Source organism: Bos indicus, chromosome 29 (genome assembly GCF_029378745.1).
Source record: "Bos indicus isolate NIAB-ARS_2022 breed Sahiwal x Tharparkar chromosome 29, NIAB-ARS_B.indTharparkar_mat_pri_1.0, whole genome shotgun sequence".
NCBI lineage: Eukaryota > Metazoa > Chordata > Mammalia > Artiodactyla > Bovidae > Bos > Bos indicus.
Genome location: NC_091788.1, coordinates 29697223 through 29767600, shown reverse-complemented (window position 1 = coordinate 29767600; position 70378 = coordinate 29697223). Strand labels below are relative to the sequence as shown.

Here is a 70378-nt window from a genome sequence, read left to right as displayed (position 1 = left end):
GAGCTGGAGGGGACCTTGGGGGATGGGACTAGAAACCAGGTCTCTTGACCCCTCCAGACGTGTCACTGTCTCTCACCTGGACTCCCTCAGGCAGACAAGTCAGCAGGTGGGCGTGCCCGGCCCAACCTGGGAACACTCAAAAGACTCCTCACTTCCTCACTTCCCCACCCTTGGTGGTCACAGCCTCCTGGGCAGGCCATGCTTGTCCATCCCCTTGTGTCTTGGCTCCAGGTGTGCTTCCTGACCTTTTTGAGACAGGAAAGATCTACGTCACAGTTCAATATTGTAAAGAAATCAGTTCTCCACCAACTAATGTATGGATTGAGTAAATAAATTATTACTGCCAAGTGGGTACAGATAAAAATTAAGAGGGTTTTTGAAAGTTGAGGACATGGATCTAAAATTACTCTTGAAGAATAAAACTGGTAATGATATATTTTTTTAAAAAGATGAGAATTAAGATAGCAAAAGGAGGAACAAGTCCTAGAGCAGGGTCAACATTCTAGAACCAGCAGACAAAATCCATACAACTATTGAATTATTTCACTACGAAAATGAGATAGTTCTGTATGTAAAAGCCATAGTACAAATAAAAAGGGCAAACTAGAAAAGCATATGTTCAGTAAAAAGTTAACCTCTTTATTTGGAAAAACCAAGTCACCCAGGTATTTCACAGACTTAATAAGGACAACATTAAGATCTCATAAGCTAAATGGGCAAAGGACATCAGAGATGTTTTTCAAACAGTGAACCGCATGCCAAAAAAAATTTTTTTTAAAAAAGGAATTTTGTATTAAAAGAAATGTAAACCAGAAAAAGTTACCAAGCAATTTTGAAATGAAAATGGGTAGGTAAGGTGAAGTGAGTGAGACTAATATAAACATCTCTAATTCTAAGAAATAATTCAAAATAATGGGCAAGAAGATTTGCTGCAGCTTTTTTTTTTTTTGGCCTTGTGCATGGCTTGCAGGATCTTAGTTTCCCAGTTCAGTTCAGTTCAGTCGCTCAGTTGTGTCCAACTCTTTGTCACCCCATGAACCGCAGCACACCAGGCCTCCCTGTCCATCACCAACTCCCGGAGTCCACCCAAACCCATGTCCATCGAGGCGATGATACCATCCAATCATCTCATCCTCTGTCATCCCCATCTCCTCCTGCCCTCAATCTTTCCCAGCATCAAGGTCTTTTCCAATGAGTCAGCTCTTCATATCAAGTGGCCAAAGATTGGAGTTTCAGCTTCAACAACAGTCCTTCCAATGAATACCCAGGACTGATCTCCTTTAGGATGGACTGGTTGGATCTCTTTGCAGTCCAAGGGACTCTCAAGAGTCTTCTCCAACACCACAGTTCAAAAGCATCAATTCTTCGGCACTCAGCTTTCTTTATACTCCAACACTCACATCCATACATGACCACTGGAAAAACCATAGCCTTGACTAGACAGACCTTTGTTGGCAAAGTACTGTCTCTGCTTTTGAATATGCTATCTAGGTTAGTCATAACTTTCCTTCTAAGGAGTAAGTGTCTTTTAATTTCATTGCTGCAATCACCATCTGCAGTGATTTTGGAGCCCAGAAAAATAAAGTCTGACACTGTTTCCATTGTTTCCCCATCTGTCTGCCATGAAGTAATGCAGATGCCATGATCTTTGTTTTCTGAATGTTGAGCTTTAAGCCAACTTTTTCATTCTCCTCTTTCACTTTCATCAAGAGGCTCTTTAGTTCTTCTTCACTTTCTGCCATAAGGGTGGTGTCATCTGCATATCTAAGGTTATTGATATTTCTCCTGGAAATCTTGATTCCAGCTTGTGCTTCTTCCAGCCCAGTGTTTCTTATGATGTACTCTGCATGTAAGTTAAATAAGCCGGGTGACAATATACAGCCTTGACGTACTCCTTTTCCTATTTGGAACCAGTCTGTTGTTCCATGTCCAGTTCCAACTGTTGCTTCCTGACCTGTATACAGGTTTCTCAAGAGGTAGGTCAGGTGGTCTGCTATGCCCATCTCTTTCAGAATTTTCCAGTTTATTGTGATCCACACAGTCAAAGGCTTTGGCATAGTCAATAAAGCAGAAATAGATGTTTTTCTGGAACTCTCTTGCTTTTTCCATGATCCAGAGGATGTTGGCAATTTGATCTCTGGTTCCTCTGCCTTTTCTAAAACCAGCTTGAACATCTGGAAGTTCACGGTTCACGTATTGCTGAAGCCTGGCTTGGAGAATTTTGAGCATTACTTTACTAGCTTGTGAGATGAGTGCAATTGTGCGGTAGTTTGAGCATTCCTTGGCATTGCCTTTCTTTGGGATTGGAACGAAAACTGACCTTTTCCAGTCCTGTGGCCACTGCTGAGTTTTCCAAATTTGCTGGCATATTGAGTGCAGCACTTTCATAGCATCATCTTTCAGGATTTGAAAGAGCTCAACTGGAATTTCATCACCTCCTTTAGCTTTGTTCATAGTGATGCTTTCTAAGACCCACTTGACTTCACATTCCAGGACGTCTGGCTCTAGGTCAGTGATCACACCATCGTGATTATCTGGGTTGTGAAGCTCTTTTTTGTACAGTTCTTCTGTGTATTCTTGCCACCTCTTCTTAATATCTTCTGCTTTTGTTAGGTCCCTACCATTTCTGTCCTTTAATGAGCCCATCTTTGCATGAAATATTCCCTTGGTATCTCTAATTTTCTTAAAGAGATCTCTAGTCTTTCCCATTCTATTGTTTTCCTCTATTTCTTTGCATTGATCGCTGAGGAAGGCTTTCTTATCTCTCCTTGCTATTCTTTGGAACTCTTCATTCAAATGGGTATATCTTTCCTTTTCTCCTTTGCTTTTCGCTTCCCTTATTTTCACAGCTATTTGTAAGGCCTCCTCAGACAGCCGTTTTACTTTTTTGCATTTCTTTTTCTTGGGGATGGTCTTAATTCCTGTCTCCTGTACAATGTCATGAACCTCCATCCATAGTTCATCAGGCACTCTGTCTATCAGATCTAGTCCCTTAAATCTATTTCTCACTTCCACTGTATAGTCATAAGGGATTTGATTTAGGTCATACCTGAATGGTCTAGTGGTTTTCTCCACTTTCTTCAATTTCAGTCTGAATTTGGCAATAAGGAGTTCATGATCCGAGCCACAGTCAGCTCCCAGTCTTGTTTTTGCTGACTGTATAGAGCTTCTCCATCTTTGGCTGCAAAGAATATAATCAATCTGATTTCAGTGTCGACCATCTGGTGATGTCCATGAGTAGAGTCTTCTCTTGTGTTGTTGGAAGAGGGTGTTTGCTATGACCAGTTTGTTCTCTTGACAAAACTCTGTTAGCCTCTGCCCTGCTTCATTCTAAGGCCTGTACTCTAAGGCCAAATTTGTCTGTTACTCCAGGTGTTTCTTGACTTCCTACTTTTGCATTCCAGTCCCCTATAATGAAAAGGACATCTTTTTTGGGTGTTAGTTCTAAAAGGTCTTGTAGGTCTTCATAGAAGTGTTCAATTTCAGCTTCTTCAGCATTACTGGTTGGGGCGTAGAGTTGGATTACTGTGATATTGAATGGTTTGCCTTGGAAACAAACAGAGATCATTCTGTAATTTTTGAGATTGCATCCAAGTACTGCATTTTGGACTCTTTTGTTGACCATGATGGCTACTCCATTTCTTCTAAGGGATTCCTGCCCACAGTAGTAGATATAATGGTCATCTGAGTTAAATTCACCCATTCCAGTCCACTTTAGTTCACTGATTCCTAGAAAGTTGACGTTCACTCTTGCCATCTCCTGTTTGACCACTTCCAATTTGCCTTGATTCATGGACCTAACATTCCAGGTTCCTATGCAATATTGCTCTTTACAGCATTGAATATTGCTTCCATCACCAGTCCCATTCAAAACTGGGTGTTGTTTTTGCTTTGGCTCCATCCCTTCATTCTTTCTGTAGTTATTTCTCCACTGATCTCCAGTAGGATATTGGGCACCTACTGACCTGGGGAGTTAGTTTCCCAACCAGGGATCAAACCTGAGCTCTCGTCAGTGAAAGTTGGAATCCTAACCACTGGACCACCAGGGGATTTCTGGCATTATTTATAATGTTGAAAAACTGGACAACCACATAAATGTTTAACCAGGATAGTAGTATGCATTGTGTTATATTTACCTGATAGGATAATCTAATCAATCAGTGTTATTATAATAATTCAAAGACTATGTAGTAACATGAAAAAAAACACTTTAATGTTTCAAATCAGTTCAGTTCAGTCGTTAAGTCGCATCCGACTCTTTGTGACCCCATGAACCGCAGTACGCCAGGCCTCCCTGTCCATCACCAACTCCCGGAGTCCACCCAAACCTATGTCCATTGAGTCAGTGATGCCATCCAACCATCTCATCCTCTGTCGTCCCCTTCTCCTCCTGCCTTCCATCTTTCCCAGCGTCAGGGTCTTTCCCAATGAGTCAGCTCTTCGCATCAGGTGGCGAAAGTATTGGAGTTTCATCTTCAATATCAGTCATTCCAATGAATGTTTCAAATAAAAGGACACAATACCATCTATGCACTACAATCAACCGGAGTCATAGTAAGATGAAAAGGACCATTTCCAGACAGTAGGTGTTGTAATAATTTTGATAATTATCCCCATCACTTTTGTTTGCTGTTTTATTGCTTTTATTGTGTTAGTCACTCAGTTGTGTTCAACTCTTGCGACCCCATGGACTGCAGACTGCCAGGCTTCTCTGTCCATGGAATTCTCCAGGCAAGAATACTGGAGTGGGTTGCCATTTCCTTCTCTGTTTGCTTTTATAATGTAAATATTAAATAAAAATCATCCACATTCTGCATGTGAAGTGAAGTTGCTCAGTCATGTCCAACTCTTTGCGACCCCATGGACAGTAGCCTACCAGGCTCCTCTGTCCATGGGATTTTCCAGGCAATAGTACTGGAGTGGATTGCCATTTCCTTCTCCAGGGGATATTCCCAACCCAGGGATTGAACCCAGGTCTCCTGCATTGTAGACAGACGCTTTACCATCTGAGCCACCAGGGAAGTCCTCACATTCTGCATAAACTGATGAAAATAGGTATAATCGTTACACAGGGAAGATGGTTACACAGGGAAGTTGGCACATCTGATAATTAAGGCAGATAAGAGTTTTTCACTCCAGGGACTTCCCTGGTGGTCCAGAGACTAAGACTCCATGGTTCCAATGCCCAGGGGGCCCAGGTTCAACCCCTGGTGGGGGAACTAGATCCCATATGTAGCAACTGAAGATCTTGTGTGCCACAGCTAAGACCTGGTGCAGCCAAATAAGTAAATGCATTTTAAAAGGAAAAGTTAGCCACTCCGTTTTCTTTTCGCTTGTGGGAAACAATCTTCCTCTGTACGAAGCTCCCATAGCTCATACTCTCCTGTGTGTGTGTGTGTGTGTGTGTGTGTGTGTGTGTGTGTGTAGGTCTGCTGTGTGGGGTCATGGAAACTTAGCGTTTTTTTAAATGGGTGGAGTCTCAGAGATCATTTTATTTCTGAGTCCCAGCTAATTCAAGAACCAGAACTACAGTGTCCATTGCAAATAAGTGTAATGGATGCTTCTGAATGATTGAATATTCCCTCAAGTGGGGAGCTCACCACCTCGCAGAGCAGCCTGATTAGGCTTTGCCTTCTCAGCCACACCCAAGGCTGCTGTGCAGAAACACACCTCCAATCCTCACACAATGCGGGGCTCCCTTGTCAATCGCTTCCTTCCACTGAGATTTCAAGTCACAAATCACAAACTAAGGGACTGAGTGAGACTGCATCACCTTCCTAACAAAAGGAAAACCAACACAAAATAAGAGACGATCCCCATTCATGTCAAATGTATAGTAGAAATGGGAATGTAGAAACCCACGGCTATTCTACTGAAGAGAAAAAAAAAGTTATTAGAAAGAAATGAATCCCTAAAGTGCAACAGATAGTTGCCTATGCTTCTCCCTAAAAATTAAGACATTTTTTTTTCTTTCTTTGTTTTGGTCGTGCTGTGCAGCATGTGGGATCTTAGTTCCCCGACCAGGGATCAAACTTGTGCCCCCTGCAATGGAAGCTCAGCGGAGTCTTAACCACCAGACAGCCAGGGAGGTCCTGAAACAAAAGACTTTTAGATCTATAAAGACTCTCATTTAGAAAATCCTTTCAGTTGTTCTGAATACCAGACGGGGAAGGCCATCTTTTCCGTGCTCATCTTTTGCATTATCCTAGTGCTTCTAGTTGAGTCTAAGCTCAGCACCAGAAGCACAAGGCTGATGAGCGGAGAGGGAGGGCTGGCAGCCCCACATGGGCAGTGGAACTCTGCCCTGGGTTTGCAGACACACGAGTGCTTCTCTTAACCAGGAATCGTCCCACTTCACATGTATTTTGTGAGAAGAGTTCAGAAGTTTCATGTTTAAAGGCGGGGTGGAAGACCACATTAAAAAGAGATAATGGTGCCTCTGTGTGTGTCAGTCGCTCAGTTGTGTCTGACTTTGTGCGACTCCATGGACTGTAGCCCACCAGGCTCCTCTGACTGTGGAATTTTCCAGGCAAGAATACTGGAGTGGGTAGCCACTTCCTCCTCCAGGGGATCTTCCTGACCTAGAGATTGAACCCAGGTCTCCTGAACGGTAGGCAGATTCTTTACCATCTGAGCCACCAGGAAAGCCTACCGTCCTCCACCCCAAATTCATGTGTTGAAACTTTGCCTGCCTCTTGCCCCACCATGTGATGGTGTTTGCAGGTGAGGCTTTGGGGAGGTAATTAGGTAATGAAGGGGCCCCCATGGTGGGACAGTGGGATTAGAGATGCCAGGTAGAAGCCATGTCCCTTTCTTTCGGCCACGTGAGGACACCGTGAGAAGCCAGACCAGTCTGCACTTCACCAGAAGCCAACCCTGCCAGACCTTGATCTCAAATTTCCCGGCCTCCAGAAATTTAAGGAAATACATTTCTGTTGTTTAAGCCCCCCAGTCTATGTGGTGTTTCTTGTTTTTTTTTTTTTTAATAGCTCATTTAAAAAAAATTCTTTTAATTGGAGGATAATTACAACATTGTGATGGCTTTTGTCATACAGCAACATTAATCGACCATAGATATACATGCGTCCCCTCCCTCCTGAACCCCCCCATTTCCCTCCCCACCCCATCCCTCCAGGTTGTCAGAGAACGCTGGCTTTGGACACCCTACCTCCTACATCAAACTCCCGCTGGCTATCTGTTTTCCATATGGTAATGTATATGTTTGAATGCTAGTCTGTCAAATCATCTCACCCTTTCCTCCCACTGAGTTCCAAAGTCTGTTCTGTCTGTATCTCCTTTGCTGCCCCGCACGTAGGATCGCATCATCTTTCTAGATTCCCTATGTATGTGTTAATGTATGACGTTTGTCTTCCTTTTTCTGACTTGGTTCACTCTGTGTGGCATTCTGTCACAGCAGCCCGAGCTCACTGAGACACGAAGCAGGAAGGGAAATGGGGGAAGAGGGCGGTGTCTCTGACAGTGGTCCGGCTGCCCCATCCCTCCTTAGAGAGCCCGGGAGAACAAAAAGGAGAATGTTGGCCTGAGGAGGGAGCCGCACCATGGGGGAGGAGCAGTCAGCGGAGGGGAGGGAGGAGTGGGAGCCCCAAGTCTTCTCTCAGCCTGTGAGTAAAAGGCTGGGCTGAGTTTTGTAGGAGTCCTTCCCAAGGGTGAGAGCTGGTGCTCCCCACTGCATAGTGCAAGGCTGGGGTTTTTCTTCGTCTGTGGGTTAGCATGTCATGAGGGTCTTCAGTATACAAGCTGACTCCCTGAAGTGGTGGAGGGTGGAATAGGGGGAGGAGCTAAGAGGACCCAACTCTTCTGTTGTTTCTGGGGGCAACTACTGTGGCCTCTGGACCAGTCTGCAGGGCTGTCTGTTTGGTAGCAGCAAGGGCCCTGAGCTCGGAGGGTGAAGACGAGCAGGCCCATGGGGAGCCCCTTGCCCTGGACCCCACTGTAGCATCCGTGCCTGCAGTTGTGCTAAATCTGGGTCCTCTAGCTGACCTGTCCCCGTCCCCCCCTCACCCCACGCCTTGAGTCCAAGGGAAGGAGGCTGAGCCTCTCAGGGAACCAAAAGCAGAGACGAGGCTGGACACTGGCTCCTCTCCCAGGATCTTGTCTGGAAAGGTACCATACATCTCCCCAGCAACACTCCAGACTTTCCACCATTGACGACATGTGTGGAGGTGGCCAGAGCTCTCCTGGGGCCTGAGCTCTGATGGGAGCATCAACACTTTCTCAAGGGCAAAAGCCATCGCATCTCCTGGGAAGGGCTGTCAGACATCCTACCAGACCAGGACCCACGCATTCGCCTTTCCTGTCACTCATGGTCGCCTCTGATCCAGCACCTAACGTCCAGGACCTGTGCCCCCCGCGGCGAGGTGTTCACTCACGGCTCCCACTGGAAATCATAACCCTGCTGTACGTAATCGGGAATTTCAATATGCTCATGGTCTGAAGCTGGCCAAGATAAACCAAATGGGTCTGGTTTAGTATCTGGTGCCAAGTAATACACAGCTGATTAACCCAGCTCCCAGATGCGCTGGAATCATCTGGCCATTCCCAGCTTCTCCATGGACTCTTTTTCTCAGGCAGGCATCCACGGAGAGAGACGATCTGGCCCGGCCAGGCACGAGGACGCGGAGACTGCTGGCAGTTCTGAGCAGGGTGCTGCTCCCCCGAGACAAGCCTTGGGAATGTTGACTTGCCAAACCGGACAATCAGTGTGCAGACAGCTGAGATGTACACAGAACGGGGATGGCTTTGTTCCTCCTCGGTAGCGAGACAAAGGGAAGTGCGGAGAGGGGCAAAGGGGGAGGAGAAGGATGCACCCTATGTGCAGACGCCGTGGGAACAGCTGCCAAATGGAAGACGTTTGCCAGGGTAACTGGTAGAGATTCCATTAGAGATCGGGTCCGGAAGAGCAAGTGGTAGAGTCTTGTTTAGGAGACCCCAGTGCTCAGCTGACTGTGATGCAAAATCCAACTCAATTCTCAAATAGTGAGAGAGGTCTATCGATCCTGATACACTTCCTATGGTTTTTCATCTTGTGCTACAGGACTGGGGTTCAAAACTAAGATGGCAAACATCAGGGAAGGACGTTAGTGAATGAAGAAATGGCAAGAGAATATTTACGCAACAGAACAAGTATTCACAGAGTGCGTATTAGGCGCTGGGGGCTGGGTACCGCGTAGACAAGCTGATTTGTCCCAGAGAGGAAGGCAGACACGTAAATGGAGAACACGCATGGACCTTCAGAGGCAGAAGCTCCACGTTTTACAGATTCTGTCCCTGGGACTTGTCTTTGCCTTGCCATCTCCTCCCTAACACAGTGGTCTTAAGGACCTGTGGCTTTGCCTGTTCTCGGCTACAACAGGTAACTGTGTTTCTGGGCTCTACCCTAAGACAGTCTGGACTTCTGTGTACAGTATGGGGAAGAAATCTGTATTTTTCTCCCAAATTCTCCAGGTAATTCTCGTGATGAACTGGATCTGGACCTGTCAGGTAACAGCAAGGTGGTACCAAGTACCTGAGGCATCTTGCAGCCCATGTCCTCTCGGTAAAAGGAAATGCAGTGTCTGCTCCTCTGGGAAGCTGGCCCCATGGTGCTAGGGGTCCCTCCTCTGTGCCCCTTATTTAAGCAAACACCATTATTAAAACAAAGCTTGCTAATTCAGAGTCTCAGCCGTGAGGCTCTGAATTCGGAAATGACTGGTACATGTGACTCATCTCTCCTCCTCAGTGTGTAGCCTACAGGATGCACAATAAATACCTATTGGAGGATGAGGATGTCGGGTGAATTTCATCTGTGTCTGAGCCCTGCCCACGGGAATAAAACATTGGCAGGCAACATGCGCGTGGAATACCAGAAGAGATAGGCCGGGAACCACCCTCCAACCTGGGATGACAGGCACACTCCCCACGGGCGCTGGTGGCCGCCTGGTGGGACAGAACTGCAGCCTGACTCTGGCCGCGGATTGCAAAGCCTGCTCGGGCTTTCTGGGAGAGTATTGATTTCCCGCTGCCACCCTGCTTACTCAAGCCCACTGTTTCATTTTTCTAGAAGTAAATGTGAGAAATGAGAAGCATGTCATCGGGACTTGTAGGAAAATGTCTAGGATTCTCACATCCACCTTGAGATTCTGAAAAGCAAACCTGACTGCTCCCTGAAATGTCACCTCCTTAATAAGGCAAGTGGGTTCCGCCAACCCCCACTGCCTGTCTTAAAGAAATGCCTATAATAAAATCACATTTTCATAGACTATAAAATAGCTGAGGATGGATTAGATCTTCTCTCATTTGAAGACATTAAGAACTAAAATAGAAAAATATTTTGAAATTCTCTATGTCAGTTGAAACGTTAAAAAAGAAGCAAAATGTTCTCTCTTTCAAACTGTTTTACTTTGTAGAGACTTTACCCTGTACTCACAGGGAAGAAGAGTGTGTGTCTGTGCGTGGGGGGCATGTGTATGTAGGGGGTGGGGGTGGGGTTGCGACCCTGGGGCGGGTCCAGACCCTGGGGTGGGAGGCGCAGAGCTTGTCAACCACTCAAATTCCAAAACAGTGACGTTCTACTGCCATCTCGTGGCGCTCTGAGCTGTTCACAGGTGGCATGACCGACTCAGGTGCTTTATATGAACTAAATCCCACAACATCCCAGTAGCCCTGCAAAGATGTTTATCTGTGAAGAGACTGGAGTAAGAAATTATCTCACTTTTTTATTCAAAAGAATCAACTGCTTCACATCAATTTGGTTCAAAAAAATCTCAGGTCTTAAAACTAAGGCTACCATGACATTTATTTTGCCATACGTAACAGCTTCATGTTGAAAAAGGCTCAACATAAAAAATTACCTTTAAAACCTACATTCTCACATAAACCAAAATACATCTAAGTGATAAAGTTATTTCTTCAATATTCAATCTTTTCAATTTCATCCATGTCTTCAGGGTCGAGTTGCTTAATACTGCTGTCTAAAAGAGCAAAAGAGAATGGAACAGTCTTATCCCAGGGCCCAAATGAAATTTCATTCCATCCAACTACATTTCTGAAGACAATGACACCTCGTATGGAAATCCTCAAGATAGGAATATTCTCTAGATTAGGTGAGGATGGGCAGGTGTCCAAACAACCAATTCACACCAACCACAACAGCATCAAATGCACCAGACAAGAGAACATGCATGTCCATATACCTTGGGGCAAAAAAAGGCCAAAGTGCAGTAAGGGCCTGGGAAGGGGCCTGGCTGAGTTCATGGGGAGTGAAGTGGGTGTGGACATACATGGGAGGGGGACGTTGCTGCATGGCAACAGGGAGCATTGATCACCACAGCAACGGCAATCTTAATGGGTCTTTCTCCACACCCATCCCCGCTCTGCTATCCTAACACAGGAGTGCTTAACCAACTTCCCTGAAGGGTCCACAGTTAGCAAGCAAACCTGTTAAAATTAAATTTTAAATTCCACCTCTGTGCCTATGTGCACTCCCCCAGGGACAGTATTCTTTGTTTCCCACAGAGGATAAGTACCACTGTCCGAAAGGTAAAAGATAACGTTTGGAGTCCTGCAAGGGTTCCTCTTCCCCTGCTCCCCAGCCATCTTCCCAGCAGGTTATCAGAGCCTGTCTTGTTTAGATGAGGGGAAGGAGGGCTGGAGGAAAGCAGCCAGACTCAGGATTTAGGATTGCCCAAGTTGGTCGCTGGGACAACAGGGAAGAGGAAAATGTAGACAAAAAAGGAAGTTGGGGACACAATATAATCTTCCAGGATCTCATTACTCACGGTGGTTCTTTATGATGTAAAATCTGGTTTAGATCCCAGAATGAGCAATAAGATAGAAATCTGAGCTCACATGAATCCCACTTGGTTTTCGGGTCTCTCTCTACCCCCGTCTCAGGTTAGGAGCTCTGACACTGAAGAGTGGACGCCTCCTACTGTCTGGTTCCCACCCCCATCCTATCACATCATGAACCCCAAGCTCGAGGCCCACGACACACGGCCACTGTCAACGTGGGCAGGTCCACAGCGCTGACTGTGAAGGGTGCCACTCACTGAAGTGGTCCTGGATCTTCATCAGTAGAGGCAGCTTATCCACCTCGATCATGTTGAAGGCAAGGCCCTTTTTCCCGAAGCGGCCCGTGCGCCCGATGCGGTGCAGGTAGGTCTCGTAGTCTGGCTCCTCTGCTTGGTTCACAGGGAGGTCAAAGTTCACGACGATCGTGACCTGCTTCACATCAATCCCTGGAAGAGGAAGGACACCACAGGGCCCTGCAGCTTCCACCTCAGGACCCAGCTATCCAAGAATCACATTTGCTGAGGGAATTCTCACTTGACAGACACAGTCTAGAATCAAGCTTGCTTTGACACATATTTGTTTGTAAGTATGTGTGAACTGTGGAAAATTCTTCAAGAGATGGAAATACCAGACCACCTGATCTGCCTCTTGAGAAATTTGTATGCAGGTCAGGAAGCAACAGTTATAACTGAACATGGAACAACAGACTGGTTCCAAATAGGAAAAGGAGTTCGTCAAGGCTGTGTATTGTCACCCTGCTTATTTAACTTATATGCAGAGTACATCATGAGAAACACTGGACTGGAAGAAACACAAGCTGGAATCAAGATTGCCGGGAGAAATATCAATAACCTCAGATATGCAGATGACACCACCCTTATGGCAGAAAGTGAAGAGGAACTCAAAAGTCTCTTGATGAAAGTGAAAGAGGAGAGTGAAAAAGTGTGCTTAAAGCTCAACATTCAGAAAACGAAGATCATGGCATCCGGTCCCATCACTTCATGGAAAATAGAAGGGGAAACAGGGGAAACAGTGTCAGACTTTATTTTTCTGGGCTCCAAAATCACTGCAGATGGTGACTGCAGCCATGAAATTAAAAGATGCTTACTCCTTGGAAGGAAAGTTATGACCAACCTAGATAGCATATTCAAAAGCAGAGACATTACTTTGCCAACAAAGGTTTGTCTGGTCAAGGCTATGGTTTTTCCTGTGGTCATGTATGGATGTGAGAGTTGGACTGTGAAGAAGGCTGAGCGCTGAAGAACTGATGCTTTTGAACTGTGGTGTTGGAGAAGACTCTTGAGAGTCCCTTGGACTGCAAGGAGATCCAACCAGTCCATTCTGAAGGAGATCAGCCCTGGGATTTCTTTGGAAGGAATGATGCTAAAGCTGAAACTCCAGTACTTTGGCCACCTCATGCGAAGAGTTGACTCATTGGAAAAGACTCTTATGCTGGGAGGGACTGGGGGCAGGAGGAGAAGGGGACGACAGAGGATGAGATGGCTGGATGGCATCATTGACTCAATGGACGTGAGTCTGAGTGAACTCTGGGAGTTGGTGATGGACAGGGAGGCCTGGTGTGCTGCAATTCATGGGGTTGCAAAGAGTTGGACACGACTGAGCGACTGATCTGATCTGATCTGATGTATGTCTACTATGCTAGGTAAGAGTGTCAGTAGAAGTGAACTCTACAGGAGTCTAACTATGTACAAAGTGTGTGTGTGTGTGTGTGTGTGGCAGGGGGTGGAGGCTCTCACCAAGCCAAAGAGCCCCTCTCTCTGCTCCCGCTGTGCTGAGTCCCCTGCAGGTTCTCTTCCCCATCAGGGCCCAGCTCCGCCCCATTCCACAGCCACTGTTCTCATCAATTTTATCATGGCCTCAACTGTCATAATAATTTCTGGACTGGCTCCCCAGTCCCTCATGTCCTACTCCTCTAATCCTCACCATGGATGCCACAGCGATGTCCAGAGCACTTGTGTTTAGAACCTGGCTGCCCAAACCGTACAGGATAAAGTACAAACAACTCAAGACTTCCAAGGGTTCTCCCCTTCCATCCATACCTCTCACACTTAATGTTTCCAGGAAGACTTCTGGGCTCGCCTGGGGCCTCCACGCCCAACACTAACATGCTGTCTGGCTCGTGATCCTTGTCCTCCCTGTACTGTGCTTCGACTCGAGCTATCTGTGCCCTCTTTCCTCTGGGGTTCTGCAGATGCGCGGTATAGTATGGTAACCATTAGCCTCACGAGGCTATTTAAATTAATTCACATTAAAAATCCAGTTCCTCAGCTACACTAGCCACACTCCCAGTGCTCAAAAGCTACTATCTATGGCTTGGACAACAGAGAATAGGAGATTTCTCTCAGTGCAAGCATTTCTATTGGACAGCGCCAGTCTAGAGGCTCAGAGGTGGTGTGCTCCCGAAGGGAAGGCCCTTTTTCAGGCTGCTCCTCCTCCAGGCTTAGCCCTTACGGCAGGTCCTCAGTTCTGTCGGGTGAACCAGTAATAAACTAGGAAACAGGGTTTGAGTATGTGGCATAGGCAAGGATACAATGGGGAAGTGAGCAAAGTAGGAAGACCCTTTGCTTGAAAAAAAGATTTTTTCCCCAGCAGTCAATAGTTTTAAAATTAAAAACACCTCAAAGATGACCAACATCGTTAGTCATTAGGGAACACAAGTAAAAAACACAAGACACCACATACATCTACTGGAAAAGTTAAGATGAAAAAGTGTCAATACCAATTACTGACAGGGATGGAGAACAACTAGAACCCTCTGGTACTGCTGGTAGAAATGCAAAATGGCATGGCTACTCTGGAAAACAGTTCTGCAGTTGCCTCTAAAGCTAAATATACATTGACCCTATGACTGAAAAATCTTACTCCTAGGTATTTACCTAAGAGAAAAGAAAATGTATGTCTGCATGAGCCCTATACATGAATGTTTATTACAGCTTCAGTCAAAATAGCCCTGAGCTGTAAGCAATCCAAATGTCCATCAATGGGTGAATAGATGAACTAATTTGGTACACGCATTCAATGGAATACTACTCAGCAATAAAAAGGAATGACCTATTGATACATGTAACAACACTGATGAATTCCAAAGTATGATGTCAAGTGGAATAAATCAGACACTGAGGTTACCAACTGCATGATTTAACTTACATGGCATTCTGGAAGAGACAAAAATACAGAAGCAGAGATCTGGCTCAGTAGTGGTCAGGGGCCATTAGTTTCAGAGACTGATTGCAAATAAGCACAGAGAAATTTTGAAGGGAGATGGAATTGTTCTGCATTTTGATTACAGTGATGGGTACATGACTACATATGTTTGTCAAAACTCACTGAACCACATCCTTAAAAAGAGTGAATTTTATCACATGTAAATGATAAACTCAATAAACCTGACTTTAAATACACACATACATACCTCGAGCGCAGACATTGGTGGTTATAAGGACTTTCTCCTTTCCGTCCCGAAACCTCTGGATGATGGAAGCTCGCTGATCCACAGTCAGCTCTCCACTCAGCAGAGACACCTGGTGGCCATCTTGCATCATCTCCACAGTCAACCATTTAGCATTTCGACGAGTCTGCAGGAAATCAAAGCCCAACACCACACCCAAGTTGAAGCAGCCTCACTGTGTGTGCAGCGCTCATGTCTGCAGGGCATGGGAGCTGGGGGTACAGGGGTTGTAGAGGGGTTTTGCTCCCCCTTCCTTTCAGGCCTAGAGAGACCTGTGAATGTGGCAGGGAGTTCTCCTGCCCCCAGGCCTCTAAGGGGCACACCCTCTCAACCTGTCACAGCTCTGCTTCTCAGCCCTGAAACAGAATAAAATGCTCCGTCCACCTCTTGTGGTGGTCAGATGACAAAATGAGGTAACCTAACAATGATGATGGGCTTAATGGTAAAGGATCCACCTGTCAATGCAAGAGAGCAGGAGATGTGGGTTTGATCCCTTGGTCAGAAAGACCCCTGGAGAAAGAAATGGCAATCCATTCCACTATTCTTGCCTGAGAAATTTCATGGATAAAGGAGCCTGGCAGGCTACAGTCCATGGGTCTCCAAAGACTGAGATGCGACTTAGTGACTGAACAACAACAACAACGATGATTAAGTTGTTGTGTGTGCCAGGCACCTTGCAAAAACCTTTACTTACATCACGCTCATCTACTTCCGTAATGATCTGATGAAGCAGGTGTCTAAGCTCATTTGAAAAAACTAAAAAATTAACCTAAAGCATAAAACCATTAAGTGCTCTGCCCAGGGTTACATGGCTACTCTGTGGCAGGGCTACACTTTCCCGTACTCTACAGGTGTGTTTCCAAGGCCATCCACTGCTGGGCAGGGCTCTTCCAGGATGGGGGCAAGGAGGTATGTGGAACAGACTTTGCTCTCATGGAGCTGACAGTGTTCACGTGGTGGTGAAAAAATACAATCCAGAACAGGAACACGAACAATGTCAGAGAGAAAAGTAAATATGAAAAGAAAAATAAAGGGCTATCAACAGCGAGTAACTGAGTGGCTGCCTTGCTCATAGTAAGTTTGGAAATGAAGAGAACATTTTTAACCTGATAAAGGGTATCTGTGAAAACAGTCACAGTAACATCAACTTGAACGGGGACATGTTAGAAGCAGTCCCTCTAAAAGAAGCATGCCTGGGGAGTTCCCTGGGGCCCTAATCCTAATTCCAGTGGTTAGGATTCTGGGCTTTCACTGCCATGGCCCAGGTTCAATCCCTGGTCAGGGAACTGACCAAGTTGCATGGCATAACCAAAAAAGAAAAAAAAATTAAATCAACATAAAAGGAGGATGCCCTGTTTCACGTCATATTGAAGTCCTATTTCATCACTTCAGTGTCACCCATAAAATACAAGTAATCTCTATTCAAAGTTGCTCTGAAAATTGAACGACATCACGAATAAACAGTGTGGAACACAGTGCCCGGCTCCCTGGCTCTCACTCATCTGACTGTCCCCTGCCCCCATCTGCACGGAAGTCTGGGCACAAGGAAGGCGAGTCCCTGGCAGGTGGAGCTACCTGGCAGAAGATGATGGCCTGGCCTATGGTGATGCCGCCGTAAATGTTGCAGAGAGCCTGGTACTTGTCTTTCCTGTTCCCGCACAACACGTAGTACTGTCGGATGTTGTTCAGGGTCAGCTCCTCTTTTCGTAACTTGATAACATTGGGGTCAGGAATGATTCGCTCGGCAAACTGCCACACAGAGTCTTCAAAGGTCGCCGAAAACAAGAGCATCTGGCACTCGGAGGGTAAAGCTCTGGGAGAGAGAAGGGAAAAGGGCATCACCCAACTGCCAGGCCTGTCCCACTCCAGGGCGCAGCTCCCAGCACTGGCTGCCCACGGCCATCAGCTGCCCCCCACGCCCCTGCTCCCGCCCCAGGGTCACCGTGAAGGGCGCTGTGGACAAGAGAACTACACCTGCTGCAGAGGGCCACGTGTCAGCCCCTCCCTCCCTCCCAGGGTTTGGGGAATGCATAAACTGAACACGGGGCTCCAGAGTGAAGGTCAGCTAAGAGATCTGGAGGGCTTGGGGGTTTCCAAGCCAGTCACCTCCTTAGGAGAGACGGCTTATGGAGCCTAGGGTGTCAGTCCAGGGGTTGTTTATGGGAATCATCTCACATGAGCTCCATGCAGATGAGGGGCACAGAGGCTCATCACTCAAAGGCAGGTGTTCTATCTACTGAGTAGGAAAGGACAGTCACGTGAAGTCTATGTGGAATGCGAAGACCCGGATATAAATAAAAGGGTGCAGAAGGGGAAGATGCTGCTGCATGGAAAATGCAAGCTAAACCCACACTGAACACAGGACAATTGATACCCCAGTTCAAAAATAGGTAAGATGAACCCACAGAGTCAGCAGTTAGGACAGAGCTAAGTCTGAGGAGGAGAGAGGGCTGGTGACAGGAGACGGCCTGCAGGGCACTTTCTGGAGCACTCTGAGAAAGATCTCAGTCTTGACGGATCCACTGTTCCATGAGCATAGCCTCTCTGCGATAATTCACCCAGTGTACACTTAGGATTTCTCTGTACATATGTTAAACATCAATTAAAAAGTTAGTTTTCAAAAAAACAGAAGAGACCAGAGAGAAATCACTGCCTTTGAGAAGACAACAGAGCACTTAAGAGGAAAAGTCCTTAGTGCTAAAAGGGAACAGGAGAGTTCATACAATTCAGCGATTCCAAACATTATACCAAGCCTGGGACCTGAATCCCCAGGAGCTTTTCACACAACTGGACGGATTTCGGGTTGACTGTGGGAGACTGACTACATGTGTTACCTTCTCAGAGTCCCACATCACACTCATGTGATTATAAAAGGATGAAGCTATGAACTCACAAAACGTGAAGAATCCAAGAAGAGAAATGGGTGGAAGAGACATTTCAATATAGTTTTGCAAGATGGAAAAGCATGATAATGGAGAAGGTGCATGACGCTAAGATACGTGTGCTACAGAGGGAAATGCTGCTGGAAAGGCAGTGGATGTCTCAGAACCCTGGGAGGTCTAAGACCTGCGACACCAGAGAATTCAGAGGAAGGACTGGCAGGGGTTGGGGGCCTCTGAAGAGACTGGAGGACAATCTGCATTGGCCATCTGTTCTACTACAATCTTTCATCTGAAAAGACGGCCCCAGGACTGGTACCCCAAGGCTGGGGCCATTTCCTTCCAAAAAGTAAATTTATACAAATTATCCAAGGGAAAGAAACATGGGTTGTTCTGTAGAACACTGGATTTTAAAGACTTAGTATGCAAAAAAATGCAGACTATTAATAATTTTTATACTGATAAAATATTGGTTACTTGTTAAGACACTTATTTTGATATCAAATTAAATAAAATGATTTTTTTCATAACATTAATTTCACCTGTTTCTTTTTTTAATGTGGCTATTAGAAAATTTTAAATTACACATGTGGCCTGCATTGTATTTTTATTGGACAGTGCTGTGGCTTAATGTATTTTAAACAAAAGGAAGGAAAAACTAAAAACTGAAGTCTTAAAAACATCTTGACTTCTATGAAGTTTTTATACAACACAGAAAATATAAAACAAAAGGCTGCTAGACGTTGTTTCCAAACACAAACCAGCCTCTGTTCAACCCCAGCAGGAGCAGCAGACAGAGCAAATATAAACTCTGGCAGATTCCATTCAACCTATGAACTCCTTACCAAAGAACACAAACAGCTCTTACCAGCTGAATGTCTGCATCTTTGTACACAACACTACTAAAAAGGCATACGATCTGCTTCCCTGTGATACTGAACTGTTCACTACCAAAGTTTTGGGGCTCTTTGTAAGGTCAAACTTGCAGAAGCCTTACAAGATTTCTTTCTGTGGAGAAATGGAAGCAGACATGTGTTTACAAGATGCCAGGCATTGTAGCTGGCCAGCGAAAGGATTTAAAATATTAGTCTATTTTCAAAGCCTGAGAGAAAAACAATGTCCATCTCTAATTTAGAAATAAATTAAGGATGAGAAAGAGATTACAGTAAAACAGAATTAACACACTATATCTCCAAAACGGTCTGATGACCAATGAAGATGCCGTATACTGACTGCACCCGAGTTGTCTGGTGTTCTGTAAAGGCTGCAACAAAAACTCACAGCAAACATTTAAAATGGGAAACTAACAGGGACCTACTGTACAGCACATGGAACTCTGCTCAATGTTATGTGGCAGCCTGGATGGAAGAGAGGTTTGGAGAAGAATGAATACATATATATTATAAAGCAGAGACATTACTTTGCCAACCAAGGTCTGTCTAGTCAAAGCTATGGTTTTTCCAGGAGTCATGTATGGATGTGAGAGTTGGACCATAAAGAAAGCTGAGTGCTGAAGAATTGATGCTTTTGAACTGTGGTGTTGGAGAAGACTTTTGAGAGTCCCTTGGACTGCAAGGAGATCCAACCAGTTCATACTTTGGCCACCTGATGCGAAGAACTCACTCACTGGAAGACTCTGATGCTGGGAAAGACTGAAGGCAGGAGAAGGGGACGACAGAGGATGAGATGGTTGGATGGCATCCCCAATTCTATGGACATGAGTCTGAGTAAGCTCTGGGAGTTGGTGATAGACACGAAGCTTGGCGTGCTGCAGTCCATGGGGTCACAAAGAGTTGGACATGACTGAGCAACTGAACTGAACAGAGTCCCTTGGCTGTTCACCTGAAACTATCACAATATTGTTCACTGGCCATACTGCAAAACAAAATAAATACTTCAAAAGGAAAAAAAAAAAAAACTTGCAGGAAAAAATGACTTGTTTTTCCTTTTTTAGAAATAAAACTACTTCCGAAGTCCAGCCAAGTTGAGGACTTTCTCATTTCTTTACTAAATTTGTAAGGAATCCATCTTTTAATTTCTCGAGTTTAAGTCATCTCTGTGGTTTATAATCTTTTTCCCTGAGGAGGAGAGGTTTCACTTATGATGAGATCTAATAGACTTTGGGGTGTTTGAAAATGATGGACATTTTAGGTATGGATGACCCAGACGATGGATTTATGGATGCAAAGGATCTGAATGACAAACACTTGGTCTACTAAAACAAGTGTGCAGATGCAGTGGGAGGACATTCCGAGGGAGCTGGAAATTCTTACAGGTCTAAAAACCACTGTTGCTAGCTCCTAAGTATTCAACGCTTGGACACTTGTGTTCAGAGGCTATCTCACTGGACTGATACCAAGCATCACTGTGGGCTTCTCATACATATATATATATATACACACATACACACATGTGTGTGTGTGTGTGTGTATAGAACAGATAACTAATAAGGACCTACTGTATAGCACAGGGAACCCTACTCAAAACTCTGTAATGACATATATGGAAAAAGAATCGAAAAGAGTGGCCATATGTATAACCAAGTCACTATGTTGTACAGCAGAAAGTAACACAATGTTGTAAGTTAACTGTGTGTGTGTACTACACTACAAAAATTTTTTTTAAAAAAGAATCAGTGTGGGCTTACTGATGGCAGAGCTCCAAATCAAAATGAATTTTACATCTGACTATATTCTGTTTTACTGCGACATACAAGGAGAGAAGGCTGCAAGGAGTCCCAAGGACACTAGAGCAGAGAAACATCCTATAGCACTGTGAGACCCAAAGCAAAGTGTCACGACTATCTCTGTCATTAAATACAGGCAGTATGTGTAATTAGTTCTAATGGATTTATAGTCTCTTCGTAAAAAGCTCCGTAATTCTGTATTATAAGAATATACAGTAGGGACTCCCCTGGCGGTCCAGCGGGTAGGACTCTGTGCTCTCACCGCCAAGGGTCAGGATCGATCCCCAGTCAGGGAACTAAACTCCCACAAGCTGTGTGGTGCAGTCAAAAAAAAAAAAAACCAGCACAGCCTCCAAAATTTAAGCATCCAATGTTTTAAAAGATTAAATTGCTGTATCAGAGATAAAACATTATTGTATTTTTCTCATGCATATTTACCTAATTCTCCTATGAATTACTACTTATTGCCACAGTTTAGTTCGACAGTTTGTTTAAACAGAAAAGCACATAATATATAATTTCAAATAAACACATATTTTACATATTTTTATGTTAAAGTAATAACACGTGCATGATTAGTTCTTCTGTATTATATATATTATTATACATACATGACATATATGCGTGTGTGCATTTCCCTGCTGTGACTGGGTTGGCTTCCTAAAAAGTTGGTCACCATAGGGAAAGAAGTAACGTAAGAAATTTCCCCAGATCTGGTGGACACAAATTCTGGAAATGAAAAGCATGTGCCACGTGTGTAGTACAATGAAGAAAAAAAAATCTGAACCAAGCCGAGAAGTCTCATTATACTGTGGATAAAAAGATTCCAAAATCTTCTAGAGAAAAAAGAACATCACAGACAAAAGTCTGGGGATAGGGATGACATTAAACTTTCCAGTAGCAACACCAGAAACAGAATATTAACTATAGTAAAAAAAAAGAACCAACCAACCAAACCAAAAAAACAACCACCATTTTTCTGTTTTCAACACTGTTTCTGAATTTATAGGGAGAAAGCTTTCTAGGACAAGATTCCACATCCAGGCAAAATCAACTCAGAGATCGAATTTACAGGCACAGTAAAAACATTTTCAGACATGCAGGGGCTAGAAAATGGACTTCCTACACCTCCTTTTGCAGGAAGTCACTGGACTGTATGTTCCAGCATATTCAGTAAACCAAGAAAAAGGACCCACAGGACAGGAGATTCAAAACTGGGAACAAGGACAGGGGAAACTGACACGACTGTGGCTGCAGGAGTGCAACCAGCCCAGCTAAAACCAGAGACAGTGTGTGTGGAGGATCTCCTGGGAAAAAAACCACTGGCGCTTTAAGACACATTTGACTGTCTAGAGATATCAATGACATATGACACCTCTACATGACGATAGTAGCCAAAAAGGGAAAACAGGCAAATTTAGGGGGAAAAGTTACACACAAAAAAACGTAACTAGAGACTCCCTTGTGGTCCACTGGTTAAGAATCTGCCTTGCAATGTGAGGGACAAGGGATCGACCCCTGGTCAGGGAACTAAGATCCCACATGCCCACAAGCCACAAGCACTGAGCCTGCAAGCCCTGGGGCTGACGTAGTGCAACTAGAGAAAGTCCATGAAATTCAATAAAGGCCCAGTGCAGCCAAGATAAACAACAACAACCCACATAATTATAATAGTTCAATGCTCCACAGTGAACAATACTTGTGTTGTGGTAATAATATTAATACTGACCATTAATGTAACCAAACTCTTATGATACAACCACTGAAGCCATAGAGGGGACAGGATAGTGAGAGTGGGGGTGGTATGCTGCTGCTGCTGCTAAGTCGCTTCAGTCGTGTCCGACTCTGTGCAACCCCATAGACGGCAGCCTACCAGGCTCCCCAGTCCCTGGGATTCTCCAGACAAGAACACTGGAGTGGGTTGCCATTTCCTTATCCAATGCATGAAAGTGAAAAGTGAAAGTGAAGTCGCTCAGTCGTGTCTGACTCTTAGCGACCCCATGGACAGCAGCCTACCAGGCTCCTCTGTCCATGGGATTTTCCAGGCAAGAGTACTGGAGGGGGGTGCCATTTCCTTCTCCAATGCATGAAACTGAAAAGTGAAAGCGAAGTCGGTCAGTCGTGTCCGACCCTCAGCGACCCCATGGACTGCAGCCCACCAGGCTCCTCTGTCCATGGGATTTTCCAGGCAAGAGTACTGGAGTGGGGTGCCATTTCCTTCTCCAATGCATGAAAGTGAAAAGTGAAAGTGAAGTCGCTCAGTCGTGTCTGACTCTTATCGACCCCATGGACTGCAGCCTACCAGGCTCCTCTGTCCATGGGATTTTCCAGGCAAGAGCACTGGAGTGGGGTGCCACTGCCTTCTCCAAGGGGGTGGTACAGAAGGACTAAATTCCCACTTTCTCTAATGGGAAGCCAGCTGCTGTTTAGCTGCTCAGGCATGTCCAACTCTTTGCAACTCCATGGACTGTAGCCCGCCAGGCTCCTCTGTCCATAGCATTTCCCAGGCGAGAATACTGGAACGGGTTGCCATTTCCTTCTCCAGGGGATCTTCCCAACCCAGGGTTCGACCTGCATCTCTTACACTGGCAGATTCTTACCACTGAGCCACCTCGGAAGAGACAATATACAATGAGAAGCAGCAATGAGCTTGTTATTTAAAGATATGACAGTTAATGCCAAAACGGACAGTGTTCTCTAGGGTTTGGGGGCAGGGGATTACTGGTTTTCATTATAAGTCTTTCAATATCCTATTTGAATTTAACACAGTCCCTTGTAGCTCAGTTGGGAAAGAATCTGCCTGCAATGCAGGAGACCCGGGTTCAATTCCTGGGTTGGGAAGATCCCCTGGAGAAGGAAAGGGCAACCCACTCCAGTATTCTTGCCTGGAAAATCTCATGGACAGAGGAGCCTGGCGGGCTACCATCCACGGGGTTGCAAGAGTCGGACATGACTTAGCGACTAAATGACTACCACCATAAATGCTTTAAAAGGAAGTGATACATAGAGGCCCACTCCCAGAAATTCTGATTCCATAAGGTTCAGCTTAGGCCTCATAATCTGAAATTTTAAGCCCCATGGTGATCCTGGGAGAGAGGCTTAGCAAAATGACAAGATTTACTTAACAACTTACGGGCAAGGTCAGGACTAGACCACTAGGTTGCTGACCCCAGGTTACTGCGTCTTTACAATAGCGCCATGGGGTTTTAATAAATTCTCTTTAGAATTTTGTTCAAATATAAGATTATTGGCAAAATTTGGTGCAGACCCACTATATGGATTTCATCTGTGAGCCTGTAGCACAAGAATAAAGCAAAGTTATACGATGAAGTGCGAAATTACAGGTCGAAGGCTCACTGAGCTGCTAAAAATCATGAAAACCCAATCTGCTTTAAAGGAGAAGGAAGTGGGGAATAAGCAGTAAAGACAATGAAGAGCAGTGGACAAATGAAATCCCTTATCTGGACAGAAGATCTAGGAAGAAAAGGATGGATGTGAAAGTTACCTTTGAATACGAATGCTTTGGTCTGCAAATCCCTGCGTGTCGATCATCACATCAGCTTCATCCAGGACAAACACACGAATCTTAGTCAAATCAATTAATTTTCGCTTGAAACACCAATCCAGGACGGTCCCAGGAGTGCCAATTACAATCTGTTTGGTGACATCCGTGCCTCTGGGAACTATGGAGAAAAGGGTTGGAAGGTCTTCTTTAGCTGGAAACCACTCTAACCGTCTGGAATTCTGAGTCACGCAACACATTTCCTATTGGTTTCCCAAAGGCAAACCCTGAGGGTCATTGTGGTTTTTGACAGAGTTTTAGGAGAAGTCTCTGAGTTTCTTGGTTTACAGAAACGGTAACAGTCCTGAGTAACTGATTCTGCCTCACAGTCATTTAAAAAGCCGGCCTGCAACATCTCCACTGTCCTACAGGAAAGTGGCACAGCAGGGAAAGGCCTACAGGCCCTCCCCAAACGGAAAACCACCACAATGTCCATCAAGAGGTCCCATGAAAAAAAAATGATGGAATATTATACAGCTGGTCAAAAGGAGGACATGGGGCTATACACACTGACACGAAAAGATGTTTAAGATGCGTAAGTTTTTGAACAGTACAAAAAAAAAAATGTTCCCATTTTTGGTCAACACTCAAAAACAAAAAACCCCACAGATTTGATAACAAAACCATAGTTGTCTTTGGAAATAGGTTTTTGAAAGATGAGAAGGAACAACTTATACTTTTACCTTTGAATTTTCTGGGTTTTAAAGACTTTTTTAAAGCTATATGCATGTAGCACTTTCATGAAGAAGTAAAACAATAAAAGCTGTTCTGTACAAAACAACTGAGCCTCACAGAAGAGAACAGGCAAAAGCACTGAGCTGTTGTTCCAGCTGTGGGAGTGATAAGCTAACATGCACTGGATCTTTATCACATGCTAGAGGTGCACGCAGTGCTCCATCTCTATCATTTCATTAAATTCAGGTTAACAACTCTATGATACAGGTGCCATGATGTCCTCACTTTAGAGGCGAGAAAGCAGAGAAGGTATTAATACACCATGATTGTTGGTGGAGTCAGGATCTAAAATATGAGCCAGGGAAACTTCCCAGGCAGTCCAGTCATTAAGACTTCAACGCAGGCAGTGCAGGTGTGACCCCTTGCCAGAGAACTAAGATCCCACATGTCACAGGGCTCAGCCAAAAGAAAAGATGAAATTTAAAAGTTGGCTGCTGCTGCTGCTAAGTCACTTCAGTTGTGTCCGACTCTGTGTGACCCCATAGACGGCAGCCCACCAGGTGCCGCCGTCCCTGGGATTCTCCAGGCAAAAACACTGTTGCCATTTCCTTCTCCAATGTATGAAAGTGAAAAGTGAAAGGGAAGTCACTCAGTCATGTCTGACTCTTAGCGACTCCATGGACTGCAGCCTTCCAGGCTCCTCTGTCCATGGGATTTTCCAGTTAAAGAGTACTGGAGTGGGGTGCCATTGCCTTCTCCTAAAAGTCAGCTAAAAATAAATAAATAAGATAGTTAAATACACACACACACACACACACACACACACACACACACATATATATATATCAGCCAGGACTGGCTCACTGGTACATACTTCGATTTCCTCGAATGGCATACATCACTTGAACATCCACACAGAATTTCCCCATCCGTTCGACCACACGGCCAGTTTGCAGAGCCAGTTCATAAGTAGGAGCCAAGCAGAGGCACTGACAGAGAGACAAGGGGGAAGGAGAAAGCTTCACCATTATGCAATTCTGAAATACAATTAAAATTTGTGGAGGTATAGTGACATTATGTATAAAATAGATAACTAATGAGAAGCCACTACATAGCTCAGGAACTCAGTGCTCTGTGGTGACCTAAATGGGAAGGAATCCAAAAGAGAGGGGATATATGTATCCGTGTGGCTGATTCACTTTGCTGTACAGTAACTGTAAAGCAACTACACTCGTGTCTGCTCAGTCATGTCGGGTGTGCTCAGTCAGGTAATGATTCTTTTTGGCCTCATGGACTGGAGCCCACCAGGCTCCTCTGTCCATGGGACTTCCCAGGCAAAAATCCTGGAATGGACTGCCATTTCTTTCTCCAGGGGATCTTCTCGACCCAGGGATTGAACGTGTGTCTCCTGTGGCTCTAGTTCCAGCCCCTGCTCAGCCACTCTCTGACAACTGTGACCTCAAAGGCAACCTCTCCCTCTCCAAGGCTGTTTCCTTCCGTGTTAAGAGGGACTGGGTGAGCTACAGCCTTATAGCCATTACTACTGAATGCTCACTTTATGTTGAGCATAGTGCTAAAAATGTGCATTATTTCACTCAATCTGCATGACAATCCTATGAGGCAGATACCCATTCATTCAATGTTTAAGGAGCGGTTTCTACAGGGCAAGCACCGTGCTTGGTGTCAGGGTTCAAGGGCAAACTGGACAGCTGTGATCCACACCTTTATAGATGTTATTTTTATTAACAAGAAAATGTACTCCAAAAGATTTACTAACTCTCCTAAGGTTTTCAGCTGGTAGGTAGAGAGGCTGGTATTGGAACCAGTCGAACTATGAAGACTGTGCTCTCGAACTATGAAGACTGTGCTCTCAGTCACTACCCTACACTGCTGCCTATAATCCTATGATTTTAAGAAAGAATGTCTATTCTAAATATCATCACATCATGGCAGCACTGCTGCCCATCACTAAAATACCACTGGCGCTGCAAGCATTCCTCTCTCTCTCTCAGCCTTTCCTTACCTGTGGAAACAATTTCAAGGCATTAACTCTGCTGAGCATTGCCAATACAAAAGCAGCTGTCTTTCCTGTTCCAGACTGGCTCTGGGCTATGAGGTTCTGGGGTCTGTAGGAAAGAGGAGACGCTGGGCATCAACTGAATATGAGACCAAAAATAACCAAGTTGCAACACGATTTCCCTGGAAACTCACGGATGTGCCAGCATCATTGGAAGAGCCATCTCTTGAATTTTGGATGGTCTATTAAATCCCATTGCATAGATCCCTTTTAGTAACTCTTCCTTGCTGTCAAAAAAAGAAATCAAATACTTGAAGGCTATGATGCATCAGTAGCCTCAGAAATACAAACATGAAAAGTGCATTTCTAAATTAGGCCACTTTGCAACTGCGTATGAAAAGTATTAATAATATATCTAAATCTCAACTCTCAAACATATACAATCATGCCAGTACATTTAGAGCAGTAAAGCAATAAGTTATGTTATTAGCTTAGACCAAGCATAGTAGTAAGGCCCTAAAGGGGAACTCTCTCTTGAACTAAGAGAAAAAAAAAATGGGAAAACTCATCTGAGAGAAATACAATTTTCCAGGAGAGGTTTGCTTTCCACACAAGCAGAAAACTAAGTGATATTTATCATTTATTTCTTTTAAATCAATGACAAACTTCTATGTTTTAACTGCAATTTTCAGAGAAGACAAAATTTCATTCAGGTGATTCTATTATCAGTTCTATCTAGAAGAAGATGCAATATTAGCTCATTCTTCTAAGCTGGTATTTTAAATGCCTCTTTCCTGGTCAGGGGCGGGGGTCTCAAGACAGGTGTTCAGAAGAGAATAAAGTAAAGCAGGCTGGAATACTTCCACTACAGTGACATGCACAGTCTGGATGTGTTTAATTGGTAGAGGAACTGCTAGATTACTGGCAGCCAACTGTTGATCATAGGTAAGCGTCTCCGCATTTAGAAAGAGGACATCAGGATTTTGGATTTCTCCACATCAGTAACTCTCCCTGTTAAAATACATTTCCTTAATGCCAACTGATAAATCCCTAGGAAATACAAACCAATTTGAGAAAATTATTTACATACCATTTGAGACAAAAAGGAAAGAGGTAAAAGTTTGTAACTTATCTCAAGGAGTATTTGGGCCACCAAATTTCCCATTATCTGTATTCTGGTATTGTTATTGCTGTTTAGTCGCTAAGCCATGTTTAACTCTTTTGCGGCCCCATGAACTGGACTGCAGCCCATCAGGCTCCTCTGTCCATTGGATTTTCCACGCAAGAAAACTGGAGTGGGTTGCCATTTCCTTCTCCAGGGGATCTTCCCAGCCCAGGGATTAAACCTGTGTCTCCCGCATTGACAGGTGGATTCTTCACCACTGAGCCACCAGGGAAGCCCTGTATTCTGGTATAGAGAGTAGCAATGTGGCTGTGTCTGGCTTAGCTATCCCCCATAGCACAGCAAGGTTAAAAATTTTACCATAAGAAAGGTGCTCAAGTCATTGTACAACTCAGATAGCCTAGTGTTCCTCTTTGAGTTGTATTTTATTTCCTGGCAAAACGTCCACATCTCAGTTGAATGCTGATTATTAGAACATGAAGGAGAATCTGATGGGTTTATTATTAGCAGATTAGTTTGTTCTGTGCTACACTTTCTGGCATTTTCCCACACTTAAGGCACAAATACTCACAGCCGCAGCTCTTCAAATGTTTTCACTGAGTAGAGTGGAGAGCTGGGATCCTTTTGTAAGACTTCGACCCGGTGACTGGATTCTACTAAGGACTGCCGGATTAACTTGTTTAAGAGTGAATTAGCTGCCAAATCCACTAGAAAAGCAAGGATAAAAAAGGGGATATTGCAGGGGAAAAGTCAAGCCTCCCAAATGACATCTAACAAGTTGCTTCCTTTCATTCAGTGACTGTATATCAAGCAACTGCTCCTGCTGTCATTTTTCTTCTAAAAGAAAGTTCTAGAAGGTTCTAGAAAGAATGACACAGCACTGAGAATTCTTTTTTTGTTTCTTAGACTCTGCCCTACACCAGACTCTATCCTCAAGCAAGCCTACATCCATTGCCACCAGTCCTACTTTGTCCTTGCCAGCTGAAAATTCTTAACCCATTCCTACATATTCTATTTCAATTTTCCTCTGAAGAGGTAATCCCCACTCCCAAGTTAGTGTTTTTTCTGACATTCACTATTCATAAAGAAAAGAGAAGCAAAGATGGTTCTTTTCCACTTAAGATATTATTCATTCACATTGTGAAGTCATGATTACATGAAACAGAAGTGAAGAGAAGTCACTGAGTCATGTCCAACTCTTTGCGACCCCGTGGACTGTAGCCCACCAGGCTCCTCCATCCATGGGATTCTCCAGGCAAGAATACTGGAGTGGGTTGCCATTTCCTTCTCCAGGGGATCTTCCCGACCCAGGGACTGAACCCAGGTCTCCCACATTGCAGGCAGACGCTTTAACCTCTGAGCCACCAGGGAAGCCCTACATGAAACAGAATGCTAGTAAATACCCACAAATGGATTTATTTCCTACCTACATCATCTTCATCATCTTCTTCGATCCTATTAACAGAACCATCTAAAAGGATGTGAGGGGGGAAAAAAAAAAAAACTGTAAAGATAAATGCCAAGCAGAAACATCTAGCGTATTATCCCAGTTTCTCTTGCTGACTCTACAGTGTGCACAAAAGAGTCAAGCAGTAGAGAAGAGGGTAAAAAGACTGGGAAGGAGTGGAGGGCCCTGAGTGTTAAGGGAGCTAAAGCTGGGATATGAGGAAAACAACACTTTTTCAAGGAACTGAGCCCAATCTCCTTTAACAGCACTCACCTATGTTTGGGATGGTAGCACTCTTGATACCCAGAAGGTGGTTCTGGGGGTGGATGAGGTTTGAAAACTATTGAAAGATACAAAATTCAATCAATATTAGGAAGCAAACCATCAAGCAGCCCAGTGCTGCCCCCTAACAGACGAAGGAAGAAAGGGAAGATCCCCCTCCCAATACTGTTTCTTTTGCAATGTTATGTATAAATGGATTCCTTTGAGGAACTGATCTCCTGTATGAATTACCCTAAAATTGGAAGGAGACTTTCCGCTGCCCCTGCATGTGAAATTCCTCTTTATAAGTCTCTGGTCTAAATGGGACGGTCCTTGGGGGTCACAGGACAAGCAAAGGAGAGTAGACAGGAAAGCGTGTTGGTAGCTAAGATGAAGATGAACGCTAGCCGAGGCTTAGTGGTCAAATTGGGAGAATAGAAAAGTCGGGGTCTACTTGGGGCCACCAGCTGCGTTCCCTCCCGGCGCAAGTGTCTTCATTTTGCCCTTTCCAACCCAAGGTCTTGTTTTTCTCGGAGTCTCCCTTCCGGTGGCCCTCTTCCAAATCCTTGTCACATCTCCTCTCTGACCACCTGACACCCCACTCCAAACGCTACCGGGGCTCCCCCTTCCCCTTCCCAGCACATTTCCCTCAGGGAGTGCTGTTCTAGCTCCCACCCGCTGGCCCTCCCCGGCTCGGTGGCGGTTACGTGGCCGTTCAGCCGCTCGCTCTCCGCGGCCCCCGCGTCGCCTCCCCAAAGTAACGACGCCATCGCTGCGACGGCTGCTTCCGGCCCCAGCACGTGCGACAGTCACAGGCGCGAGGCAGCACGCGGCTCCACGCAGCGGCCAATGGGCTTTCCTCCAGCCGGGCGGGGGTGGGGGTGGGGGGGGAGAGCCACCACCCGCAGCGCGCAGGCGCCCTAGCTGCGGGGAAGTGGGAGGAGTCAGGGGCGGAGGGCGTGGTCCGGGGAGGAGCGGGCGGGCGGTAGCTGTCCTCCACCCGGCCGCAAGTCCGCGCCAGGCGTTAGAAACCCGGCACGGGCGCTTCTGTGGTGAATGTTAGAATGTTAGGCGAACCTCTGCTGAGCCAGCAGCGGCGTGGGAGACTAAGCGGCAGGAATCTCCGCACTGATTCGAGAGTCCTACCTCTTCTCCCCCACCACCCTCTCCCCAGACTATTCTTCAGGTGGTGGGGCAGGACCCCTGCACCCCGCTTCAAACTCGCATGTTCGCCTTCCCCCGAAACTTCTGCTGCTACGTTTCAAGATGTCAGAAAGGCTAGAGTGAATGGCATAGGAAAGTGGAGTCAGACGGAGTGAGGTTCACCGGACAAATGGGAAAGATGCAGAGAGGAAGTAAAGTTATTCAAATTCTAACTACTGTCCCTGTTACTCGATACCTGTCATTTTTCCAAATACCGGCTTATTTTCATCTTAGTTCTGATACGTGCCTCGTGCTGAAACAACGCGGAGAAAACTGTTTCCCCTTTGGTACAGCCTTCACCTCGCACCTTCACCTGCACAATCAGGGATAGATTCTACTAAATGACTGCTAAATCTGGACAAAAGAGGCAGAATATTTTTTTCTTCAAATTTTCTAACCGGAATCTTGAGATTTCAATCAGTATCTCTAGAAAAACGTGCAAAATCCTAGTTATGACCTCTCCGTGGTGCTGAAGCAAGACTCCCTATCCTTGTTCGGTCACTCAGACATCTCGGTCATTTGTTATGAGATGATCACATTCCTTTTCGGCCCTTCATGTGGAGTCTAATTGTAAATGGTTTTGACTCTCAATGATAGCTTTCTACTAATTAAACTACGAATAAAATCGGGTCAAGTTCTTTAAATTTAACGTTCTATTATTTTAGTAGACTAGAAATTATCCTTTTATTCTTGTCCTTGCGCAGGCCCCAGATCATGCCTTGTTGGAGGTGCATAGATAGTGGCCGGACTACAAAACAGTAGGCAGATTTCAGTGTTAAACCTGCACTCCCGGCTCTTAGAACTACATTTCCCATAAAGGTGGACTACATTTCCCATGAAGTCCCGGAGGAGCACGTAGAAGACGCAAAGTGACAGCTTCCTGTCTCGAGGAAAGCTGCGTGGCCGACAACCGGAAGGTAAGTGTGCGGGTTTTGGGGGGTGAATTATTTTCTGGGTTCTACAAAGAGGAACGAACAGATGGGCAAACAGATGGACGTTTCTCTCATTTCCCCTATGCTCCTTTTTCTGTACCTTGATCTTTCCCGGAAAGCACTCTTTTGAGTATGGAAGTGGAACCTCGCTAAAGACCCTGTGTTTTTGTGTCTGGTGCTTCTTGGAGCAGTTGTCAGGAACGTGCAGCAGTTAGGAGCTTGTTCTTCGATTTGTTGAGGACCCTGGGACTGCGGAGTGTAGTCTTTTCTGCCTCAGAATTCGTTTGCTCATGAAACCAAATAGTATAAGTGGAGATTCCGGTAGTATGTGGAGTGTGGAGGTGTGGCAACATTTTCCCCCAGAATTTGAAAATTGGTTTGATAATTTGGTGACCCCTTTCCTGGGCTTCCCTTGTGGCTCAGCTGGCACAAAGAATCCGCTCACAATGCGGGAGACCTGGGTTCGATTCCTGGGTTGGGAAGATCCCCTGGAGAAGAAAGGCTACCCACTCCAGTATTCTGGGTTTGAGAATTCCCTGGACCGTATAGTCCATGGGGTCGCAGTCAAACACGACTGAGTGACTTTTACTTCACTTCCTGGTATTACACGGCTGCTTGAGAACCACTGCACTTCACCCTGAGGAGGGGAAGTGGTGTTCTGGGGAAAACTGTACTGAGTCAATTCTGTTTTGCCAAAAATGTCTTATTACCGGTTTAATACCTTTGGACTAGTTAATTGGTTTAATAAGGTAGGTAATATTGGGCTTTGAGAAATAGATGAAGAGGCAAACCATTGGGATTTTTTTTTTTTTAACTGATTTGTATGTAAAAAAAAAAATGCCATGTGGCTGTTAACTTTTAAAACAGAGGTACAGACTTACCTTGAATCCCACTACCTGAAGTTAGGTGTGTTGACCTTTCCTTGGGCTTTGTGTGTGCAGCAAGACAGTGCGTGCAGCCTATTTGTTTCATCTAATTTTCATTTTTCTATTAGCTTCCCATATATTTCCAATGACTAACATCTAATTACTTCACTATTGTTGGACAGTTGGCAGTTTCTGCTTATTTGCAGTGAATGTTACCTTACATGTATCTTTGAGCCACTGATTATTTCTCTCCCTAATGAATGCTTAACAATGGAAATGGGTGAATGAATGAATGATGTAACTTAAATATTACGGAGAAAATGTATTTTAGCAGATAGTAATGGTCAAGGTCATTCATTTTTGTCACATGGCTGTTTTTCTCTTGAACAAGCAAGCTATTTCTGCTGTCACTCTTCTGGCTTAAATGCTAAATCTGACAGCCTCCAGGTTTTAGGTATTATTGAACCAGAAATCAAGAACAAACAGATCTAAGTTCAGATGAGCTCAGTTAGTGATTTGACCCTAACAGGCCAGATTCATTTTGGTTATTATGTCTGCATCTGGCTCCAGCTGCTAGTAGTTTGAAGCTCTGTTGCAATGTGGCAATAGCCTTCAAATGACAGACATGATTTCTAAGAAATTCTCAGAGGCAAATTATAAAAAGTATGGCATTCCAGAAGTAAACGGAGGGCAACATATTATTGAAATAATTCTGAAACAAAACTTGGGTTAGAACCTTGCATGTGATATCGTGCTATTATTGAGCATCTATTAAAAAACATTTAACATGGTTAGTGGAATTACTGTATTCCTTTAGTAGCAAAGGTTATCTTGCTGTTCCTTCATGTAGGATTATGTGTAAAGGGCAGGTTTTTGTCCATTCCCTTTGGCTCTCATTTAGGTGCGGAGAGTATGATGGAGAGTATAATTGGAAGCAGAATCATAACCTAGGTTTGAGATTGCCTTTGGAAAATATTTAAGGGAAAATAAAGTAAAGTTCACAAATTTCCAAAAGTGTTTAATAGGTAAGCTTACTGCCCAGCAACTTTAAAAACACACTGATAAAAACAGCAACTCACATTGGCCAAAGGTAACAAGTTCATGAAACAAAGGCTGGCTTTGCTCACTAAGACAAAACAGAAAGCCTAGGTCTGTTTTTCTGCCATGATTCCTCTTGCAGTTGCTAGATTTGATGGTCATTTGGAAGTTAAGTGGTAGATACCAATGTGACATATACCTAGAAAAGACCAGTGATGGGTGAAGTCCTTACTCTATGTTCCATGGTATTTTGAGTTAGTTGTTTCTATTTAAATAAAAGGAGAGGTACTAAGAACCAGGTTATTGCAAACAATCCTGTGAAAGGAGAGACAAGTTAAAAAAAAAAAAAAGACTTAAGAAGGAAAAAGAGGGAAGGACGTAAGTTTCTTGGGCATCACACCATTTGCAAGGTCACAACGAACACCCCAGCGAAGGGCAGATCGTTTCTTCTCAGTTGGCACTAGGTAATTGTTTGGAACATATATATGCTGAGGCTTGGACTGGGCTTCTGCACGGCAAAGCATCTGCTCTCGGATACCCCAGCGTAATTCCTTCCTATGATCTTCACCAGGTAACCGCATGGAGTCCCAGTCTCGTTTATATTCAAAATAGCGGGCTACCCGGTCTACCTTGCCCCGGTTTCGGCTCAACTGGTCCAGCCTTGGGAGGATAAAGGACTTGGGCCGGCTGGCAACAATCAGGTCTTGTTCATAAGCTGGAGGGCCCATTTCTTCTCTTCGTAGATAGCAAATGAGCTGATCTTGAGAAATTCCTTGGTATTCACGTGGTAGACTAAATTTTTGTGAAACATCAACTGGAGATTCCCTGTCTTCCTGGAAGTGCAGATTCATCAGCCTTTGTCTTAAGTCCCAGACATCCATGTCATTTTCTGTACCAGACTCTGATTCACTGATCATCGACTCATCCGTCACTAATACTTCCCCATCTGGCTTTCGACGCAGCACCTTTCTCTTCATAACTGGCTTTCGGAGTCTTTGGGAGGTCTCTGAGACTGCTTCTGAAGCGCCATTGCTTTCTGTATGTGGGTGATGCAGTTGTGCAGGAAAAGCAGGTTGCTTTCCTGAGGTTACTGAGGCTTTACTGTAGGGATCATACAGGGTGGACTGGGCTTCTCTTCTGACATCTCCCTCACCGTGGCCTGCACAGATATGAGGGAAAGCTTTAGCGGCTACTAACATTCCTTCTTCTGGATCCATATCAGCCCATTTTTGTCCATCAGGTCCCACAAGTTCCTCCACTGCTTCCCCTATACTGAAGGACCTTCTGTAAGAGAAAATCATCGATTAGTTTCCTGACAATAAACTCCCAGCTCAAAAACCATTCCCTTCCTATGTACTATTTTATAGCAATGAAACAGAACAGTCATAAGTACAACAGTTAAGTATATGGTAAAATACAGATTAGTACAGGCAGTAAGGGAGCACTTTGGAGGGGCATTAACTCAGTTCAGTTCAGTCGTTCAGCCGCGTCCGACTGCAACCCCATGGACAGCGGCACACCAGGCTTCCCTGTCCATCACCAATTCCTGGAGCTTGCTCACTCAGGTCCATTGAGTCAGTGATGCCTCCAACCATCTCATCCTCTGTTGTCCCTTCTCCTCCTGCCTTCAATCTTTCCCAGCATCAGGGTCTTTTCCAATGAGTCAGTTCTTCCCATCAGGTGGCCAAAGTATTGGAGTTTCAGCTTCAGCATCAATCCTTCCAAAGAATATTAAGGACTGGTTCCCTTTAGGATTAACTGGTTTGATCTCCTTGCAGTCCAATGGACTCTCAAGAGTCTTTTCCACCACCACAGTTCAAAAGCATCAATTCTTCGGCGCTCAGCTTTCTTCACAGTCCAACTCTCACATCCATACATAACTACTGGAAAAACCACAGCTTTGACTAGACAGACCTTTGTTGGCAAAGTAAAGTCTCTGCTTTTGAATATGCTGTCTAGGTTGGTCATAGCTTTTCTTCCAAGGAGCAAGCGTCTTTTACTTTCATGGCTGCAGTCACCATCTGCAGTGATTTTGCAGGTATTAACTCATCTCAGGGTTTATTACCCGCTTCCATTTCCAGGCTCTTCTTAATCACTCCCAATTTTATTGCCTGGAAGTCTTGCTACCTTTAATAGCTCCTAGGATAGGTGGGTTCTGGCATAAGAAAAGCTCAGGAGATTAATGATATGGGGCATAATGCTTCATGTACATTATCTAACTTGTATTTAAAAGGGACACTTTATGTACCCAGCACTATTTTTTTGTGCTTTACATTTATTTATTCATGTTAATCCTCACAGCTGTGGGATGAGTACTCTTCAGTTCAGTTCAGTCGCTCAGTTGTGTCCGACTCTTTGCGACCCCATGAATCGCAGCATGCCAGGCCTCCCTGTCCATTACCAACTCCCAGAGTTCACCCAAACCCACGTCCATCAAGTCGGTGATGCCATCCAGCCATCTCATCCTCTGTCATCCCCTTCTCCTCCTGCCCCCAATCCCTCCCAGCATCAGAGTCTTTTCCAATGAGTCAACTCTTCACATGAGGAGGCCAAAGTATTGGAGTTTCAGCTTTAGCATCAGTCCTTCCAAAGAACACCCAGGACTGATCTCCTTTAGAATGGACTGGTTGGATCTCCTTGCAGTTCATGGGACTCTCAAGAGTCTTCTCCAACACCACAGTTCAAAAGCATCAATTCTTTGGTGCTCAGCTTTCTTCACAGTCCAACTCTCACATCCATACATGACTACTGGAAAAACCACAGCCTTGACTAGACGGACCTTTGTTGGCAAAGTAATGTCTCTGCTTTTGAATATGCTATCTAGGTTGGTCATAACTTTTCTTCCAAGGAGTAAGCATCTTTTAATTTCATGGCTGCAGTCACCATCTGCAGTGATTTTGGAGCCCAGAAAAATAAAGTCTGACACTGTTTCCACATCTATTTCCCATCAAGTGATGGGACCAGATGCCATGATCTTAGTTTTCTGAATGTTGAGCTTTAAGCCAACTTTTTCACTGTCCTCTTTCACTTTCATCAAGAGGCTTTTTAGTTCCTCTTCACTTTCTGCCATAAGGGTAGTGTCATCTGCATATCTGAGGTTATTGATATTTCTCCCGGCAATCTTGATTCCAGCTTGTGCTTCTTCTAGCCCAGTGTTTCTCAGAGCCCAGCGTACTCTGCATATAAGTTAAATAAGCAGGGTAACAATATACAGCCTTGACGTACTCCTTTTCCTATTTGGAACCAGTCTGTTGTTCCATGTCCAGTTCTAACTGTTGTTTCATGACCTGCATATAGGTTCTCAAGAGGCAGGTCAGGTGGTCTGGTATTCCCATCTCTTTCAGAATTTTCCACAGTTTATTGTGATCCACACAGTCAAAGGCTCCTTTTCACAGATGAGTAGCCTAAGGCATGGACAGATTAAATAGCCCAAGGTTACAGCGCTAGTAAGTGGTTGAGCTGGAATTCTAACTCAGGCAGTCTGGATTCAGAGTCCATGCTTTTAACTGCGAGAGTGATTTAATCCAAAAGACCATCACATGCATACACTCCTTATGCTTAAGTACTTTAAGTACCCAAACCAAACACCCAATGCCAGTTTCCTGACTGGATCTAGAATAGGTATCTACTGCCCACTATTTCCTGTATCTCTGATACTTTTCTTAAGCTGAAAAACTAATACATATACATGTAGTTTAAAGCAAGGACTCCCCACCCCCCCACCCAAAGCAAGTTTCACTGTCAAAGGCAGCTTATCATTTCTCCAATAATTTTCCATATTCATATGCACATTTTTATACCGTAAAGAAACTATTTCGAATCGTAAACAGTCTTAGTGATCCAGCTGTGTCAGTGTCAGAAGTAATAGACTGACTTCATTGTTTAAAGGTACATGGAATTCCAAGGTATGGATGTACCATAATTTATTCAACCTCTTCCTGAATGATTTAATTTAGTGATTTTATTTTTGTTCTTAAAAACGAGTCTTATAACAAATATCTTGTAAATTTTACATACTTGTTTAAGCATATATGTACATTCAATTTCTAGAAATGTAATAGGTGGGTCAAAGGCATGTGTGCACTCAATTTTGATAGCTGTTGCCCGATTCCCTCTAAAGAAGTGCTGAGTGTGTGTGTATTCCAGAGCTTGTTTCTCATTCCTCTCCTCTCTTCAACTTGGTATACTATCAAACGCTCTCCTCTCTCCTCTTTGCAGTCAGTTTGATAAAGAAAACAGTCCTCCTATATACTGGCATTGATTTAAACTGAGTAAATTTGAGCATCTTTTCATACATTTATAAGATTTTTTTTCCCTCTGTATGAAATATGCATGTTTCCCTTTACCTCTCAGGTTGTTGGTTTTTTCCTTATTGATCTTTATATTAAAGCTGATTATGTATGAAATACATACCATCATTACATTTTTCTTCCTAGTTTGTTATTTAACTTCTGACTTTTTGCTGTTAGAAACATATTCTTAGGTGGTCGCATTTTTTGGGTTTCTGCAGCGCCTCACTTATGCCTTTCCTACTTCAAGATTGTAAGAAGGTTATGTCATGTTTTATCCTAATATAATTTCATTTTTTACATTTAAATTTGTAATCTATCATAGATATAGAAACTCAAAGAGCAAAAAACTAAATTGAGTTACCTAGACTTAAAGTAACCATCAGTCAAAGATTGTCTAGTACTGTCCCAGTTTATAGATGTAGTTATAGTTGTCCTCAAATTATTGCAATACGTCAAGAATTTCAACACTGATATCTAAATTATATTATCCAGAGTGACATTATTTTCCAGCATGACAATTTTAACTACTAGAGGTACAGAAATCTCTTATCAGAACATGCATTAAATTTGACTTTAAAAGATCTTAATGCTTAATTACCTTCTTTGTGCCATCAGAGCTGCTTAAAGGGGGAAAATCTTGATTCCAGATTCTACTTCCAATATGAAGTACAATCACTGACAAGTTTCTTCCACTGGGCCAGCTTCTATTGCACCACCTTTAAGACAGAACTGTTTTAGATGACAGAACATACCACCCACCACAAGCACTAATTTTATCTGCAGTATTAGAAAGCAACAGAAACTTGGAGTAGACATAAATACTCCATATAAGAAGATTTTATGATTGGAAGATAGCACAAATATAAATGAGAAGTCAAAAGGAAGTGTTTTAGGGGAAAAATATCAATAACATCAGTTTTCCACCATCTCAGCTCATGAAGAATAGAGAAATGAAATCTACATTTCCCGTAAATCCTGACTAAATCTTAACAATGCTAGCTGGATTTTTTTTTTTTTTTGATGCTACCTTCCTTTTCCACTATGAATTGACCAGACATGATGGAAAAGAATAATATCTAGATGATTGACCCATTATAATGAAGCTAATGCTTGTATCCCTGCTACTGCTACTGCTAAGTCGCTTCAGTCGTGTCCGACTCTGTGTGACCCCATAGACGGCAGCCCACCAGGCTTCCCCGTCCCTGGGATTCTCCAAGCAAGAACACTGGAGTGCGTTGCCATTTCCTTCTCCAATGCATGAAAGTGACAAGTGAGAGTGAAGTCGCTCAGTCAGGTCCAACCCTTAGCAACCCCATGGACTGCAGCCTACCAGGCTCCTCTGTCCATGGGATTTTCTAGGCAAGAGTACTGGAGTGGGGTGCCATTGCCTTCTCCAATGCTTGTATCCCTGGGCAGAATCAAACATCTATATATCCCTTAGGCCTCAAATTAAATCTTAGATAGTGTTTGAACATAATGGAATGATACCGACATCACCAAGGCAATCAGCACTAAAATTTTCTCTCTTACTCTCTTTTCAGATAGGGTGGATCTCTTTGTATTTATTCCTGAAGTTGTCATATCATGGCTGAAAATGACGTAGACAGAATCCAGACTGAGAAACTCCTAAAAAGAGTACAGGAACTGGAGCAGGAGGTAAAACGACTTAAAAAAGAACAGGCCAACAATAAGGACTCAAACATTAGAGAGAATTCTTCAGGAGCTGGGGGAAAACCTAAGCGTGCCTTTGATTTCAGTGCTCACGGTCAAAGACATGTAGCTCTAAAGATCGCCTACCTGGGCTGGGGATATCAGGGCTTTGCCAGTCAGGAAAACACAAGCAATACAATTGAAGAGAAACTGTTTGAGGCTCTAACCAAGACTCGACTGGTAGAAAACAGGCAGACATCCAACTATCACCGGTGTGGGCGAACAGACAAAGGAGTCAGTGCCTTTGGACAGGTAAGGGCCATTGTACTGTTTCGCAAAGCAAGCAACAGTAATATATTCTAGGTGTACATACTGAAGATTCAGATTACTTGTGTCTCTAAGTATCTTTCTCTTAATTCCACAGGTGATTTCTCTTGACCTACGTTCTCACATTCCAAAGGGCAGGGATTCTGAGCATTTTAATTTAAAAAACGAAGTCAATGATGTGGCTACAGAGATCCGTTATACCCACATTCTCAATCGGGTACTCCCTCCAGACATCCGTGTGCTGGCCTGGGCTCCCGTAGAAACTAGCTTCAGTGCTAGGTTCAGCTGTCTTGAGCGGACCTACCGCTATTTTTTCCCTCGTGCTAACTTAGACATTGTAACCATGAACTATGCAGCTCAGAAGTATGTTGGCACACATGATTTTAGGAACTTATGTAAAATGGATGTAGCCAATGGGGTGATTAATTTTCAGAGGACTATCTTGTCTGCTCAAGTACAGCGAGTGGGCCAGAACCTGGGAGAGGAGGGATGGCAAGAACCCTTTCAGTTATGCCAGTTTGAAGTGACTGGCCAGGCGTTCCTTTATCATCAAGTCCGCTGTATGATGGCTGTTCTTTTTCTGATTGGCCAAGGAATGGAGAAGCCAGAGGTTATTGATGAACTGTTGAACATAGAGAAAAATCCCCAGAAGCCTCAATATAGGTAAGTTAAAAACACAAACCCAGACTGCCCCCCACCCCCAAAAAACAGCTATTGCCTGTAGATATATTAGAATATATTTTAAAATATTCTTCCTTTCCCCACCATTGTCTAAAAAACTAGGTTTCTGATTCTCCCTTCATGAGGCTTTTACTCTAACTTGTAGAATGTTATGAACATCTAACAGTGATTATCTTTTAATTTTCTTCTGTCATTGTTCTATCCCTTTAGTAAGTAGCAGGTATCTGGACCAGGCCCCTTAAATAGTTTTACAGCATTATGGTGGGGCCAAGTCAACTCACTTCTAGGTGACTTGTTACAATTGAAATTGACTCTAATGTAGATCAAGCCTAACAGTGATCCATGGTTTTCTGCATTTTTCTTTTTTTAATTATAAACTTCAACATGAGGGATGGTGTCATATTTTCTCAACTATTAGATACTCAATATTGACAAAATTTTCCCCCTCCTTTTAACCCAGCTAATCCTGTTTTTTAAGAACTGTTGGATGGCTGCTGTGTATTCTCATACTATTTCTTCTCTAGTATGGCTGTGGAATTTCCTCTAGTCTTATATGACTGTAAGTTTGAAAATATTAAGTGGATCTATGACCGGGAAGTTCAGGAATTCAATGTTACCCACCTTCAGCAACTATGGGCTAATCATGCTGTGAAAACTCAGATGTTGTATAGTATGCTACAAGGCCTGGACTCTGTTGCACTACCCTGTGGAACAGGTATGATGAGAACCAAAGTTATACAGGGTTGTGGGGGAGGGAGATTCACAGAGAGATTGGACATGACTCTGTTGTGGTAAAGTATCCACTGTAATGCTTGACTGCATATATTACAGGACCAAAGATGGATGGAATGATAGAATGGAGAAATGTTAAGCCCTCTGTCACAAAGCAGACCAGTGCCTTTGTAGAAGGAGTGAAAATGCGCACTTATAAGCCCCTAATGGATCGTCCTAAATGCCAAGGATTAGAATCCCGGATCCAGCATTTTGTACGTAGGGGACGCATTGAACACCCACATTTATTCCATGAGGAAGAAACAAAAGCCAAAAGGGACTGTAGTGACACACTAGAGGAAGAAAATACTGTTTTTGAGAAACCAACGAAGAGAATTTGTGTTGATACAGAACTTAAAAGCATCATTTAACCACAGAAAACTCACCAAGATCTAGGAGGCAACAAAACACCATTAGGCTAAAGAAGTCTTTCTTGAACAAGAAAAAGTTTAAACATTCCTTCATTCCTGTCCAGAACTAGAGGTGGGAGAAGCAAGAAGATATTTTTAAATGGACATATATTTACATACACCTGGAAACCTCTGCCTTGTGTTCAAATTCATTAAAACCAGAACCCACAAGTATCTGATTTGTTGTGCTGTTCTTTTTAAAAGCAAATGATACTACTCATCTGAGTTCTCATAAAGAGCTTTGCCCAAGTGTCAAAACTTAAAAACACAAAACTTAGTTATATATTTGATAAACTGGTTTAGTGAAAATGACCTAAGTAGATAAAACACAGCATCTTTTACGAAGCTTATCAATCTATTAATAGTTCTATGTGAGCCACAAAGGGTCTTTCTCCTTTAATTTTGAGGTAAAGATCCTTCTGTTTTTAGCGTAATCATGGAGTGTAGCAAAATATTCCCACTTAAACATATAAGAACAAACCAAAGCATTTTATTTTTTTCAATTTCCTACCTTATTTCAATGTACTTTCACTGGCATTAGTTTTCAAGTAAAAAACAAAAAAAAAAACCTAGGAAAAGAACAGAGTTTAGGGAATCAAAAAAAAATCAACTCTAAAAAATGATACATGAGATAAAAAGCAACTAACTAAAAAGCCATGTTTAGGAGAGTCTATAGTAGAAGCAAAAGAGAGAGGATCAGGGTCTTTGATCTTAAGTGAAATCCTTTCATAGTTAACAAGATGTATTATCAAATCTAGAAGAATAAGGATTTAGTGACATTATTTTTGGTAGTTGCCACAGAAAAACTCAGGACAGTCATCACAGATGAAGCAAATCAGAAGTCCCTAAATGTAACTTTGCAGAATTATCTGTATTGTATAATACAATGTACAGACTCCAAAGTCTGACCCATCAGATCAGATGCTCAGTCGTGTCCAACTCTTTGTGACCCCATGAATCAAAGCATGCCAGGCCTCCCTGTCCAACACCAACTCCCGGAGTTCACTCAAACTCATGTCCATCGAGTCAGTGATGCCATCCAGCCATCTCATCCTCTGTCTTCCCCTACGCCTCCTGCCCCCAATCCCTCCCAGCATCAGAGTCTTTTCCAATGAGTCAACTCTATGCGTGAGGTGGCCAAAGTACTGGAGTTTCAGCTTTAGCATCATTCCTTCCAAAGAAATCCCAGGGCTGATCTCCTTCAAAATGGACTGGTTGGATCTCCTTGCAGTCCAAGGGACTCTCAACAGTCTTCTCCAACACCGCAGTTCAAAAGCATCAATTCTTCAGTGCTCAGCCTTCTTCACAGTCCAACTCTCACATCCATACATGACCACAGGAAAAACCATAGCCTTGACTAGACGGACCTTTGTTGGCAAATTAATGTCTCTGCTTTTGAACATGCTATCTAGGTTGGTCATAACTTTCCTTCCAAGGAGTAAGCATCTTTTAATTTCATGGCTGCAGTCACCATCTGCAGTGATTTTGGAGCCCAGAAAAATAAAGTCTGACACTGTTTCCACTGTTTCCCCACCTATTTCCCATACAGTGATGGGACCGGATGCCATGATCTTCGTTTTCTGAATGTTGAGCTTTAAGCCAACTTTTTCACTCTCCACTTTCACTTTCGTAAAGTAGGACTTAGCTTTTACTTTGGAAAACAATTATTTCAATAGGTTGTGAAGTTTAAACAAGATTTTATATACATAACATGTAAGTATATGTTACATATATAAATGGTGCTTTGCAAGAACTATTATATCATCCATTTCAATGTTCATGCAATACAAAACTACCTACTGAAGAGATAAACACAGAACAGAGGCAAGTAGGGACAGAAATGCAACAGGACACTGGGCTGGGTGGATTTCCAACACTAAAGCCCAAAGTGATTTTTTTTTTTAATGGCATGTGTACTATACTATGATTAGCATGTTTTCTTTGCAGTTAAATTATTGCACTTTTTCTTGAGTGTATGAAGATAGGTGTTTGCAAATAATAAAATATATAATTTAGCAAGATCTGTAAGTAGCTGTCAGTTTTTTCTCTTTCTTTTTTAATATAAAGAACGATAATCCTTTCTCTTTACCTATAGGGAAACTTTCACACAGAAGCTAGAACAGCTTATATTTTGTAGATAGATATTATCTGTACCAAAATACCCAGCAGCATCTTGTCAGAATTTGAAGCAATTAAGTGTTCACGTTGAGTTAGTTACAAATGAAAGGATTTCAAGGGTGGAAAGGAAGGGTTTTAAATTGGAAGAGGGGCTGGGTCACTAGTTAAGATTCTAAACTTTGCTGAGTTAGAACAAATTCCTCTACTTCTTGGAAGGGAAGCATGTAGCTTCAAGGTGGCAATATTAGAACAAAAGAAAACAAAATACCTTAAAAAAAGATAACCATAATCCAAAAAAACAACAGACTAGTGGAAATTTTATAACAGGTTCAAAATCACTAATTCGCATTCCTCTTAGCAAATAAAAACATTAAGCTAGCCTTTTAGATTGGTAAGATTTTTTAATGCAGGGCAGAGTGTGGAGAAATATCTACTCTTACACTCTGTACTGTTGAGAGGGGAGGGGGAACCGACAGTTTTTCTAGAGGGCACTCTGGCATTATGAATCAGAATTTATTTTTAATTGTTTTACAATGCTGTATTGGTTTCTGCCATGCTGTATTGGAATCAGTCATAAGTGTGTATATCCCCTTCCCGTAGCCTCCCTCCCACCCTGAATCGGAATTTAAACTGTACCATTATTTCTAAGCCACAATCCATTTCCAAGAAATTATTCTAAGGAGATAAACTGGACAAGAATGCAAACATATATGTGTGCAAGTAACCACTACCATACTATTTTCTGATGAAGAATTAGAAAAATGTCCATCCATTAGGGGACAGGTTAAATAATATGGCATAGTAGAGCCACAGCAAGAAATATTATGCCCCCATTAAAAATGATAATGCATGTCTACATTCGATATGGATCAAATGTCTTATTCCTAAAATACTAGGGACTGAGGCATGATCTACTTTTTAAATGAAAATGCTTTGTTATATTCAAAATAAATACATTTTACAGTCATGTAAATATCTGAAGTAAACCCAAATATGAACACTGATTTTTTTATCTGTGGCTGATAGAATCTCGAGTATTTTCTTCCTTTTTTAGTATGTATTTAACAGTGCTGGGATTTCTAAAAATAATGAGACTGTATAACTTTTATAACCAGGAAAAGAAGTTTTTTTGTTTCATTCTGCGGCAGGACTATAGGGTTCTTCAATTCTACACGCTATCCTAACTCACTAGGCAGAGTTTCTCGCACTGTAACATACAGAATTTGACAAAGGTGAAACCAACTAGAAGGGGAGAAGAGGTTTCTCCATTCACAATGACAACAGAGTCTGCACCAGCTGGCCCGGGGCGTGGTCATCGTCTCGCACGCTCGCGGCCAGCCTCCGAGGAAGCGGACTCCTCCGCGGGCACGGGTCCCGCCGCCCCAAAGCCCGGTCACCTCGCAGAGACGGGTGGACGGACCACTGGGGTATTCGCCGCTGCAGCCGCCAGGCGGGCAGTGGACCGGCAGTGGGAGCATAACGTGACCTCGGGGTTCGGGCGCGCCAGGGGCACGCAAGGCGCCGCTCACACGTGCCTCCGGAGGCCGCACACCTGGGCTCTGCACCGATCGCCCGGGGGACCGTAACCAGGGGAGGGAGACTTCAATTGCTCGCTACTTAGAGCCCCATCTCTACAGCCGTGGGCGGGCGGGAGGCCCGTGTACCACCTCTCCCCTCCTTTGCCCGCTTACCCGCCCAGCCGACGTCCGTCGGCCGCACCGAGTCCCGCGGCGCGGCTATCGCACCACCGCAGGTTTCAGTTAGCTTCCCACAGCTCGCGCAGGCGTACGTACCGCAAACGCGTCCAAGCTACCGTTAACCGCCCGGCCGCCCAGGTTTAAACCCGAAGAGCGAACGGCCCCCTAAGCCCCGCCCACCGCCTTCTTATTGGCCCAGAGAGTGAACGTCTTCCAAGTCTACATCCCGATTGGTGAGTATTTTCTCTTGGCCCTCCCCCACGGGCGGGAGGAGCCCTGGGGACTCGCGGCTCGGATTCGGCGAGGTCCACACGCCGCCGAGCTTGAGCACGTAACCCGGAAGCATCGCGGCGTCGCCTGCAAGTGACCCGAAGGGGAGGGGCGGGCTTCTGAGGCTCGGTTAACTCTCTAGGTTACCTAACGGCGAGATACCTGGATTTGGGGAGGAGCATTCTAAACGTTCCGTCTACCTCAGGGAAATCAATCTCTTTCTTCTTTTGGAGCCCTCTCCCCCGATTCCGCCTCTTCCACCGCCCCCTCCTCCCCACCCCACCCGGCTCCGCGGCAGCGCAGTTTCCATATAAAGACCCGTGTAAAGCGCAATCCTTTCCCTGGCTTCCGAGGCTCTCTGATTTAACCCATTGTGTGTCTCCAGCGCTTGCCAATGTGACTCAAACTGATTCCGCCACTCCGACTTCTGCTAGAAGAAGCCCTCGCTTGAGCTTAAATGCTCCCTTCTTCCCATAATCTTAACCCTTAAGTGCTGTTTTGTTTACATACCTGGGAAAGAATGTTCTAGGGTGTTGGGAATTCTTGAGGGTGAGGCCTAGAAGACAAAAAGGGTAGAGGTCTTCACAGCTCAAGGTCCTAGTCACCTCCCTGCAACCTATGTAAAGCAACTTGTCCTTCCACATCCTGAGCTTTCTATACCCCACCCCATGCAAATAGGAAAGTGACAGATTTAATTAACACTATTTGTTAAATTCAGGATTGAGTGAGAGGGAGAAAATGATCTTTAACCTTTTCCTCCAAACTTCAGTTATCCCTTACTCTTACCACCTTTTTCCTCGGGCCTGTGCACTTTGGATTTGTTGAGGAAAAGGAATAAACAGAGGAGAAGATGACAGAAGTCGTTTTGCAAAGGTTTGAATGACCCTACCCCTAGATCTCCAATGTCTTAACACGCCTTCAGTGCACATTCTTTTCTCATGAACAAATATCCCATGTTGTAGTTTGGTCTTCTCATCCCTGCATGTCTTTTTCATTGGCATTGAGTCTCTACTTTGTCTTAGAAACCAGTGGACAGAATCATTTTTCTTAACTATTGCTTTGCTCGTTCAACGAACTCCTTACACACATCCCTTATTAATTTCTTGTCCTTTCTGTTAGAATTTTATCTTTGAAACCCTTTAATAACTTGAAGCATCTATCTCCTGTCATATTTCAGATGGAACCTTGTGTTCTAAGACCTTGTTTTTTGATGGACCACTTCATTTTCTAGCTTTGTCTAGATCTGATTTGATAATGCCCATGATTCCTTGAAATCCGTAACCCAGGTCAAGAAAACTTAACCAGGGTCATCTAAACTACAGTAAATGGAACAAAATCCTATTCTTACAAAGCAAACTGCATCTTCAAAAAAATGTAGTGAGGAAAATTTCAAACATATGGAAAAAATGAAGCTACATGAACTCAGTGCCCGGCTCCAGCAATTATTAACTTCTGGCCAATCTCTTTACATATGGATGTGAGAGTTGGACCATAAAGAAGGCTGAGCGCTAAAGAATTGATGCTTTTGAACTGTGGTGTTGGAGAAGACTCTTGAGAGTCCATTGAACTGCAACAAGATCAAATCAGTCAATCCTAAAGGAAATCATTTCTGAATATTCATTGGAAGAACTGATGCTGAAGCTAAAGCTCCTGTACTTTGGCTACGTGATGCGAAGAGCCGACTCATTAGCAAAGACCCTGATGCTGAGAAAGATTGAAGGCAGGAGGAGAAGGGGACGACTGAGGATGAGATGGTTGAGTGGCCTCACGACTCAATGGACATGAGTTTGAGCGAGCTTCCGGAAATGGTGAAGGACAGGGAAGTCTGGCGTGCTGCAGTCCATAGGGTCGCAAAGAGTCGGACACAACTGAGAGACTGAATAGCAATCTCTACTTCTATATCACTATCCACATAACTCCTGTATTTATATGAGGCAAATATCAAGCATCAAAAATCTATAAATATATCAGTATGATTTCTAAAAACATAAAGGACTTTTAAAAAGCATAACCACAATCTTATCACATCTAAAATATTTAATGTATTTTCTTATTTACTTGTCACATAGTTTTGCTTTTTTTTTTTCCCTTTACTGTGCTTGTTTAACCTAGGATCCTATCCAGTTCACACATTGTGATTAGTTGATAGGTCTTTCAAGCTTCTCTTATTCTACACGTTCCACCTCCATATTTCTCCCTTGCATTTCGTTTGAAGGAGCCTGGTTGTTGGTCCTGTGGTGTTTCCCTTAATCTGAATTTTGCTGATTGCGTCTGAGTGATGTAGATTAACATAGCTTCCTTACCTTTTGGTAGTAATGCAGCCCTTTTCCAGATGCTTTCCCTGATTCAGCCTAACTGGTTTAATTAACCCATCTGTGTCTTTGTACATTCAAATATTGCTTTCAACTAGTTATATACTCATGCTTAAGTTAATCACTGCTTTGTGATATATTTGCTTACCTCAGCCCTTTGTTGACATATTCAAACTCCTTCAATTGTAGCCCTCTCTTACTTCTTACTTGCATGTGTGTTGATAATAGTGTAAGGAATAAGTGAGAATGAGATCTTCCAGGAGAGAATATAGAGTGAATTAGAAGGCAGCTGCTCTCTTCGTGACAGTCTCTTCTGTTGAACTCCAGGAGACTGCCCTATCCTGCTTCTGCTCCTGCTGCTCTCCTGCCTTTCAACTCTGCTGGTCCCCAGAGAGTAGTTCTTTTTTTTTCCCCCTCCCTTAAAGAGCTTAAATAGTTTTGTTGCTTCCTCTATTCATTTTATGTGAGGTAATTTCAAAAATCTATAATTTCAATCCTTCCTCTCTCCTGAGTTTCTAAAACGTATCTTATCTGCATACTCTGATTTCTACATGGACATCTTTTCATCTTTCCAAATGCAACATATCTGAAATACTACTCATCTTTCCCCTCTGGATTCACCCGTGTGATTTCCAAGGGTGAATGGTATTATCGTTTCCCTGTGTTTTCACTCCTGAAGGGATGATCATTTTTCACTCTTTCTCATCCCCATGTATCTCATAAATACTAAGTTCTGTAATTTTGTTCCCTTGTAAAGTCTCATCAATATCAATATCAATAACCTCAGATATGCAGATGACACTACCCTTATGGCAGAAAGTGAAGAGGAACTAAAGAGCCTCTTGATGAAAGTGAAAGAGGAGAGTGAAAAAGTTGGCTTAAAGCTCAACATTCAGAAAACAAAGATCATGGCATCTGGTCCCATCACTTCATGGGAAATGGATGGGGAAATAATGGAAACAGTATCAGACTTTATTTTTTGGGCTCCAGAATCACTGCAGATGGTGACTGCAGCCATGAAATTAAAAGACGCTTACTCCTTGGAAGGAAAGTTATGACCAACCTAGATAGCATATTCAAAAGAAGAGACATTACTTTGCCAACAAAGGTCCGTCTAGTCAAGGCTATGGTTTTTCCTGTGGTCATGTATGGATGTGAGAGTTGGACTGTGAAGAAAGCTGAGTGCCGAAGAAGGAGAAGGGGACGACAGAGGATGAGATGGCTGGATGGTATCACCAACTCGATGGACGTGAGTCTGAGTGAACTCCGTGAGATGGTGATGGACAGGGAGGCCTGGCATGTTGCCAGGGAGTTGGACATGACTGAGTGACTGAACTGAACTGAAAGTCTCATTTCTTCCTTACATTTCCTTTTTCCTACTAATCACTAGTTCAGCCCTAATTACTTTGTTCTTAGATTCTTTCAGACATCTTTAATAATACTGAAGGATATGGCATAGACGCTAAGACTGTAGGCTGTGGGGTCATGTTCAGTTCAGTCGCTCAGTCGTGTCCAACTCCTTGCAACCCCATGAATCGCAGCACTCCAGGCCTCCCTGTCCATCACCAACTCCCGGAGTTCACTCAGACTCACGTCCATCGAGTCAGTGATGCCATCTAGCCATCTCATCCTCTGTCGTCCCCTTCTCCTCCTGTCCCCTGTCCCTCCTAGCATCAGAGTCTTTTCCAATGAGTCAGTTCTTCACATGAGGTGGCCAAAGTACTGGAGTTTCAGCTTTAGCATCATTCTTTCCAAAGAACACCCAGGGCTGATCTCCTTCAGAATGGACTGGTTGGATCTCCTTGGAGTCCAAGGGACTCTCAAGAGTCTTCTCCAACACCACAGTTCAAAAGCATCAATTCTTTGGTGCTCAGCTTTCTTCACAGTCCAACTCTCATATCCATACATGACCACTGGAAAAACCATAGCCTTGACTAGACGGACCTTTGTTGGCAAAGTAATGTCTTTGCTTTTCAATATGCTATCTAGGTTGGTCATAACTTTTCTTCCAAGGAGTAAGCGTCTTTTAATTTCATGGCTGTAGTCACCATCTGCAGTGATTTTGGAACCCCAAAAAATAAAGTCTGACACTGTTTCCACTGTTTCCCCATCTGTTTCCCATGAAGTGATGGGACCAGATGCCATGATCTTCGTTTTCCGAATGCTGAATTTTAAGCCAACTTTTTCACTCTCCTCTTTCACCTTCATCAAGAGGCTTTTTAGTTTCTCTTCACTTTCTGCCACAAGGGTGGTGTCATCTGCATATCTGAGATTATTGATATTTCTCCCTGCAATCTTGATTCCAGCTTGTGCTTCTTCCAGCCCAGCATTTCTCATGATGTACTCTGCATATGTTATCTGGGCTCAAATTCTGACTCCTCCACTCCCTGGATTTGTGACCTGGGCAGGTTATGTAGATTCTGTTTTCTCATTTTAAAAATGGAGATGATAATTCAACTTCCTTCATATGGTTTTTGTGAGAATTAAATGAGAAAAGCTAGCATAGTGTCTAGGAGATAATAGCTTATGGTATTATAAATATTGTATAGTCTTCTTTAGTCTATAAAATTCTTTATTATTATTAGAAAAATAGCTCTTTGCCTTCCCTTTTACTCTCTTGGCTCAGTCCATCCTATATGTCATTGCCATATGAGTCTTTCTAAAATGTTAATCACGTTATTCTGCTTAAGCACCTGCAGTGGTCTCTGTCAGAGTAAATTCAGCCTTCCTGGGACTCTGCACCTTCTTGAGCCATCATGCCTTTTCAGCCTCATTTCCTGGGTCACCTCTACCCAAGCTTCCCATTCTGGTTAGTCTTGTTTTTTCACTCTCCTCAAAGCTACTTGGTTTATTTAACTTTGGATTTCCTTACTCTGCATCATCTTGAGCCATCATGCCTTTTCAGCCTCGTTTCCCAGGTCCTAGGATTTCCTTACCTTATCCAAATTATCCTCTTTTCTCAAATCCTATACCTCTTGAATGTTCATCTCCAATTTATCCCTTCCACTAAGCCAGCCCTGATTACTTTCAGCCTTTGGAATCTGACCCTTTTTGAAATTCATATAGCACTTACTTTTATTTCTTATTTAACATCTAAAATACCTAGACTGAGACTGTTAATATTCTGTTTAGTTTAATCTTATCTTTCCATCCCAAGATGCTCATTCCATTCCAGTCTTACTTTTTGATACTTCATAACAGGAGCCCTTCACCAGTCTACTCACTGAACATTCACGTATCAGCAGTGAAGGATGCTGATGATACGGATGATATCATCATCCATTCATATGTATGACAAGGATGTACATTTCTCCTAGTGCTTATACAGGGCCTTCTCTGCTCACCTCTCTGTCTCTCCTTTTTTTTTTTTTTAGCAGTCACAAAGGCAGTGGTTGCAAAGGAAACAGCAAAGAGTCAGAAATCAGGAGACCAGAGTTCTGTTCCCAGTAAGTTGCTATCATAATTTGGACAAGTTAAGTTTCTCTTTGTTTGTTTTCTCAGTTATTAAATGGAGTTACATTAGATATTATGTTAATTGCTTTCAGTTCTAAAATCCTTTCATTTTAAATCTATTTAAAGGGGCAGTTCAAGTATGTTATTCCCAATCATTCTTATTTACATCCTAAGCCCTGATAGTCATACCTTGCTTTTTATTCTTATTACTTTTCCAAGTATGTATTTCTTATCCTCCCAAGAAGATTCAGCTCTTTAAGGGCAGTATATGCATACGTGTCTCATATTTGGTATTATTTACCACAACTATCAAAGCAGTGTGTATAAAGAAATTAAGTATGGTCAAATTAAATTATTATGGGGATGGGAAGAATCTCCCACCAGCAAAGGAGACTCTTCAGAATTTAGAGGCTCTGTATCCCTACATTTATCATTCTAACTTATAATGTCCTATTCTTTTCTAATTGTAGATACACAGTATGAGGTTCTGTGTTTGGTTTTCAGCAATTTCAGCCCTTAGCTCCAGGAGGAGCTAAAGGTCTGCATGGCACACATAGAAGCTTCCAGTCATTTATGTGGTCCTTGAGCTGGAAATTTCAAATCCCCGAAGTCATCCTTTTACCACATTGTCTGACATGGGGAGTAACTAGGTAATCTTAATTGTTAGATCTCCACATAAAAGTTTGAAAGTATAAAGACATAGTCATCTGATTCTTGTTTCTTGTAAGTGGCTGATTAGGAGTATTCAGTGGAGATACATTGCTTATCTCTATTTCCAGATCTTGGCATGGACTGTCACTGCTCTCTATACTACTAGAAATAGTCATTAGTATCTTTAAATCTAATCAAATTAGAGAGCCAATTCAGAAGCCCCAGAACTGATTCAGAAAACTCATCTGTAAAATTCTGTTCCTCTAGAACCATTCTTGGGCTTCCCTCGTAGCTCAGCTGGTAAAGAATCTGCCTGCAGTGTGGGAGACCTGGGTTCGATTCCTGGATTGGAAATATGCCCTCTAGGAGGGCATGACAACCACTCTAGTATTCTTGCCTGGAGAATCTCCACAGACAGAGGAACCTGGCAGACTGCAGATCACAAAGAGTGGGACACGACTGAGAGACTAAGCAGAACCATTCTCAGTACCAAAATCTGCATTAGAGATACAGATTCAATAGGATTGATTGACTGATTGGCTGGCTGATTGAATTGGTTAACGTGATTATGGACACCCAGAGGTCCCACAGTCTGCAAGCTGGAGGACCAGGAAAGTCTGGTATAATGAAGTCTGAGTCCAAAGGCCTGAGAACCAGGATTCTGGGTGCCTGTCCTGGCTCAAGCAGGGAGCACATTTGCCCTTCTTCCACATTTCTGTTCTGTTCAGTGGATTCGATGATGCCCACCCTCACTGGTGAAAGTGATCTTCTTTACCCAGTCTACTGACTCAAATGCTAATCTTTCCTGAAAACATCCTCACAAATGCACCCAGAAATAACATTTTATCAGCTAGCTGGACACCCCTTGGCCTAGTCAGATTGACACAGAAAACCATCATATCTTCCACATGCATCCCTCCCCCTGCTTTAATGTTACTTCTCAGTCTTATCTCCTGAGCTACATAGTCACATAATTACTGCCCTTTTGCCATTTTTACGTGAACGGCTCACTTAACTCTCAGATGTAACATGTGTAAGTTGAATCATCTCCCCTTTTCATGCCACACTTCGAGGATTCCTCAGTGAGCAGTGATACTTCTATGCAGTGGCATGTACCAGGTACTTGGGAGTCTTTGATATTCATTCCTCTCTCCCTCCTAGTAGGTCAGTACATTTTCACTCAAAATGTATCTCAGATGCTTCCATTTTTCTGTCTTTACTATTGGAACGAATACTAAACACTATACTCCACGCACCTCCTAATCAGTGTTTTCACTTCTTCTCTAAACTGTTTTCCCCACAGAAACTAAAGGAAGTCACTCTCCCTTGTTTCTCATCTCATTAATCTGCAGCCTTCTTCCTTGATTTCCTTGAATAAAACATACCCTTTTAACTTGACTTTGGATCTTTGCATATCCTTCCCATCCACTATTCTACACTGAACAAATATTCATCCTTCTTTCTCTCAATGGCACCATCTCCAGAGCTCTTCCATGACCACCCAATCATTTTTTTTTTACATCCAGGACCTTCTTCGGATTGTTAATAACACATATCAACCTTCATTCTTTTACGTGATTACTTGCATGTACATTTCATGAGAGTAGGAACCACTGGCTAGGATCTTTATTGTTGTCTGCTCAGCTCCTGGGACAGTTCCTCGTATCTAGAGGTGGAATCAGTGAATATTTGCTGAAGGAATGAAAGCCTTGAGACAATGCCTCTGCTTCTCCTTGAAATGGACCCTCAAGAAGAGCAGCCTAATCCTGTGGCAATCACAACGTTGTCCAGCAGGGGGTGCTGCCTGGGAGAGAAAGTGTTTCCGTGGGGTCAGGTCTCCTTTAGGGTCTCAGAAGGCAATGGCACCCAACTCCAGTACTCTTGCCTGGAAAATCCCGTGGGTGGAGGAGCGTGGTAGGCTGAAGTCCATGGGGTTGCTAAGAGTCGGACACGACTGAGCAACTTCACTTTCACTTTTCACTTTCATGCATTGGAGAAGGAAATGGCAACCCACTCCAGTGTTCTTGCCTGGAGAATCCCAGGGACGGGGAAGCCTGGTGGGCTGCTATCTATGGGGTCGCACAGAGTCGGACACGACTGAAGTGACTTAGCAGCAGCAGCAACTCCACTAGTGGAGGAGGCTTTCTGTTCCAATTGTTAGCTTTCTTACTGAGGAATTTAATTCCATTTGGTTGTAATCACACTGTAAACTGCTTACCTTGAAAGTATGTGATTTGAGAGTGGATGTTATGTGTGAGGGGAATAAGCAAAAACATCAATTTCTTTTTACATTCCTAAAATCGTTTAGAATTATAACAGCCATCTATTATTTTATAATTAGAAAATTAAATGAAGTTAAAATGTTTAAAAATAAGAAATATAATTTGGCTTGGAAACAATAATGCTGCATGATTAATTTCTGTAATGGTTTTTACTGGTCCCAAGAAACCTGGCTTCAAGCATAAAATATTTCTTTGAGCAGAGTCAGACTGAATCAGACTGATGTCTTTATTTGCTGTTTACTTGCTTTTCTTCCTACTTCTAAGAACTTCTTGTGCCATTATAGCTTCATTTTCTTTTGGTTTTGATTTTTCTAATTCTTACTTGCATTCTGAAGGGCACTGCTCTTTCAAAATCAGGGCAGTTCTCCTTTTTTTTTGAAATTTATTGTATTGAAATATAGTTGATTTATAACGTGTTAATTTCTGTTCTACAGCAAAGTGATTCCCTTGTATATACATATATATGTTCTTTTTCATTATGGTTTATCACAGGATTTTGAATATAGTTCCCTGTGTTACACAGTAGGACCTTGTTATTTATCCATTCTATATGTAATAGTTTGTATGTGCTAATCCCAAACTCCCAGTTCTTTTCTCCTCCAGCCTCCCTCCCTCTTGGCAACTACAAGTCTCTTCTCTATGCCTATGAGTCTGTTTCCGTTTTATAGATACGTTCATTTGTGTCATATTTTAGATTCCACATATAAGTGATATCACATGGTATTTGTCTTTCTGACTTTCTTCACTTAGTATGATCATCTCTCAGCCCATCCATATTGCTGCAAATGGCATTGCTTCATTCTTTTTTTTATGGCTGAGGAGTACTCCACGCACTGCATGCATATACCACCTCTTTTTTACTCATTCATGTATGTGTGTGTGTGTGTGTCTGTGTGTGTGTGTGTACCGCAACTTCTTTATCCATTCACCTATTAATGGACATTTAGGTGGCTGCTATGAATGCAGAGGTTCATGTCTCTTTTTGAATGACAGTTTTGTCCAGATACATGTTGAGGGATGTGATTTCGGGATCATATGGCAGTTCTGTTTTTAGTTTTTTGAGGAACTTCCATACTGTTTTCTGTAGTGGCTCAGCACAGTTCTTTATCTTCCCTCCAGGGAGGGAGACTAGAGGAAGATTCCATACTTTTTCTGAACTGGTATGATCTTGCAGTATTCTGGAAACAATATTTGTGCAAAAAGACCATCATCATCCTGCCAAGGTTTTCTATTCAGCGGTTCATCATAGACAGCCGTGGCCAGAAATAGCGCCTGTACTGCCTGACAGCGGAGGCTGTGTCCAGGAGCCTCCTGTGCCTGGAGGTGGGGAGCGGGAGGGAAGGGTTAGAGACACTGTGGCTCAGCAGATATGCACAGTGGGCGACTTCCTAAGGCTGCATTGTTCAGTGTCCTTTCCAAAGAATTCAGAAAGGGACTGGATTCCAACGTGGGCTGGCTCCATCCGAGGGCAGAGGAGATGTAAATTTGAAGCTCTTAATAATGGCCGGAGAGAGCTCCTCTTTTCTCTCTCTCACCAGAGAAAAGAAAAATGTATATTCGTGGAAGGGGCAGAAAAGATGGGGGTATTTGGTGTGTTTGTATTAAAATTTGTTCCTGTGTCTCTCCTTGCACACCATGAGACACCAGAGTATCCTTAGAAGAAATTCCCCTTTTTATTTAAGCTACTTTGAGTCCTATTACTGATACTTGCAAACAGTAGAATTCTAATTAATATTTGCATGTTGATTGCAAAGCTGCCAACCAGGTGTTACAAATTAGGTTAAATTGGTTACATGTGGAGAAAATAGAGAGCAATAGAGGCTGTAAGAAATTGGACAACCCTTGACTGAAGAGGCAGCAGCTGTGGAGCTCGGGCTCACGGCAGCCATGCAGTATTTCAGGTTCAGCACTGACAAGTACTTCATTGATTCAAAATATTCAAAATCTCTTTTAATGTGGATTTTAAAGTATCCACAGATCTGGATATTTGTGTGACTTCCTCTGGTATTTAGTGTTGCATAATTTAAAAAGCAATACTGTGCCATGAAGGCCAAACAAAACACATTTGGTAGCAGAATACATGAATAGTATTGATTTGTGTCTCCAATCACTGAACTCAGAAAAAACAGTCCCTGGGACTTGACTTTAATTCTCAAGGAACCCACGGATTTGTCTCATGCTAATTCCCCATGTACAGTCACACTACATTTTTCTGGTGCTCATACTCTGTACCTGGTGAACTCACGGTCCATTTTTTATTTATGCCTCAGGCAGTACTCCCAAGGAACATAAGCCATTTTCCCTTTGCTGAATGGAAAGGGAAAACGGCCTCTTAGCCTCTGCTGACTGACTGAGACTTTGATTGAGCCCATTGGCTTGTTTCTCCTCCAACCCATTGCCAATGCCCCCGCTCCCCGCAACTCTATGTCTTTAGAACATCTTTGTGTCCCACAGAAAACCCCAAGGCAGGCCCACTGGCTTTCAACTCAGTGTCCACTCCATACACGAACAAGGGTGGTTTAGAAAAGCTCTCCTTGGGGTCCCCTTTTGCTGTCTATGCTTTTCCTCCATGGTCACTGTGAGAAGCCTCTGCCCCAGATCAGTAGAGGGCAATCATGTAAGGGGAACTCCCTCCCAATGTCCCAGACAGGAAATAGGGCAAGATTTTCCTCTGCCAACCTGTCAGATTCCGCTTCTAGAGCCCACCAGGGATAAATGAGATGTTTGCTTTCTTGTTCTTTCTGCCAACCCTCCCAGCTTTCTCCTGGAACTGGACAAGTGGAGGACACTGATTTTTTTTTAAATTTTATTTTATTTTTAAACTTTACAATATTGTATTAGTTTTGCCAAATATCAAAATGAATCCGCCACAGGTATACCTGTGTTCCCCATCCGGAACCCTCCTCCCTCCTCCCTCCCCATACCCTCCCTCTGGGTCGTCCCAGTGCACCAGCCCCAAGCATCCAGCATTGTGCATTGAACCTGGACTGGCAACTTGTTTCATACATGATATTATACATGTTTCAATGCCATTCTCCCAAATCTCCCTACCCTCTCCATCTCCCACAGAGTCCATAAGACTGATCTATACATCAGTGTCTCTTTTGCTGTCTCGTACACAGGGTTATTGTTACCATCTTTCTAAATTCCATATATATGTGTTAGTATACTGTATTGGTGTTTTTCTTTCTGGCTTACTTCACTCTGTATAATAGGTTCCAGTTTCACCCATCTCATTAGAGCTGATTCAAATGTATTCTTTTTAATGGCTGAGTAATACTCCATTGTGTATATGTACCACAGCTTTCTTATCCATTCATCTGCTGATGGGCATCTAGGTTGCTTCCATGTCCTGTCTATTATTAACAGTGCTGTGATGAACATTGGGGTACACGTGTCTCTTTCCCTTCTGGTTTCCTCAGTGTGTATGCCCAGCAGTGGGATTGCTGGATCGTAAGGCAGTTCTATTTCCAGTTTTTTAAGGAATCTCCACACTGTTCTCCATAGTGGCTGTACTAGTTTGCATTCCCACCAACAGTGTAAGAGAGTTCCCTTTTCTCCACACCCTCTCCAGCATTTATTGCTTGTAGACTTTTGGATCGCAGCCATTCTGACTGGCATGAAATGGTACCTCATAGTGGTTTTGATTTGCATTTCTCTGATAATGAGTGATGTTGAGCATCTTTTCATGTGTTTGTTAGTCCACTGATTTTTTTCCTTCCTCTGAATCATACACATCTTTTTATGATACAGTAGACCTAGGCATTATAGTCTTTGGGCACATTCATTCTCAACCATGAAGTTTTCTCTGAGTACCTCAGTTTTAATTATTGACTTGAGAAGGAGCTAAAGAGAGTTGGCTAATCCCTTTCCATTTTTTCCCCACAAACAGTTATCTGGCTTTCAAGGCTATTGTCTTCTACATAATCTGATTTTGAATGTCTATCTTTGAATAATGTCACCTTTGTTTTGGGTGTGAAACAAATCCCATTTCATCCCTGGATAATAAAGTTGGCTACTGCAAATGCCAAAAGTAAAAAGTAAAATAAAGTCTGTTATTTTTTATACTTTCTTCCAGTCTCAGAAGCCACGGGATCTGTGTCCAGGACCCTGGTTGCCAGGCTGTATCTATCTACCTTAGTCTCTAATAAGAAGGCTAAGCTTCAACCTGGAATGTCAGCTCTAAACCTTACATGTTCTCTTTTAGGCCAATGGAATGTCTTTTCTCTCTTCTTCCTCTTTAATTAACAGTGAGAGAGCTCTTCTTCAGAAATCTAAGTTTACGTAGTATTTTACTGTGAATTGAACTGAACTTACTGTGAAAATCATTGCTTTCTCCAATCCTGTGTTATGTTGCTCCCTTCCCTCTGCCTCTCAAACCATTTCTCTAACCCCAATTTGGCAGGCAGTTTTTCTCTCTCTCTGATATTGAACATGCTAATTTCGGCTACTATCTGTAAGGCCAAATACTTGGTCCAGGGCTATTAACAGGTTGTCGTCAGCTACTTTTGAAGTCCTAACAGTATCTAATCCGGATCTCTGAAGGCTGTCTCTCACTCTTGGCTGCCTCTCTGCCTAAGGGCTGACTGCCTTATACACTTCAGTGGTTGATCCAAGAGCAATTCAAACCACTGTTCTCCAGGCTCTGTGTCTGTTCTTCTTATACAGTCCCCTTTAAAGGACTTCTCTTGCAAGTTTATTTGGGAGTAAAGGGGATTTGTATTATCATGTTCACTTCTGAACTAGTTACATATAGTTGATGATCCATGTTAGTTTTAGCTCCATGAGAACCTTTGTTGAATTTGATCTTAGGCACGTTTTAGAATTTTTTGGTTTTCCTCCCAATATACTAATCATACTCATAAGCATCTAATGGACATTTTCTTGTAGTAAACACTCTTCTAAACCATTTGCATATGTCATCACATTTCATTGTCACAAAATACCTATGAGGTTAGTAAATTACTTTTAAAGATTAACTTAATTAATAGTAGATATATACACTAAAATTGGTCTGTTTTTTTCATTAATAAGGAAAGGAAAGCACAGAGAAGTTAACTTGTGCATGATTACATCACTAGTGGGAGGCATGTCTGGAATTTGAAGCCAGATAGTCTGAGCACAATGCCCAACTGCTGAGACGCCACTTGTCACGGTTTGGGGTTCTGCAGAAGGACAAAAGAGGGGAAGCCATGCTTCTCCTGCCCACTTGTTTACTCCTAGTAATACTGCAATAAAAGGCTGTAGGAATGTTTGCAATTGTAGACTGTTACGATGCTTGAAAGTGTGTGGTTTAACAAGAGAAGCAAAAATTTTAAACTATACACAAAATATGCCTATTCTCATGGTTTGAGGGACATAAACCCCAAAACCAAAGAAAACTCATCACAGGTGGACAAAATCCAGCTACTGGCTATGGTTGTCTCTCTGCCCTCTTAAATCCTCTGTAGTGTAAATCCCCTCCATCCTTTTGAAAAGGTACCCTCACATGCCCTAAGTCCTACCCTCAGGAACAGACCCACTTCCTGCCCCCTAGTATATGTTCTGATGTACAATAAGTCACAGATTCTTTCACCCAAAGTGCATTATTCAGACAGACATTGGGGTTGTATTTAAGGAAAAGAACCGTGGTAGCCTAGAGGAGAACAGGAGGAATGCTCCGTGGTCCAAAGGTCGTCATCACGGGCATGCCCATTCAAAAGGGTTTTGAATCTTGGGACCCATAAAACAGTCCTGGATGGTGTTGCTGGGCCAAGTTCCCTCCTGCTTAAGATTACTTATCGGCATAAGGTGTGTATGTCCTCCTTGATCTTGCTCGCCATTCAGCAGGAAAATAATGGTATTCATGCACCTGCACACACACACACACACACACACACACACACACACAGGCTCACACATGTGAACACAGCCACGCATATAAAGAAGCTTATCATTCTCTGAAAAATTGATTCTCAGAGACAACACAGTCAGTTTAGTTCATAATCAGCAAGAGAAATACTCTCCTAAATGTAATCTGCAAAAATTTATGCCAACCCTAGGAACATTGTTTCACCTTATTAGGCAGAATGATAAAAGGACCTGCTTCATTTATCCTCCTAAACCATGGTCAGTGGCCTCAGATATAGAGAAATATGGGGTATAGATCCAGTTTTTTTTTCATTTATTTTATTGAAGGATAGTTTATTTACAACGTTGTGTTAATTTCTGCTGTGTAACGAAGTGATTTAGCTGTATATGTATATTCCTTTTCATATTCTCCATCATGGTTTCTTACAGAACACTGAATGCTGTTCCCTGGGCTATATGGTAGGTCCTTGTTGTGTATCCGTTCTGCGTATACTAGTTTGCATCTGCCAATCCCAAACTCCCAATCCTTCCCTCCCCCATACTCCTTCCCTCTTGGCAACCACAAGTTGGATCCCGTTTTTATAAGCAATAGAGTCTTTGGTGCCTGATTGCCAACCAACAGTTGCACAAAGACTTGGCTGAAATTCTGAAACTGCTATTTTTGAACCACACTTTAAGGCTGACTGTTGTTCACTATTCTCTTTGAGGGAAGGAAGGCAGCAAGATGTTTCATTATTCTCACATTACAAATCAAAAAGCAGATATGAGAGCTGTTCTTCTGGGTACATTTGTGACTTATAGCACAGTGGTTATCAGACCATCCCACCTTTCTTATGTAACCAAAACCTTCCAAAACAGTTGCTTTACATTTATAGAATTCGGCTGTCTAAAAAGTTAACAGTTTGCATCTTAAATGACCTGTATGACCTAAGATATAGCCTGTTGTGTGTAATGACAGGAACAATTTGTGGTCTAGAAGTCCTTCCCCTTGCCTGCCAGGTAAACAAAGGAGAAAAAAAATCGTCATTAACCTCACCCTTGTGGTCTCCTAGCTTCAGTGGGAAGAAGCACGTTATTAATTAGAGATAAAGGGCCCTATGAAGAAAGAAAGTTCAGGAAAATATAGGCAAAGAGACAGAGATTGCAATAGTATCACAAAGTGAGGCCTGAGAGAGTGAGCACTTCACAGGTACAGTTACAGATGCTGTGGTCACAGCATTGAAGAGTTGTGGCCCCTTGTGATCATTCTCTAACTTTGGGGCTGTCTTTCAGTCACTCATTGTAGATAGTTGAAGAGTTGGGGTTTTGATTTTTCCCAAGATAAGGGGAAATGAATGAACTCCAGGTCAGGTCTTTGGGAAGGCAAATAGGGAAGAGGAGAGTCAACTCAGCATTCAGGACTCAGGAAATTGTGCCTGACTCTGCACTAGGTCTGGGAATAGAGTCTTTTCTAATGATCCTGAACTGGCTCCCTTCTGCCTCCTCCTGGAGAAAAGCTACTTTTAGCTAGGAGTTTGGCATCTAGAAAGGCTCTTGGGGACGCCCCGAAAATCCTAATGAGAAAGGAAGTCTGGAGATGGGGGAAAAGATACAAGGGGATGATTCCCAGGACACTTGAGCGGAGTGCCTTTTAGAAATCAAAAGCCTTTTGGATATTTCTGCAGTCTTTGATTGTTCTGAGGAGTAGCGCTCCTGATGTCACCCTGTCTCAATGAATGACAGCTTAGTTAATTTCCTTGCAGCTCACTCATCTGAGAGAAACCAGTCTGTGCTGAACCTGAGTCCCTGACTTCAAAGAATGTTCTGAAGGAACCTGTTCTTGATCTTCCCGCCCACTCCAACACACAAGACATGCCCCCACCAACTAAGAGCTAACCTTTAGCATGTCGTTCCTCTCACGACCCCCACCATTGGGTTCTTCTCCTTGACAAGCCAGAACTCAGTGGCAGACCATGGCTGTCTTTGGACTGGTGACCTCTCAGGGTACTCTGTGCTGACTGAAGCCTCTATACTACTCCAGCTGGTGGGACTGTGTGGCTCCTGAAGTTCCCAAATGCCAACATCTGCTAAAACTCTTAGCTCTGTTACATCCTTGTGCCTTGGCATTGGGAGCACATTCAGTTCACTTTTGCCTGGGGAAATAGAAATAATGAATCCCATAGAGTCATGTTGCACAGTGGTAAGGCTACCACATTTCCACTGTACAGCTTTATAACAAAATAACCTTTTGAAAGGGTTCTCCCACAAAGTTAGAGAATCTCCTGCCATGCTGGGCCTCCTCTAGGAGGGGAAGTGAAGTACAGCAAGAAGGGTGTAAACTCCCAAGGAGTTCTGGCTATGAATTTCTGCATGAGTCTCACATGTTCCAAATGCAAGACATGCAAAGGAGGTCCCTAAGTGAATTACTTCCTTGACAATGGCCGGTAAGTCTTAAATCCCAGCCAGGCTTCTGGGAACCCGAGTTCAGTGGAAGTTTGCCCATGAATAATGTTTTCTCTGCTAGCAAGAGAGAGATTTTATTTTTTCATGGAGACGGTATTTTTCTTAGCCGTTCTCCTCATTTCTCACTGCCATGTGATGATTCAGGGTGCAGGTCACTCTAGATCTAGAGCCCTGGGAGCTGTTCTCCAGATTCTAGAGAAAAGGAGACAGCACGGTGGAGTGGACAAATAACAGCCCACTAAATCAGACAGGTGTGTGCCTTGTGACATCTGGAGAAAGATGCTGCAACTCTCAGTGCTTCTGGGTCAGTGGTGAGATGGAGTCAATTATTCCCAACCTACGAAGTTGTTCGGAGAATTCAAAAGATGAAGTGGGTCTCATGCCCAAAGACTGTTTGAGACACCCAGCAGGTCTTCATGTTTGGCTCCTCCCCTTTGCCATTACCCAGGAGTGAGTCTATTAAGTCCTAACAAAGGTATCAGATATAGCTCTGAGAGGTCCTGTCTCACCTATGCAGTCACAGGGGCACAGAGATGTTCAGTAACTGTTTGAGGTCACACAGCAGACAGGTAACACGCTTGGGCTCCCATCCCAGGTGTGCATGGCGTCCTCTCTGGATGAAGATTACGTGAGGGATCTCCCTTGGGTAGACTGTGTGTGTGGCTCTGGGGATGAGCTCATTCAGGTAATCAGCCCCCACCCGCTCCCTCCCCCAGAGGGGCGACCTGCCATCACCACTGCCTGTCTCCTGTGCTGTGACTGCTAACCGCAAGGGGAAGGCCAGGAACTCGAAATCAGGCTGTCATGGCAGAGGCCCCATTCCTTGTGCCTCTCCGGTGAACCGCACTCATCGTGCCATCCAGGTTATCTGATCTGTGCAGGGCATCACTCTAGCTGCTGAGAAGAAAGCAGCGCAACACACGAAGCTCTTGTGTTTGTGGAACTCCTGTTCTTGTGAGGGGAGAGAGACAAAGGAAGGAAGGAGAGGCTAGAGAAGGACAAAGTGGGTAAGTACTCTGGAAGTGAAGTGAAGTCGCTCAGTCGTGTCCGATTCTTTGCGACCCCATGGACTGTAGCCCACCAGGCTCCTCTGTCCATGGGATTTTCCAGGTAAGTACTGGAGTGGGTTGCTACTTCTTTCTCCGGGGGATCTTCCCGACCCAGGGATCAAACCCAGGTCTCCCGCATTGTAGGCAGACACTTTACCATCTAAGCCACCAGGGAAGCCCAAGTACTCTGGAGAAGATGCCAAATAGGAAAGGGGCCTGCGAAGTGTGGTGAGGGAGTTTGGGGTGTGCGCATGTACACATGTGTATCCTTAGCTCTAACTTTCTAATCCCGCCACATCCCTTCCGAGCGAGTAATCGAAACATCTCTTCCTCTTTCTCCCCATCACTCCGAGCGTTTGTCTCTCCATTGTAATCATTCTTGGTCTTTGTCCCCACTCAAAATTTTAATGAATAAAGCTGGAGGGAAGCGGGGATCACTTTCACCTCGTCGCCTGTTTTCCTGGGCTGTCCCATCCATCTCAGAGAGGGATGCTCCACCGGGCAGTCAGACTGTATCTGGGGAATCGGCTGAGGTGAGTGTCCGGGAGGGTTGTGGTACCTAAGGGACCTGAGAAACTCACTCCCAGATGCTCAGGGCCCCAGCCCTGTTGTAGCTGAGTGGACATCACATGGATGTGGACAACACCTGTTGTGTAGACCAACAGGCAGAAATACAATCATGTGAAGAGGTACTAGGGAGAGAGATTCGATACCAGCATTAATTAGCATTTTATGATAGATCTAATAAAGTGAAACAGGACATCTGCTCGGCCTGAGTTCTAAGTAGGTGGAAATAGACAGGATGTACTGTCTCCTGGGAACACTGGAGAGAGAGAATTCAAGTCGACTGACCTGAAATTTATGCCTTTGCGATTCTAGTGGGACGCCTGAGGGCAGGTGGTGGGGATAAAAGAGGCTGGGGCCTCCTCCTGGGACCTCTGCAGGAATGGGCCCCTGGATGTTCAGGTTGCTTCTGATGAGCATGTTCGCGGTGCTCTTCGTGAATGAGAGTAAGCCTGGTGAGGGTGGTACTTGGTGGGCAAATGGGCGGGCAGAGAATGTATGGGGAGGAAGAGAGGGACTTGGTGACTTGACTGGTGTGAAGTGGTTCAAGGAGAATTTTTCTTCTTCTCTTTACAGGAGACAGAGTTCTGGGTGCAAACAAATGTACGGTGCAGTTCATTTTCAGTTCTTGGATAAATAACGCCACAAAGGAAGGGAACATTTTTGAGTTCTTTTCATATTATCTCTCTACCCTCCCTGGCTACACTCCCCTTTCCCCACTGACTGTTCTAGTGTCTTCTTTTAGCCCCCAGCCTTGGGTGAGAGGGGGAGGTCTTTAACTTCTTGAGGGGAGTAATGACCCCCTGACAGAAGCTGGGAGGGTGTCCGCATCCCTCCTGTGTGTGTTACACCACTCGAGTGTAAAGGTTTCCAGGTGGGGGTGGGCTTCTGAACAGAATCCCTGTCCCTAGAATTCTGCATCAAAGCTTCTTCTTTTCCTTTAGGGTTTCAGCTTTGCCGTCGATGTGAATTCCACAATGGATACAGTTGCAACCACGTGATTGGAAGTTGCTGGAAATTTAAAATAGCTAACCTGAAGAGAGCTTGTGTCACAGACAACTTTTACTATTATGATCGTGTTGCAGGTAAGTGGGGTTAGAAAGAGACAAAAGATACTATCAGTAGTGGCCATGATCCCTGGACTCAACACGTGGAGGGAGACTGGGACCATTGCCAGGTGGGAAAGTAGGATTCTCTGTACACAGACCTGGGATGGAGGCTGTCTGGGAGGCAGGTACCTTTTGCCTGGTCCTGTTTAGAGAGACATAGATGAAATGCAGATATAGCTTTGGGGCAAGTTTCCTGTGTTTAGGAGATTTTTGAGGTTCTGGGAAGATGTCATTGCTAGGAAGATGATGAGATCAAGCAAGATGATCACATTTACTTTTCCATTCTCTTTAGATAGATATAACTACAGATACTCAGTGCTGTCTTGTAGGACTTGTGAAGAGGGATCATTCATGCTATTTCATGACTTATATAGAGAAACGTTTTGCTGCACTGAAGACAATTGTAACGATCCTGAGAAAAATATGGACATTTCGAAGATAGCAATGTCGTATCCATAAAACAACAAATAAAATAATTAGGATTTTAAAAAACCATCTCTCATAGTTATTTTTTCCTTTTCCTTACCGCCTGGCCACATCATCTCATATTTTCTCAGAACCCAGACCCCGCTACTGTATTCCAGTAGATCTACTATGCATGCTCTTTCTTCTGATATTGCTTCCATTAACAGGAAAGTGCAAAGCCATAGGCCCCCCAAAGCCAACTCTGCCTTCTGGATGGATTCTCATCTATTAACTCCCTGATATCTCCTGGCAAGCTTTACTTGCCCTTAGGTCTGATGCTAAATTCAGAGTTCTAAAGTTTCTGGCTAAGGGAGAAGAGTATTTTTCTGATGGAGCTTCTGAGAGAAAGTCAGGAGAAAGCAGAGGGTATTAAATTAGGGACATGAAATCACAAGAGATTGTGGGAATATTTGGGAAGAGAATAGAAGAGGTATTTGGTGGTGGCTGGAAAGGGCTGGTATTCCACAGGGGCTCGGGAAAGTCAGTGTGAAATCAGAAAACACCAACTTCCGTGAAAGGAATAGTCAGTACATTAAACTCAAGAATCTTAGGATTTTTGTTTGTTTCCAATCATGTTATCTTATTTTCATGTTCAAAGCCAGGTATATCAGGATGGGCACTTGGCTGAGTGGTGGTCAGCTACCCTGTCTCCTGGCATGTGAGCAGTACTCGACCACCCACTCCTCAAAAATATTTAAATATTTTCTTACATTCAGTGTGCTCATGGATAGAAAACTGAATGTCTTTCATCTACTGGCACAGTCCTGCAACAGAAGATGTCAAAGAGAGATAAAAGTTTCAGATCTTCACCATAGTTTTTATTAGAAGATAATTAGCTGTGAAATGAAAATAATTCCCAAGTTATTATTTACTCACTTTTGGTTAAAAAAATTTTTTTTACCATATTAACCTTTCTGTGTGCTAGAATCTATAAACACTACTATTTTTTAGGTGTATAATTATACACACATGTACATACATATATGTAAAATATATCATGCTTTGTAATATTCCTCTTGATTATTGGGCTTATTGGTTATTAGTTCTTCCATATTCTATTTTCATAAATAGAATATATTTTTAATATTTTATTATACAAATTATTATTTATTATACAAACTAAATATTTTCAATTTTTGCTGGAATTTCCCTCAAATTGTATCATGTTAGAATGAATATTATACTTTAACTTCTTGCAAAGTAGAAAATACAGTTGAGTCTTCCATTCAGGGTCGTTTAATTGCTTTATGTAGAATGGAGATAGTAGCTGCTGCTGCTAAATCGCTTCAGTCGAGTCTGACTCTGTGTGACCCCATAGACGGCAGCCCACCAGGCTCCCCCGTCCCTGGGATTCTCCAGGCAAGAACACTGGAGTGCGTTGCCATTTCCTTCTCCAATGCATGAAAGTGAAAAGTGAAAGTGAAGTCACTCAGTCGTGTCCGACCCTCAAGGACCCCATGGACCGCAGCCTTCCAGGCTCCTCCGTCCATGGGATTTTCCAGGCAGGAGTACTGGAGTGGGGTGCCATTTCCTTCTCCGGGAGATAGTAGCAGCAGGCTCCAAATATGAAATGATTCATGAGGGACTCACTGTGGCGTGTGATTAGTTTCTAGAATGGTCCAAGAGGCAGCTTCACACTAAAGTCGAGCTGCAGCGTGAGGACGGTAGCTGGCGCAGGGAGGGCAGCAGGCACACACTGAGTGACAAATGGAGACCTCCGCCACGGCGACAGCAAGGCGGAAGCCAGGATTCTGCGGAGCGCCGAGGCCACGCCCCTCGGGTTTCCTCATCGCATCTGGAAGACCCCAGGTCCAGGCTTCCCGAGTCTGTCCTGTCTGCTTCCTGTCTTGGGTTTCCATGAGATTCTGACTCCCATACTGCCCCATGTTACAGCCCCCCCCCCACCCCCTAATTTTCTAGGTCCAGTTGTGGTACCGCCTCACTCCTTACATTTTACAGAAACAACTGGGAAGTAGAGAGAACAGGGAGGGAGGCCAGTCCCTGAGCAAGTGCAGTTACTCTAGATTCAGGTCCAGTGTTCTCTTCCAGCCAATGGTGCCTTGGTGGGTGGTGAACCTAAGCTGGCAAAATGGATCAAATAAGACAAACCAATTGTATGTAACTTTCAAACTGAAGGGTTTAGTAATATTAGGAGAAATAGGATTTCTTTTGTATAAATGTGTGTCAAATCATAGATTTCCAAAAGAAAGGCGTTCATATTGAAAATTGTCAGAAAGTCACATCTCACAACCTTTGTTTGCAAACTTTATACAAGTCGTAATTGTACTGGAATCCAGGAACCTGGGTCTAAAAGCTCAATAGACACTTTTCAGAGACATTATATGATGGAGGCTTCCAATCTGACCTCGTGTTTTCATGGACTGGGCTCTAAAACAACTGCTGAATTTCAAAATGTGCCTCATGAGTATTTGATACACAAATGTGTGTGGATTTCTTGATTTATGCTGGTAAGGTATTGCTAATGGGGACAAAGAAAAACTGGAAAAACAAAAAAAATGATTTGTACTGTTTCAACCACGTGGGTATTTATTTGTTCCGTCAGAGATTCACTGGGGCAGGGAAACCTGCCCACTGGCTCTTAGGCAAACTAATGGCCACCAGGAAGGATGCTATGAGCTAGCTGGAGCTGAGAAGAGGCTGTGAGTCAGGAAGCTGAGGTGTTTACTGTGGAGTTCCTGGGTTGATTGCAAAGCTTTGCTTAGGACTGTCTAGGCAGGATTATGCTTCCATTTGGGACACCTTGGAGGCTAGCAGTGTGGTTTATAAATCTCCACAACAAGTAGGATAGTAAAAAGAAAATTCCATCTAAAAAATCAGAGTCTACTAAAGTAGTGTAAGCCTTCAAAGATCTGAGAAATATAGAATTCTGCCACTCACATTCTTTCTGAAAAAATTTCTTCTGAGGAAGAAAGGAACTGTCAGTAGAAATGAAATTGAGCAGGGGGGAAAGATTAAGAAATAGGTAAAAGTTAAAATATTGGTAGGGAAGGAGACAAGAGATAGCAAATCTTGGATATTATTATAGAGATTGCTTCATAAAGACAAAAGCAAAGTTTACTTTGCTTTCAGTGCATTCAAGAGATGAAGCTAGTTCATGGCAACACTGTTTATAGTGGCCAAGACATGGAAGCAACCTTAATGTCCACCAACAGATGAGAGGGTAAACTGATACACACACACACACACACACACATTTATACACACTGGAGTATTACTCTGCCATATAAAATGAAATATCGCAATTTGCACTATCATGGATGGATCTAGAGATTTTCATACTATGTGAAATTAAGTCAGAGAAAGACAAATATATGACATAACTTATATGTAAAACTAAAAAATGGTACAAATGAATTTATTTACCAAACAGAAATAGACTCACAGGCATAGAAAACAAACTTATGGTTACCAATGGGGAAAGGATGGGGACAGATTAATTTGGGATTAATAGATATATGCTGCTATATATAAAATAAATAAACAACAAGGAGCTACTGTGTGTTGCAGGGGAACATATTCAATATCTTATAATAACTTATAATGGAAAAGAATCTGAAAAAGAATTTATATGTTGTATATGTAATATATATAGATATATGACTGAATCATTTTGCTGTACACCCAAAACATTGTAAATCAACTATACTTCAGTTGAGAAAAAAAAATGAACCTAGAAAATGTCACCTGGTCCTTTGCAATCTCCAACGTAAAACTCTCCCTATGGAAAAAATACAAAAATATACTTGACATAAAAGGGCTGCAAATGAACCCCATGTATATATTGGAAGAAAAATGAAACAAATCCCATGCATACAGAAAACAATACCCGAAAAACACAGCTCCAAAACAGAAACTCAATGCGACATTTCAAAGTAAACTAACTGAAAGAAATGAGGGAAATGATAGAAAAGTGAACTAAGGTGAAAGAAATGATAGAAATTCTGAAAAATCATAAATCAAAAAGGATTGAATTGCTCCTTTTCTAAGAATTTGGTCTAAAAGCCACTTGGGGTTAT

At 43.3% G+C, this 70378-nt stretch overlaps 4 protein-coding genes and 1 long non-coding RNA gene across 9 annotated transcripts; 3 read left to right on the top strand and 2 right to left on the bottom strand.

Annotated features, from left to right (window-relative positions):
- Positions 1–10770: 10770 nt before the first annotated feature.
- Positions 10771–30758, bottom strand: DDX25 (DEAD-box helicase 25). 3 transcript variants are annotated; one of them, XM_019955125.2, is made up of 12 exons: positions 30617–30758; positions 29922–29988; positions 29628–29672; positions 28773–28908; positions 27273–27365; positions 27085–27187; positions 25936–26050; positions 24330–24507; positions 16835–17072; positions 15224–15386; positions 12048–12236; positions 10771–10970 (listed from the first exon to the last, which is right to left on the bottom strand). In XM_019955125.2, the coding sequence occupies exons 1-12, from the start codon at positions 30677–30679 to the stop codon at positions 10909–10911; spliced, it is 1452 nt and encodes a 483-aa protein (XP_019810684.1). In that variant the 5' UTR covers positions 30680–30758; the 3' UTR covers positions 10771–10908. The 3 variants fall into 3 exon arrangements, with proteins under 3 accessions (XP_019810684.1, XP_070639151.1, XP_070639150.1); XM_070783050.1 differs by lacking the exon at positions 30617–30758 and adding an exon at positions 30423–30564; XM_070783049.1 differs by lacking the exon at positions 30617–30758 and adding an exon at positions 30162–30323.
- A 1159-nt stretch (positions 30759–31917) lies between these two features.
- Positions 31918–42253, top strand: PUS3 (pseudouridine synthase 3). Its single transcript, XM_019955127.2, has 5 exons — positions 31918–32029; positions 39782–40202; positions 40315–40880; positions 41423–41613; positions 41730–42253. The coding sequence occupies exons 2-5, from the start codon at positions 39825–39827 to the stop codon at positions 42038–42040; spliced, it is 1446 nt and encodes a 481-aa protein (XP_019810686.2). The 5' UTR covers positions 31918–32029; positions 39782–39824; the 3' UTR covers positions 42041–42253.
- HYLS1 (HYLS1 centriolar and ciliogenesis associated) lies at positions 33903–46027 on the bottom strand. Of its 3 annotated transcripts, none has more exons than XM_019955128.2 (3): positions 45889–46027; positions 38839–38956; positions 33903–35232 (listed from the first exon to the last, which is right to left on the bottom strand). In XM_019955128.2, the coding sequence occupies exons 2-3, from the start codon at positions 38850–38852 to the stop codon at positions 34302–34304; spliced, it is 945 nt and encodes a 314-aa protein (XP_019810687.2). In that variant the 5' UTR covers positions 38853–38956; positions 45889–46027; the 3' UTR covers positions 33903–34301. The 3 variants fall into 3 exon arrangements, with proteins under 3 accessions (XP_019810687.2, XP_019810688.2, XP_070639152.1); XM_019955129.2 differs by having other exon boundaries at positions 33903–35229; XM_070783051.1 differs by lacking the exon at positions 45889–46027 and having other exon boundaries at positions 33903–37352; positions 38839–39783.
- Positions 46028–56130, top strand: LOC139180721 (uncharacterized). Its single transcript, XR_011564976.1, has 3 exons — positions 46028–46127; positions 51851–51922; positions 52400–56130. It is a non-coding gene; the product is annotated as an uncharacterized lncRNA (long non-coding RNA).
- An 8978-nt stretch (positions 56131–65108) lies between these two features.
- On the top strand, positions 65109–66371 carry LOC139180720 (prostate and testis expressed protein 13-like). The gene is made up of 4 exons (XM_070783052.1): positions 65109–65213; positions 65344–65370; positions 65712–65852; positions 66169–66371. The coding sequence occupies exons 1-4, from the start codon at positions 65150–65152 to the stop codon at positions 66333–66335; spliced, it is 399 nt and encodes a 132-aa protein (XP_070639153.1). The 5' UTR covers positions 65109–65149; the 3' UTR covers positions 66336–66371.
- The last annotated feature ends 4007 nt before the right edge of the window (positions 66372–70378 follow it).

Coding starts and splice junctions, on each gene's coding strand:
- DDX25 (XM_019955125.2), bottom strand. CDS start 30,679: ATGGCGTCGTTACTTTGGGGAGGCGACGCGGGGGCCGCGGAGAGCGAG. Junction 27,366..28,772: donor ACATTTGAAGAGCTGCGGCT/GTGAGTATTTGT, acceptor TTTTTTTGACAG/CAAGGAAGAGTTACTAAAAG. Junction 10,971..12,047: donor GAAGATCCAGGACCACTTCA/GTGAGTGGCACC, acceptor TTGCTCTTTTAG/ACAGCAGTATTAAGCAACTC.
- HYLS1 (XM_070783051.1), bottom strand. CDS start 35,249: ATGATTTTCTCTTACAGAAGGTCCTTCAGTATAGGGGAAGCAGTGGAG.
- PUS3 (XM_019955127.2), top strand. CDS start 39,825: ATGGCTGAAAATGACGTAGACAGAATCCAGACTGAGAAACTCCTAAAA. Junction 40,203..40,314: donor GAGTCAGTGCCTTTGGACAG/GTAAGGGCCATT, acceptor TTAATTCCACAG/GTGATTTCTCTTGACCTACG. Junction 40,881..41,422: donor CCCCAGAAGCCTCAATATAG/GTAAGTTAAAAA, acceptor TTTCTTCTCTAG/TATGGCTGTGGAATTTCCTC.
- LOC139180720 (XM_070783052.1), top strand. CDS start 65,150: ATGGGCCCCTGGATGTTCAGGTTGCTTCTGATGAGCATGTTCGCGGTG. Junction 65,371..65,711: donor AGTTCTGGGTGCAAACAAAT/GTACGGTGCAGT, acceptor CTTTTCCTTTAG/GGTTTCAGCTTTGCCGTCGA. Junction 65,853..66,168: donor CTATTATGATCGTGTTGCAG/GTAAGTGGGGTT, acceptor CATTCTCTTTAG/ATAGATATAACTACAGATAC.